At 40.8% G+C, this 60,948-nt stretch overlaps 3 protein-coding genes and 1 long non-coding RNA gene across 4 annotated transcripts in view; 3 read left to right on the top strand and 1 right to left on the bottom strand.

The window, feature by feature from the left end:
• Window positions 1-19,035: 19,035 nt before the first annotated feature.
• tpbgb (trophoblast glycoprotein b) lies at window positions 19,036-21,274 on the bottom strand. The gene has a single exon (XM_031740309.2). It carries the CDS (start codon window positions 20,951-20,953, stop codon window positions 19,637-19,639), a length of 1,317 nt encoding a protein of 438 aa, XP_031596169.1. The 5' UTR covers window positions 20,954-21,274; the 3' UTR covers window positions 19,036-19,636.
• Window positions 21,275-24,064: 2,790 nt separating this feature from the next.
• On the top strand, window positions 24,065-45,932 carry ibtk (inhibitor of Bruton agammaglobulinemia tyrosine kinase). The gene is given in 31 exon segments (XM_039619492.1): window positions 24,065-24,229; window positions 24,842-25,706; window positions 25,863-25,959; window positions 27,189-27,313; window positions 28,728-28,838; window positions 30,274-30,444; window positions 30,610-30,727; window positions 31,104-31,284; window positions 32,381-32,504; window positions 32,827-33,004; window positions 33,234-33,387; window positions 34,545-34,929; window positions 35,113-35,283; window positions 35,286-35,368; window positions 35,454-35,540; window positions 35,631-35,713; window positions 36,634-36,671; window positions 36,800-36,896; window positions 37,040-37,141; window positions 37,389-37,506; window positions 37,671-37,731; window positions 38,349-38,476; window positions 38,652-38,764; window positions 38,853-38,998; window positions 39,160-39,278; window positions 39,550-39,648; window positions 39,858-40,013; window positions 41,025-41,223; window positions 41,527-41,537; window positions 44,200-44,332; window positions 44,772-45,932. Coding segments are annotated over 30 exon segments (4,038 nt in total). The 5' UTR covers window positions 24,065-24,229; window positions 24,842-25,382; the 3' UTR covers window positions 44,898-45,932.
• A 2,179-nt stretch (window positions 45,933-48,111) lies between these two features.
• Window positions 48,112-52,570, top strand: LOC120442774. The gene is made up of 3 exons (XR_005614917.1): window positions 48,112-49,346; window positions 50,336-50,513; window positions 50,690-52,570. It is a non-coding gene; the product is annotated as an uncharacterized LOC120442774 (long non-coding RNA).
• A 4,174-nt stretch (window positions 52,571-56,744) lies between these two features.
• Window positions 56,745-60,948, top strand: part of tent5aa (terminal nucleotidyltransferase 5Aa) — a 4,790-nt gene continuing 586 nt past the window's right edge. Inside the window, exons 1-2 of the mRNA XM_031740300.2 lie at window positions 56,745-57,901; window positions 58,365-60,948. The exon at window positions 58,365-60,948 is cut by the window's right edge and continues 586 nt beyond it. Of these exons, the coding sequence (XP_031596160.1) occupies window positions 57,476-57,901; window positions 58,365-59,144 (1,206 nt within the window). The 5' untranslated portion in view covers window positions 56,745-57,475 and the 3' untranslated portion in view covers window positions 59,145-60,948. The remainder of the gene's footprint in view (window positions 57,902-58,364) is intronic.

The following is a 60,948-nucleotide window of genomic DNA, read 5'->3' as shown; positions in this document are numbered from 1 at the left end:
TTTCTGTCAAAATGCCACTTTTCTTTTCTGTTGCAACACGTTCGTACCTTCTAGAGAGAAAACGTGAGTGTAACATTTCTTGAAGTGTGCTTACCTTTCTTTGTCTATTTTCAGCAATGGAGGGTGACAGAAGTTCAAGCGAAAGACCTTGAAATCACAGAGGATATGTGGGATTTGACTTAACTGGCCCCTTCTAAAGTTTTTAGTAACGGTTAAAACGCAGGTTGCTTCACTCGAAAGAAAACCTTGTAATTCCACAATGATAAGAAAAACAATTCCGGTTACATTTTGGACACAGAGCATATCTTTGCATTGTTCTCTCAAAGAAAAAAAAGCGCATTTGAATGTTGGACCTGCTTGTCTCCACTGCTTCTCATCTATAAGAGAGCCTGTCCGTGCTGTGCCTCTGGCTGGGGATCTTGCAGTGCATTGTGTCGACTGTAATAGCTTCTGTAACAAAGTAAGAAATGATTCACTTCAATTTGCTGAAGGCTACATGCGTTGTACTGTGCTGTATGCGGTGAATGAATCACGACCACGATACACAGCATTTAATGTAATTTTTGTGGAGGAAAGAGGGCGGGGGAGAGGTTTTTATATCTACTTTAATTGCAGTGCGCGTTATTATCAAGAGCAGTTAGCAGGGACTTTTTCAACAGTGATGGCTTTATAATTACTATACAGTAGGTTTGACTGTCACCCTTGGCAGTATCATACAGTGGCCTTTGCACATTTTTATAAAATGATCATTTTAGTACACTGACAAATCGAACCATAGTAAGAAAGCAGGAGGAATGTCATTCCTCACCCACACTGAGTAGAAAAGGCCAATTAAATTCATAAAGAACTAGTTGTAAAAGTTTCCTTTTTTCCAGCATTAGGTCACAAACAAGCAATATGTTTTTACCTAATCTTGACAAACATACACCTTAGCTCAGTTTTAAAAGGGATGAGATTTTGCAATATTGAAAAGTAACCACGGTGCTCTAAGATTAATGGAAAAGAGTGTATGTCTTAAAGGACCTGTGGTTATAAGATATGCTGTTCTGCCAGTGGAAACAGTCCAATGCAACTCTAACTGACATTTGTAAAGAAATAACCCAGATGATTTCATCAGCTTTTTTGCAGTACTGCTGATATCATCCAAAAAGAACTGATATTTAATTTCCAAGCTGTGCTTCTGCTTGGTAGTGGTAGTATCAATGTACTGCCCCTCTCACACAAGCATAATGAACCAAGCTGTAATACCTGAGGATGAAAAAGTAAGCCAATGTGAAAGGGACCAAAAGCTGTAGGTCATCAAACAGCCACTTGAGCCAGATTTCAAAGATTATTACCCACAGACTTTACAGCTTAAAAACACTTACAGCCTGGTACAAAAATGTTTTTAGCCTCCATGGATAGTTTTCCTTCTTCATAACAACTGTATGAGGTGGGTGAATCATTTTATAACTCATATACCTGGATACTGGTTTTAGGTAGGTATACAGGTATACTGGTGTTGGGTATCACTACAAGCCTTATTTCTGCTAATTGGAGTCACTGACCTGACCTCTCTGTTTGTGCTCTTTGTGCCTTTTGGAGCATTTAAAATTAATTATTCATTTAATAATATGGCCTATAGTGTCGTACAAACAGTCCAAGAAAACAAAAAAGCTAACTCCCCCGCTCCTTGCTCCCAAGGAAGGACCTATGATGCCACAGAGTTTGCAGTTTTACAACCGAATATTTTATTTTTCTTTGAAGGTAGGAAATGTCAGGGTGGGCATGGACAAAACAACAAACAAAACGCTCTAGAAATGACAGAACTAACTTACCTCCCATGAGAAATCCAACAGAAAATACAGGCCTCTTACCTGTCTCCCTCACCTAAACAGGAGAAAAAAGGTTTTGAAAGAAAAAGGCTTCCCACCCCTACAGCTACCAGATCTTCTAGCCACAGAAACATAATCACACACAGTACACAGCTAAACATAAAGTACAGGGATAAATGCACAGCTTGTTTGGAAGCAGGCAACAAACTCTGTCATAGGTTTCCTTATTTCCTAAATAGCCAGTTAGAGGGTCATCACGGGCAAGGCCTAAAACTTGTAGATGGTAATCTTTTGGCACTGCAGCCTTAGTGACCACATCACACTCTCATCCAGACACTGGAGACCACTTACGTAGCAATACACCATGGTCAAATAGTACGACACAGGTTGGGTTACATGTGCTTGTTGCCTGGCAGCAGACAGGGAGGCAGACAAAGTAGCATCAGACTGCTGAGCTTTAATGAACTGCTCTCTGTCTGTCGCCAAACACAAGTCATTTGGTAGCACATTAAATGACCTAGATTTATTTTTTTATTCCAGGAGAAAGCTTAACAGCAGTTTTAAGCTCCTTCAAGAACGTATCGGAAATGTCCACCACATCACCAAGGTGACGGCCTGGGCACGAGTAACCACGCATGCCGGTAAAACTGAAGAGACACTCAGCCCAGAGGTGGTATGAACGAAAACATCTGCAGCAGGATTTTCAGTGACTTTGGGTGTGGCAGGAAACACCTTTCCCCGAGGCAAATCCTTTCCAAGAATAAGATCAACACCAGCAACTGGCAGCTGATCTTGCACCCCCACTCGCACCCCAGAGGGGGGAAATAGGGTAAATGAATGAAGCGGCGTGCCAAACATACTCATTCTTGCTCCCCACATCAACAAATCTGAGCCACAGTATGACTGGTCAGAAAAAGGCACTACACCACATCGCGCCACAGAATGCTTTGCACTGGTATCCCTTAAAATCGTGACTGGAACTTGGTCCCCCTCACTCCCAGTCAGTGAAAGAAAGCCTTTAGACATAAAAGGCTTGAACACCTCATCTATCTCTACTGCTGGCAATCTGGCAGACACCGGTTTATGCTGATCAACAGTAGATTGACCCTACAGGAGAGTTTTTATCCTTCAACATTTCTTTCTTTCTTAGCACCAGGCAAAAAGCAAAGAAATGACCAATTTCTTGACAATAGAAACACCTGCAGTCACCACATGACACCATGAGGTTGTGCTGGGAAACCTGAGGTGACCGTGCTATATCCACACCAGGTGTCGCGCCGCGTCGGAGATGAAGAAGCACCCTTGTGAGTCAGGGCAAACTCATCAGCTAGGACAGCAGTGTTTGCAAGACACACAATTTCGAAATTTCTGTCCATATGCTTTAGGCACCAACTCATAACCATGCAACACTGTAGCCTTAACCACATCATAATCTAAGCTTCGGTCCACTGAGAGGCTAGCACCTCGTGAGCTTTACCAACAAACCTACACTGCAGCAGTAAGGCCCAAACTTCCTTTGGCCAGTTCAAAGCATTAGCAATACGCTCAAATACAGCAAAGTATGAATCCACCTCAGATTCTCTAAAGGGTGGTACCAATAATGTGCTTGCCTACATCAAAGCAATCATGGGAAGATTGGGGGGCTTGCAGTGTGAGTGGTGATTGCATATTAAAAAGGTTTGCAATTAGCATCAAATCTACTTTTCTACACATATTTAGCTGCTGTAATGTAGGATTTCTGGCAAACTCATCTAACGCCAACCTGAAATATGTAGACACAAACGAGATTATACCTACGGCACTTACCCATTCAGTCTTCAAGCTGTTGTAACCTTTCTGAAACCTTGTGCTGTAACGTACGCCATAATATGCGTATCAGTGCCAGCTCCAGTTCAGTAGCATCATTTTTTCCCCCACCTATTGCCTGCTGCTTCTTCTTCTGTCATTACTTTTTACTAAATTGACTGGAGAGAATGGATGAAGCTGAAGAGAGAAAGCCTGCTGCTAGCTTTGATGTTGATGGTGAAACTGCAGAACAACACAGGCACATAACGCACAAGTATAAATGCTGGCAATGATTTTACTGCAATTAGCAACAAGAAATGAGTCAAACCTACCACCAAATGTCTGATTTGACTCTTACAGGTTTTCAACATAAATTTTGAGGCAATAACAATACCAAACTCGCCACTTCCAATCCTACAAGGACGTGCTTGAGTTTGTTATGTCATAGACTCGACATCGAGTTAACAACCTTTAAATTAACTATAAGGAGCTAGACTGTGTGTATAAAGGAGGTTTAGTGTAGACAGCGCTTTAAGAAAGCAGGAGCAACAGCTCCAGCGTCTGTTTAGGGAGTAGTCAGAAACAGAATGAGCAGTGTTTTGGCAGCAGTCAGAGAACAAATGCATATTCAGCGTGGTTATGTTGGGAAAACAGAAGAAAATGAGACAGTTTGCCTCTTACATGTAGCACAATTGAAACAACATCACACAGTTTCTTTAGTTGCTGGGATCATACTATATTATTCTGGTTGTTTATTTAATTCATCACATTAGGTGATTTGAGCCATCGGTTCTTAGCATGAGATGAGTGAGGAACATGATGCCACATCTATGATGGGTCATCTGCACTATGACCTATCTGTGCTGCTTCTGGGTGGAAGTTTGGCTGCGGCACAAGGGAATACAAAGAACAATGTAGGCTTGATGCCTGCCCTGTATGTTCTACCCTCAGCCCGCCATAACAACAAGAAAAATTGCTTTACTTTCTTTTATATTACACTGTTAAAGAGTTTCTATACAACTTTTGAAAGGCACTGGAATATATTCTTCCACCTGAAAAAGAAAAGGAAAAGTTTAAACACAATAAAGCACCCTACAGTTTTTTTCACATAGCTACTGCTGTCTGATTAATGAAACTGAAATTAATGATACTTTTCTTATTCTGTTCTTATGCTTTATGGTATATTTTAAAGGTAACAATCACCCCATAGTTTCCTCTCCTCGTCTGTATAATTAGCATTAATGTTGTTCTGGTAGAGGAAAGTAAGTTGAACCCATAATCAGCTCTTCTGGAGTTTAATTCCTGGGAACATTTCAAAAGAGCAGTTTGAACTTAAGCTTAATGTGCAGCTTTTGTCTGTGAGCCATGCATCTCTGTTGTTTTCACACCACTAAATGATGCCTCTCAGGGATGTCAGCGTCTCAAGCAGGGGATGTTATTACAGCAGCCCTTTTCCTCTGATCTTCCCGTCTGTGCTTGTTATCCAATAGCTCCTTTATCACTCGAACAGCCCCATCATCATAGTTCAGAGTCGCTGCGGAGGAGAGCGGCAGGCCTCGAGGACTGGGCTTATGTCACCCGGCTGTGGAGCTTATAGGGCGCTGCGTGTACATCTTCACCAGCGTTCATGGTGAAAGCGCAGCTCCTACTTAAGGATGCTGACTAACTGGCCAATAGGGAGGATGATGTGATTACAGAGTGTGTGCATGCCCAGTCGATCTGTTGTCATTAACATTTTACGCTCCTCTTTGTAACGTCAGTGTAGCACAGCATTATTGCCTGCGGCCTTGGCCTCGCCGTAACCCTGCCAGGCTTGTTCAGGATCACTGCTGATAGAAAGGAAACTGTTTGAAAACTCCCTTAATGGGAACAACAAGGAAGAAGTGTTTCATTTTTCCTCAACAGCTGTCTGTTTGACTTTGTACCCCTCATGCACGCGCTCGCACACACACACAAACGCAAACACAGCCACACCTATCTGGTCTCGCTCTCTCACTAATTAAAGATGGAGTTTACCTGAGTCTGTGAAGGTAAATTAGCTCACAGTCTGCAGTTCTTGACTTTCAAGTTGCTTATTAAAACACCATCATTATATAATTACATATATACACAGCACTTGTAAAATGTTATATATGCTATATGTACATTTTAAGGTTTAATGAGATACTCTTGCACTTTAAGAAGAGCCCGATGCCAAAACGAACTGGTTATCTGAATAAGAATACTTTAATATTATTGCATCATAATATTAATTTATTTTTAATCAAAAGTTAAAAAATAAGATGCACTTTATAAATAATATATTTCATAAGTCAAAAGGAAGAGTTGGAATTAGTCTTTTGCTGAATGTGCTTCTGTGGTTATTCAGCATTAGCTATAGAAGCTGTCTAATACTGACAGTAACATGTAACAAAAGCAATAGTAACTAACTCATGAACTAACTCTAACTCATGATTATGAGCTGTTCTGGCTTGGCCAGTGGTGTCCGGGTTGCTCTCATGTCTATAAGCAGTTCCTTAGTCTTTGCCACGTTAAACTGCAGATGGTTCTGCTCGCACCACACAACAAAGTTGTCCACCACAGCCCTGTACTCTTCCTCCCACTACTGAAGATTCATCAGAAAACTTCTGAAGGTGGCAGGTCTTTCTGCAGTAGCTGAATTGCGTGGTGTACAGGGTGAAGAGATATGGAGAGATGATGATCCCCTGCAGGGCTCCTGTGTTGTTGACCACACTGTCTGAAACACATTGCTGTAGGTGCACACTAGAGAGGCAGCCACCTGCATCACTGTGAGTTTTTTACCTACTAGAGCCACTCTGATGGTGTTGAAGAAGTCAAAAAACATGACTCTCACAGCGCACACTGGCTTATCCAGTTGGGTATAGACACGCCCACAGGTCTGAATCTAAACTGGATGGGATCTATCAGTGGGCTAAGCATAAGAAAGAAATCCAGGAAAGAAAGAGGTCCAGGTTGAGTCTCTCCACATCGTGATGTGTGATGTGAGTGCCACAGCTCTGTATTCCTTAGGGCCACTGGGACATGATGTCATGGGGATCCTTTTGCATATACAGGCTTTTCATCTTTAAGGAACTGCCTGGTTCTCAAAGTTGTTGGGCACAGAACCAGAACTCCAAGGCTCATGTTGTCACGCCCCGCAGACTTGCCTGAGTGATTTCTTAACAGCTGTCTCCTGATTATGTCAACAGTGAAGGTGGCTGGAGTGAAGAGAGTGGTGGTGTCCTGATCTAGAGTGTCGAGAGTGCAATGTATCTGGGAACCTGGGGAGCAGGTGTGAAATAGGCTTCAAACAGTAGGCTTAAATCTGAAATTCTGAGTTCGCTGTGGGAATTTTTTTGTGGAACATACATGTATTTGTGACTAACTGAATAAACCATACACAGAGCACTGACCAGGCTCTATCCATGAATGCTCTACAGTGCTATTTTTAAGCACAAAAATCAATATTTTTTTGGCTTTGTAAGTGACATGAATGGCTGTACCTAGCTCCTCACTTTTTCCCCCCGAATGCACTAACTTGGGAGTGACATCACTCCTGAGTTCCAGACACAAGGACTGTGAAGAGGAAGAAGGAGAGAAGGAATGGAAGGTAGTTGGTGATTGTAGGCTTCACTGCTGCTGGTTGTCCTGAAACTAGTGATGGTCTTCATGCCTCTCCAGACCTCCCTTGCATTGTTCGACTGGAGTTTTCACTCTGGCTTCCTCCTGTAATTGCCCTTAGCCTCCTTGATTGATGTATTCAGTTCACTTTGAACTGTTCTCACCTCCTCCCTATTGCCAGCTCTAAAGGCCGTCTTCTTCCTGTTAAGGAAATGATAAATGGTTATGTTGAGAGAGATTCAGATCCTACTTCAAATTTATAGCACCTTACTTTACAATTACAAATATGATTTGTAGCTTCAAATGTATTTCATTAAACAGATTTTTTGAGTTGCATGAAGGAGCAAGACGTGTCCATCATGTATTATGATTATCTGATAAATGTTACATTCACCAGTTACACTTTGGGAAATAGGTTAACTTAGGACATAGATTGTAAATCAAAGCCCAAAATTAATTGCAACATGTTACTACATTTAGCTCCAAACTTTAGAAAAAAGGGAAAAAGTTAAGTTTAGATTTATAATATAATATAAAATAAAATAATATATATTATACAATGCTTTCATCCTCCATCCATACATTCCCTTCTGCTTATCCGATTCAGGGTGGCAGGGGGGCCTGGGGCATGTCCAACCTGTCATGAAACAAGAGGTAAGGCCCCGGACAGGTCCCAGGACCAGTCTATGAAAAATCTAATACAGAGAGACAGAAAATCAATCAAAACTCACATTCACACCTATAGCCAGTTTACATTCACCATTCAACCTAACAAGTCAGAGGACATGGAGAGAACGTACGGAGCCACGGAGAGAACATGCAAAACCAGCAGCCGGTGAATTCAAATCCAGAACCTGACGACTAACATATATAAATATAAAATTTAAATCTAAATTTTAAATACAAATATCAAATCTAAATTTAAAATTTTAAAAAATGTTACATTTAAATAGTAAACCTAAATGTCATGGTTAAAAGTAAATAATTATCTGTTATACAAATTTAAACTGCTGATCAGAGAAGCACCAAAAGAAAGCTTTATGAAAACTTTGTTGCCAAACAAACGCTACCTGTATTCACATAGTTTACTAAAGATCACAAGTCCAGGACTAACATAAGCTAGTTTTTGACCAGTACTGGGCTAATGTTTGCCAGATTTGCTACTATTGCTTAAAGCTATCCACCGGACACACTGTGGAGGCTGTAAAGTTTATCGGCTGCTCCTAAAATGTCCCTTTCAAAGTATTCACCTACATTTCTGGGCATGCTGGAAGACAACAGGTTAAAAAGATCATAGTGCTGCTGACTGGACTCTGTAAATATGCATATCTACTAATTACCTGTCACATTTACGTCCATTAAAGGTAAAGTGATTTAGTTATTCCCTCACCTGATTTTTGCTATATGCATATCATACCTATCTCTCCTAATATATCATCATAGTGATAAAGGTCTATATTAAATCTATAGTAGATATAAAAGAAAAGGTTAATATGGCCTATATGCATGTACATATAATATTGTATTTTATACATTCAGCTATGGTATTGACTGATTGTGTTTTTATGTAAAATCTGATGTAATACATGTTCCTACTGTCCTGGTTAAATAAATGCCCGACTATCAACACTCAGCTCTTTTTATTACCTTGTTTTAATTTAAAGTTCAGTCGGGACATTTCTGTTAGAAAAAGAATAAAGTGACATTATTGTGTTACTACACTTCAGTAAACGAGTGTGCTTCTATTGCAGCTTCATTACTTGCAGATATAAAAGATTTAAGGGAGAAAACGAGTTTTCAGGAAGCCAGGAGATCTTTATCAGATGATTGTGAGTCACATTTTAAACTCAATGTGACCTGGCTGGATTGGAGCAGAGGAATTTTTTTTTTTACCATTAACACGGAGCTCGCCTCATTTCATTAATTTACATATTCTCCATCAAATCAAAGAGATATTTGTGGAGTAACAATGCCCCACAGACATCATTTCAGAACTTTGGCTGCTTTTTTGGCTGCAATCCCCATATTTCTGATTTACAACGATTCATCTCAAATAAATGAATCTTTGACAAAGTGTGTCTCTGCGGGGCGAGGAGAAAATAGAAGTTGAGGGAAAGATAAGGGGGAGGGAGACAGTATGAGGAGAAACGGTACATTTTGTCTCAGCTCCTTCATTCTGACGACTAAGAAGGCCGTGACTTCACCGCATACCTATATAGTTACTGAACCGACGCCTCTTTAGACCGCCCACTCAATGACGTATAAACAGGAGGACCAGTTGTCAGATCAAGTATTCTGTTCATGTTTATCCTCACATTGTTAAAGGGATTTGTGAGGGAGTGTGATGGATTAATCCTTCTTGAGCTGTGCTTTTTGTAAACTCCAGTGAATTTAGAAATTTTGCTGCTATGAAGGAGGCCTGGGAATTCATCTCAAAATGCAAAGTAGTGACAATAAACAAGTAAGAAAGGTCGTAGCTTAGCAAGTGTAGTATGGAATATGTCAGCAGGTATGTGAGCGATCAGCACTTTACAAAAGCTAATTGAGTTTCTATCCTTCTCATCTCAGATTGGCTCGTGTACAGAAGGGTAACCGGAGAGATCTAGCTTGCCCAAAGCGTTGGCTTGTGAATAGTAATGGAGGCATCGTCAAGTACTATCTGATGTCTACATATGAAGCTCATGTTACACAGCACTTTAAGAATGCTGCATGTCATCTGTCGGGCGGGGTGGGGGCTGTCTGTGGCTCTATCTGAACCCTGTTTCATTATTCTCAAGCGCTGCTGCCAGACTTTTCTGGCGTGGAGACTCGTCTCATTTCATACAGAGAATAGAAAATGACAAGATGGTGTGCAAAGGGGCGGAACGGCACACTTGACAACTGGGGGCAGAGATTGTAACAGGAGAAATGTGAATGTAAGTATTTCCACGTGCACTGAAGCTGCTGAGAGAAAAGGCTTCACTTGATGTCTTGAATATTATGCACATGTATGAAATGTTAACAAGGTGTGGGGCACTAAAACTGACAAAGTGCAGGAAAAAGTCCAATTTAAACCTGAAAGCTGCTATAAAAACTGCAATTTTCAAAATGGTGTCTAAAAGTAACATGAAATGTATATTTTTTTTCATGGACAGTTCCTTGGAAGCACATTTACTTTCAATATCAGCATCATTCTAGATGATAGTACTCATGCAGCCCTTACAGTGATGTCTATGGGGGTAAAATATTCCTGAATACACTTGGGAAACTATTGGATGTCCAAACATTACTTTTGTTGGACAAGGTTAATTTGTTCTTTGTAAAAATGCGTCACATTAGATATAAAAATGTTCAGTTTCATGGTCAGACACCAGTTTGGTCAAAATTGTACAATAATTGTTAAATTAGGTAAAAATAACCTTACAGAACTTTATCAATTGGGTCACAAAAATAAATTATATTTGTTGTGGATATGCATTATTATGTAATTTAACTATTACAGTCCCATGCTTTGTTTATGTGTGGCCATAAGCAACAAGACTAGCACTTATTTCCTCTACGTGAGGAAATAAAATAATAACTTTTAACATAACTCAGTTGAAATCCAATTATCACTGAAGTGCTCTTGATGTATGGTCCAACTTAACATATCAAGTTTAGGAATTCTTGCCGATATGCACATACAAAAGTCACCAAATTATCTAAAACACAAATCTAGTAATTTCAATGCATCTTTATGTCTTTTATGCATGTTGTACCTTTAATATAGCTTTTCCCCTGTACTTGCTTTAGTTAAAAGAGTAGCAGCAAGAGGAGCATATACAATATTTGCAGCAGTGATTTAGATGGTAACAATGGTCAGCACCTACTTTGAACAAATTTAACTCCAAAGACGCAATGATTTTTAAACTTACTAAATACTAAAACAGTATTACACACTGCACACAGTTTAATACAGGTGATAATCCAGTGGTCATACTGCACCGGTTCTCCTCTGTGACGTTTTCGTGATGTTTTGCCATTGATCCTCTGTAAGACTCGCCTTGGGCGGCCAGAAATATCGCGTAAGATCAGCTTTCACATTATCGTAAACAAGAAGAGCATGTGTTTTTAAACCAAGTGTGCATAAAACGAGCAGAGAAGTGCAAGTTAATCCGATGTGGCTGCCATGTGTAAAGAGCCATGAAAAAGATAATTTGAGGCAGCATAAATTCTTGTTTCTTCTCTAAGTGCTGTAGCTGAAGGAGTTGACACAGCATCCACTTTAGCACCTCTTGTACCAGCAGATTAATGGCAGGAACACAGTTTTCATATTCTGTGTGGACCTTGTTATACTGATTCTTCAAGGCCTGCTGAGCACTCTAATTTGGATACGGAAAAAAACGTACATGTTTTTAAATGGGGGTTTTGCACCACATGACCTTGTAAAAGCAGTGCTGGATGGCGTGATCAAGCTCCTTCTGGCTGTCTCTGCTCCCGTTGCTTGCTACTGTTCCGCTGAGGTCATTACTCATTGTGACACCCTCCGCTGATCTACATCATATTACAAAGCGTTTAATATTGTTCCGTGTTGAACGCGTGGCCTCGCAAAACAAGCACCAAAAGGCCAAATTAAATACATCATCGCGATAGTTTCAGTGCACCTTCCGTCAGCAAACCCTTCTCGTGTCTTGCAAAACTTTTTTAATTTTTGCTTTGCAACTTTGGTTTGACATTCTGGTTGATTAGCAATTGATCACCTTATGTGAGAAAATGCACACACTATGCAATCAAAACCTTTTCACATTTTACCTCCTGAGGTGTTACGTGTTCAGCCCAGCATAACAAACAATTCTGAGCTTGCATTTGTTTTCCACTCCTGTTGTCTTCAGTCCCACCCCCCACTGCAAAACTGGAAACTGCACAAAGACAAGAAAAAAGATGACTTTCCATCTAACGATCCCCTATTTTTCCTGCTCTTCTTTAAATTTCATTCATTTCTTGCTCTGAGATGGTACATACTGTAGCTGAGATTACATAAGAACCACTTTACCATACAGCACAAATGTGCCTCAGAAAGGTTGTGCTGTATTTGCACATTAGGGAAATAATTGCTTTAGATTAGATTGTGAATGTGTTTTGTTTTAATCTTTATTTTTCTGCCTAATTGCATTTGTGTACCTGGTTGGAGTTTGTCCATATAGAAATGAGAAGTCCCGGCTTAAAAGCTGATAGCATGCTGTGATTGAAACCACTGTAATGGAGCTTGTAGAGATTATTGTTTCCAACTGCTGCCTAAAAAGGTAGTATTGGACTTTTGACCTTTTTTCAGTCTCTGCCAGGAAATCTGATTGTAATCTGAGAAAAAAAAAACATGAACTTCTACAGTTGTGTTCAGATTACATGATAAGATCTAAAGTTCCAGACTGCTTTCTTTGTAATGAGATTTGAGCCTCATCGTCAGGAACAGGAACGCACTTGAAATTCTCCACAGGAGTGAAAGTCACCAGATGGCAGAAAAGGTAAATAATTCCACACTGAACCAGAGCTCTGATGTCAAAATCTGATTTTAATTTTTATACTCACAAAATTTCACTTCAAACTCAAACTACATTTTACATTCATCATTTTAATTCCATCTATAAACACAAAATCTCAAACATCACAGTACAAAAAAAGGCTGGCATGCATTTCTGTAAATCGCTATAATACATTTATAAAACACACATCATTTGCCAAGACTGTGCTCATATACCTAATGCTTTCGACAACAACTCGGAGCTGTGAGGCCCTGATTGTGAGTCAGTGTAAACACGCTGTTTGTATAGGCGGACTGTAGAGCAACATGTTTCCATGAGCTCAGGGCTAAAGGTGCAAGGGTGTTACCTGGTCCAGATCAGGTTTCCAGACTACCAATCAGGTGGTAACACTTCCTGCGGTAATTTAAATCCCTTTATTTCTACCTGTTGTCTCTGTGGGTGAGAATCAAAGAGTAATTCACGGCAGCTAAATAAGAAAGAATTGTCAGTATTACTCTATGTATAACTGGATTATTATTAAGTCATCATGAAAATCATTTTACAATCCCTTCATTTTGTTTTAAATAAAAACATCAATATGTCTCAATATGTTGTCCCATTGTCTCTAGATCATTAATAACTCTTCCTGAATGCACCATTCTGACACCTGATCTGAAAGGTTTGTGATTTTTTTTGAAAGCTCTTACTTCTCTTTTTAATAACAGGGAAACTGTGATAATAGATGGTCATGGTGCGCCCACATTCTGCTGAAACCTTTAGTTTGAGAGGGGCAGGAAATCAGAAGACAGTCAGCTTAAAGGGAGAGGAGCTAAAATGGCTTATTTCAGACAGTGGGTGAATGAGGGGTTCAAGATAAACAAGGGTGTATTTGGAATGAGTGAATCATGCAAAGCTACTCTTCTAGAGCCCTACAGTAAAAATATGGAGCTTTAAATTGGCATAACAGGCCCACTTTCAGCCCTTTTAAACACATTTGCCTGCTACCACTTCATTCAAAAAACAAATTAGTGTGAAAACACTCCAACATGTCACTTTCAAGCACTTGGTTGAGGCCATACATTAATCAGCTTCTGGTGGGTTTTTAAAGTGTTTGAAAGGCTGCCTTTGAGTTACTGACATTGCTAGAATCAGGCAGCTTTCAAGTCTGAGTTCATAGAAAACATATTGATGGAAAAACACGGGGCTCCTTTTGAGACCGGCCCATTGATCAGCCATGTTATTGAGCGCTGAGAAATCAACACGAGAATCAGCCACGTGCGCCTGATAGATTGTTAGGCGCACAGGTAATTTTCAGCAGAGTGAGAAAGAGTTGCACAGCTAAATAAATCTTTACACGGGAGGCGTTCGGTGCGTGGATCAGTCTGTTTTCGTAGCCGCGGAGGTAACACTCAAGTATTTTTATGTCAAGATATTCCTGCAGTAGACTCATCAGAGGTGTGAGCTTCATCAAACTGAAATGTGAAATAACACAGCCAGGTAACCAGGGTTACTCATGGGGCAACTAAACCATGTTTATCTGCAGAATTTCCACAAAAATCACTTGAAAAAACACAGGAGCATATGATCTACCAGGGTGCAATAAGAATCAAATGTTCTTGGCCCAGTTTGTTGAATATCAAGAGCTTTCTGATGTGTTTAAGAGTGAATTTTTGATGTTCTATGAAAAACTTATTGAAGATCAAATCTATCATCCAAACAGACAAAGGCCACAGGAAAGGCTAGAATATTATTAACATTTTACAACCATCATGCTGTTACTCAAACTTCTTAAAAAAAACCCCAAACAAACCCAATGACATATGACATAACCCCAGCTAATCTACACATAAAGGTCACTGCAAATATGCATTTTAGCATCTTGCAAGCATCTTACTAAGTTCCACCTTTTATATTTATTTTTCTTGTGGCTGCTGGATAGCTTCACAGCATTTGTGTCCTTTTCTCACTCATCCCTGCATTTCTGTCCCTCAAGCAGATGTGGCAGATGCTTCCGGTTGCTGGAAAAGGCAGCGGCACTGTCAGCTCAGATCCGTCTTCGTTTACGGGGGCTTGTGGTCGTCAAGCCCTGGTGTGGCTCAGCGGGAGGCCGGCTTTCGCAGCAGGCTCAAGCGTGGCATCATAAATCCACATTAGAGAAGGACAAGGCATCGTAAGGGGGAAGGAGAGAGGCTGGGCCGATAACAAATACACCAGGACCAGCAATGCCCTGACGTACACATAAAGACCTCATAAAAGCTGTTACACAACCTTTAAGGATGAGGATCAGTGTTGGCGATTTCTGTACCTCGTGTTGCTTTGTTTAAAATTGTTATCTACAAAGCATGCCCCCACACTCACAACCGCCATTTACATAGTCTGATTTTTTCTTTTTTACTAAGGGAAAGGTCAGCAGCTGGGGCAACGTGCCAGGTGTTTGCGGAGCAGCAGACCAGTGCGGTGTGGTGAATGTAATTACGGCACTCTTGCAATCTGATAACCTGCCAGCCTGTCTCTCAACAGTAGGAAAGTGCACTGGCATATTAAATGTGGCTTAACAAACAGGGAACAGTGTGTGTGTGTGTGTGTGTGTGTAGGCAGTATAATGGGGTAAGTGTTCTGTCGGGTTTTCAGGAGTTTTCATCTGTAGGTGTTTTATTATTCAGTTCTCAAAACACTGACAAATTTCAGACCTTCTGATATATAAAATCTCTAATGCATTGCAACTTCAGTTTCTCTTTGCTAGGAGGCTATACTGTGTACACCCAGGTTATGGGAATGGCTGACAGTAACAAGGGAGGCACTTTTGTTCCTCAGGTTTATGCACAAGGCTGGGTTTGCCCCCTGGGAGGTACGTCTGTTGTCTAGAAGGATGCACTACCTTAACAGCAAAAGTCAGGGAACAAAAGTCTCCTGTGAGCACTAAAGGACAGGTAAGATGACAAACTGTTACATAATCAGCTGCAGCCTTAATCTCCATTATCAGCTGTGATACTGGCTCTGTGTCTCGCTGGATGCTAAGATGTGGCTTCAGCTGCGTGTTAGCTGAATAAAGTGGGGGTCTTCGAGAGCAGGGTACCAACATTTCTGTATGTTTAATTATTTAAAAGGCTTGCTTTTGCACATTTACAATCCTGGAACTTATCAGGAGAAATTACATACAGATAATTTCTGTATGTTTAATTATGGGACAAAGTCTCTACTTTTGCACATTTATTTAATCCCCCTGAAACTTCCACTTCCTGCTCACAGGAAAACACTTAAAAACATCTCAGTGCCATTCTCGGGAGATTTTTAAGAAAGAAATAAAACATACTCCATGGTTTTTATAACAAATATGACCTGGGCCTAGAACATGTGTCTCTAGGGAAGAAGTTTACCTGATTTGTCTAACAAAATTTGTGTAAGATAACATAAATATGGGCATTTGTGTAGAAAGGAACTAAAAAAAACATATTTTAAAGGGTGGATCATAGTAACTAAGCATACTGAACATAATTAAACATATTAACTTACCATACATACAATCTGTACAGCACAAAGTAAAACAAGGCCTTAGTTTCTTATATCTGTCTTCTTAAATATGAAAAGCACTCATTTATAACAAAGAATTAATATTAATTTAAAATAAAAAAATGACCTCTCAAGCATGTACAGAGGTTTGAGTAGAAACCTTTGTGGGTAAGTATTCATACAAGAGGCAACAAGTAAGTAATATATGTACCAGTTGAGCCTCGGGTGCCAATATCTGTAACAGTATCTGTTTACTAACAAGTACGACCATCAGTCCTGCCCCTGTCTGGAAATTAGCTTTAGCCGGTGGCCCTAACAGACTGCTGAGGGAGTCCAGAGAGAACACCACTTCCTCACTGGACCTCACTTGACACCACAAGTCAGCAGCCAGCTATTTAGACATCCAGGCTGCTTGGAGACTAGAGTTAACGATCACAAAGGGTTCAGAGACGGTGTCGTCATGCTTAAAGAAAAGAAAGCCCTCCCCTCACTCATCTATTACTCTGCTTCCCCTTCAGCCATTCATTCTCTCCCTTTTCTCTCTCAGTGTAATTACACCTGCTCTGCCAAGCGTAGCTTGAGGCGTGGCTGGGCAAAAATCACTTGTTAATATGAATCTGCAGATAGTGTGTGAGGAGGAGAGCTACTTACTGATGGTCTCTGTGGAAACATTAGGCTGTAAGCAGCCTGCACCTGTACGCCCCTCCTGGGGCGGCCAAGTGAGAATCCTCACTTTGGGGAATAACGTGTGCATGTAGAATGAGACCATCCATTTTCAAAAATCAGCCGGCAACAATTTCGAATGCACAGTTAGGCAAGGGCTTGTTTAATGGGCTAAAATTTCAGTGCTAAAGCGTGCATGAGGAAGGTATAAATCAAAGGTGACATTGTTGAATTAGAGGACACACACATTGCAGACTAAAGTACCCTCCCCATCTCTAAAACTGGCAAAGCTGTTGTTTGAACCAATGGCTTGATAGATGCAAGAGTTCCACATGGTACGTGCAAAGCTAAAGATAGTATAGATAACACCACTATTATCGGTATCAGATTGATACTAGCATGACTGGACTGATACTTTGTTTCTATCTTCTAAGTTCATTATATAACCCACTGAATTCTATGAAATTCATTATTTCTTTCTGAAATGAAAACATTTGCCTCAAACATGCACTATGAAAAATATCCGAACCTTTTTGTTTCTATTTATCTATATCTGATAACACATTTAAATCTTGTTTAGAGACAGGCACATTTACATTTCAGGTCCCCCAAAACCCAGATTCAGAATACATGAAAAGCTGAAAGGTGTGTTTTGTTGTGTTATTATTGTGAAAAGTAAAAATCACAGTGATTTAGTGGTCACTGAAATGTGTTCAGAATTTGCAAATTGATGACGATTCATTTCATAAATCATGACACACTGCTCTCCCCTCCATAAGCAGCCTTAATAAGTCAAAAGTATTGGTAGTGATATCGTCAGTGCTGGCCCTGTATTTATTTGGTATCACATCGATAAATTTGCAGTATCACACAGCATTACCTGCCACGTCTGTCAGGAGACACACAAAGCATCAACACCAACCGGAGCACCAGATAACACAGACAGCGTTCCACATGACTTCCCTTTCTGATATCCAACAAGTCTAACCAGACACATCCAGAGACAGTCTCAACTACAGCAGCAGCAGCAGCTGATGACAAAAGCTCTTATTTTTCCCCCCTACCCTGAAACACACAGATGTGCAGAAACACGCAGGCCTGGCAAAACTGTGAAGGAAATCTGTGCAAGAGGCACGCTGCGTGCACTGGAAATAGCATGCTGCGGGCAACGTGAGGCCAGTCGTTAAAGAAATTTAGGAATAGGGAGATGATTCTCTGTAATCGCTTTTTTTTTTAAAGGCCAAGGAAGTTCACAGTTGTTCCTGCATGCAGACACAACAAACATCATTAATTTGTACTGCTAGACGGCAACACGCATGGCATCCCCTTCAAAGGAATACCACGCATTATTAAATTATTAATCCATACTATAGTGGACAACATGAAAAAAAAGAAAGAAAAACACTCCAAAACAACAGCAACTGACAGTTGAGTAAAAACACTAATGACTTACTTCCAGGGATGCAAGTTCCCCTAAAACAGGGTTACATGAAAAGAAAAGCTGCTTGAGCTCATTTCCATAATACCTCCGTGTGCCCCCATGAGCACCAGCATCTCTGGTTCGGTTTTCCTTCATTTGCATGTGCCATGGAGCGACACGAACACTGAATTTTTCCTGGGTTTTTGCAGCTGGAGCATATTGAAATGCTTACAGTAAACGCTGGTAGGAGCTGTTAGTGGTGAGATTAGTCTTCTGGCTGCAGTGCAGGCTCACAGACATTATTCTGGGAGGGGGGGGGGGTCGCAGCAGAGCCAGTGGTTCTTTATCAGACACACAGCGTGAAGTAAATTGGACCGGAGATAACAGTTGGGCTACTCTCATCACCTTTAAACCCGCAGACAGAGGCTCATTTGAATTCAGGACGTGTCCTCTATTCAACATCAGAATTTGACTCTTTTCCACAGAAAGTTGCTTGTTAATGAGAACACAGCCGTACACTGTTACCCTGGAGATACTATAAGTGGCAAAAGTGCAAACGTTTCACACATTGCTGAGCTCGCTGACAGCTGGAGTGAGATTTAGTGTTTGTCATGTGGTTTTTAGCCGAGCTGTGGCCCTGCCTCGGGAACGTAAGTGTGTGTGTGTGTGCCCGTGAACTCCTTCATCACAGCCTTGGGATCACGTTCCTCAGACTTACAATTAAAAGGCCCTCAGTCGAGACAGATACCAGCAATCCAGAGGCATTTTATTCAGCTGAATATCATCACAGGAGAAAAAAAAGAGCAATCACATCCACCTAATAAATCCGAAGAGCTAATGCAGTGTGCACTATAATCATTCAAAAGAAGGCATACTGTATTACATGTTCATGTATTAAAAACAAACTCAAGCAGTGTAACATTTGTCTGCAGCTGAGGCTTTACGAGAAGGATGCAACGACTGGCAGCGTGTTTTCACCAACTATTCTTTCAGTTACAAGTCAGTTCCCTTCATTCGTTTATCCTTTAGGGGAAAGTAAAAATAGAACATATCACTCTTTGCAACTGTCCAGAAAACCCCTTTGCCATGACTCATTGTCCATGCACTGTTACACAGAGACAATGCTGCTGACATCGCAGCTGCCAGGTGACTGGTACGGGACATGCGGCAGTGGCTGATGGGGAAGTCACTAAGGGGTGGGTAAAAAGGAGCGGCGACAGGTGCAAAGTCTGAGTATTATCATGGGGTGGGGGGGAGGAAGACTTTCATGCAAATCTTAATAGTATAAAGTCATTTATTATCTCACTGCACGGTCCCAGGCCAATGCCACGCTGTACGCCCCCTCTTCACACATCTGAATTGATGCTCAGGTTGGCCAAACGTGGGTCAGAGTTTATCTCATACCTGTAATGATACCCCTCCATGTGGTCCCTACAAGCATCCCGGATGTTGTACATCCACCGTTTGATGCCCTTTCTGTTCAGGTAGAGCACCAGCAGGAATATGACACCGATCAGGGCCAGCACCAGTCCCAGGAACACGTAAGAAGTCCCCAGCACACCCTTCATCTCCATCGAGCACTTCAGCTCGTACTTCTCCAACTGCAGAAGCGGCTGGTGTCTCAGGTCCTTGGGGTTCGTGCAGGTCAGGTTCTGGACGTCGACGACCTGAGTGGAGTTCTTCAGCCACATCAGCGTGTCCTCGATAAAGCAGTTGCAAAGCCAGGGGTTCCCTGCCAGCTGGATGCGGAGGTCCGGCTTAAGGCTGAACTCTGCCATCATTTTGCTGGACAGATGTTTCAGGCTGTTGTTCCTCAGGTCAAGTTCACGCAATGGGGGCACTTTGAGAGTCCCGTTGTGGATGTTGATGATGGAGGTGTTCTGCAGGCTGAGGCTGACCAGGCTGGAAAGATGAGTGAATATGTCGCTGGGAAGAATCACAAGGTCATTGTTGGACAGGTCCAAGACTGTAAGATTGACGAGGTTCCCGCTGCGCAGGAAATTTAGAAGCTCATCTGTGGTGGAGTGATTGTGCAAAGACCTACTGAGGTTCAAGTGCTGCAGTTTAGTGTCATTGGGGAAAGCGCTTTCATTGAAATTCTGGAGTGTGTTGTTGCTCAAGTCCAGCCGCACAAGGTTTGGCAAGTTGTTAAATGCCATCGTATCCACATACTCCAGCTCATTCCCACTGAGATGGAGATCTGTTAATAGCTCCAGGCGGGTTGGGAAGGAGTCCCCACTAATACGAGAAATGCTGTTTCCTGACACAAATAGAATTTTGGTGTTGTTTGGTATGAAATGCGGAATCTTGTCCAAGTCCTTGTTTTGGCATTTCACAGTTTGTAAGGAGCACAAGCATTCCTCCGGGCACCCGTGACCGGACGGCACGATCGCGAGGAGGAAAAGTAAAAACATCACGCCGGACTTTCGGAGCCTCCCTCGCGTGCCTCCGCAGTCACTATCGCACAACGTGCTTAACATGCGCCTCTTGGAGTTTGAAAACCAGTGTGCGCAGAGCGTGCGTAAAGAAATCGCTTTTAAAACAATCCAAGCGTGCGACCCCTGCTTCGTTGTTCGTCCGCGGTGTGGGGAACAAAGGAAAGTTTTTCTAACACTGTTTCCCACGTTTATCCTTTCGAAAAATGCCCCTAGTTCCAACTCCATACAACTACCGCCACACCATCCTTGTTTATGATGAGTCTACATTTCAGTGAAGCAGGCAAACTTCTCCGATCCTGTTTCTTTGTCTTCCCAGTCTCAGGCTTTTCGGAACATTAGAGGTACAAGATATTTTTCCCCTTTTCCTTAGCAAAACAAGCAAATCCAGAATATTTCTTTTTCTTTTTTTTTTTTTACATCCAGTTACTTATTCCGGCTGCTGGTTTCCAAACAGACAAAACTCTCGTTCTCCCAGAGGTGCCATATATTACATACGTATTTCCAGCATTCCGCTCCTCCTAATCGTTGCGAGTCAAGAGGTAAAGACCAACCGCAGCAGCACAGTGCAGACCATTGCAAGGAGGGAGCGTACCATTATTCAAGAAAAGAGGGGGTGAACAGAAAACTCCCACAAGTTTTCTTCGGCCTTCAGTTTTAATTCCACGGTCATGATGATGCTTATAAGTGGTTAATTTTTTTATAAACCTAACCTGAAACTCTTGTAATATTCATAAATTGGCTCGCAGCTAACCAGTATGTATGAAGAGGGCTGAATAGTTCATCTTAAATGGGACACGGGCTTATGGATAGTTTAGTGTGGAAGTGTTAACATTCATTTTATTCCTGAAAATCGCAGTTACTTTCTGTATTAAATAATAAAATGTTCTATATAGTCTCAAAAAATCAAGAACAGATTTAAAGAAGCAAACCAGTCTGGCTGTTGGATTAAGTGTGATATATTAGAAAGAACGATACACAGCACTGTCATTATTAGTATTATGATGTGAAGACATTATGAAGATGGATGGAAGGGTTTTGTGCTCATGCACACTTCAGTTGTTTTCTTACATTTTAAATGTTAATATGTCGCTGTTCTACCCTACAGGAGTCTAGGTTTCCTTTTATGAATAACTGTAGCGTTTGAATTGAATGACTTGTCAAACACAAGTTGAAAATAAGTGTAATGAAGCTCTAATAACTCATGAAAAAAACTGAAGCGGTACTTGATATTCTAACTACAAAAAGAGGAGGTGACCCTGCATGAGGAAAGGGAGGGAAGGTAAAGGATTATCAGTCCTTATTGCATTTATTAATTCTAGTTTTTACTAAGCCACAGACCATGAATCAGTATTTTGCACTATTTAGTTAAAAGGGAAAAAAGGTGCTTTCATGTGGTCTCTTATGTCAAAGGGTCACCAGATGCCCTTGCTAACCTACTCATCTGGGGACAGTTTGTTTACATGATGAATCTTAAATGTTCCACTTTACCCACTCAGCTGGAAATTTTTACTTGGACAAATGAAGGTAACATATAAACATATAGAGTCTAGCAAGGTATTCTTGTCCCACTTTACATAAAATCATTCCACCTAACCATAACCACTTGTTAGTGTATTCATAAATGGTATTTCTTGAACCATTATTCCTTTAGGTAGCATAGGAGTGGCTTTGTTTGTTTGTGTGTGTGGCTGGAATCCTGTGGGTAAAAGTATCTTGATTTAAAGGCCTACCTTAATGTTTAAAATTCTGTGCAGTTCAGCACAAATCACATTCGATAAGACATAGTCTCCATGAAAAAAACCCACACATCTAGCCTAAAGGGACTGAAAAGCCAAAAGAAAAATGTTAATGGAAAGACATTCATCACTTGATCTACTGATAATGCCTCATCACCGAACATATATTTAGTGCTATTTATAAGAAAGGGGACTTTTGTATGATTCAAATGCTTTACTATTTCTTTTAACCATCTATGAAGATAAATGAGGAACATCGTGAAGATTTTTTGCATGTCAGCAAAATACTCAATTAAATAACAATAAAGAAAACACAAAAAGTGCCTGGATATTGTGTATTAATATAGTACTATATGTGTAATATCTAAACATGCTTTTGATCCCCATTAATTATGGCATAACTGTTTGGCTGTAATTGTACTTGACTGGGGCCTTGTAGTAGAAGCATCATCTGGGCAATTGAACAAGATTCATAAGGAAAGCTTGAACAGTGAGGGAGGGAGTGCTCATTAATATGGCATATTTAGGAGCAGCCCCTAGTGTGTATCTGAGTGTAATCTTAGCTTTACCCTCCTTTGACCCTCTGCTATTCATAGTCCTGGCCAATATGACAATCATCTGTTTAACTCCATGAAACTTGGATTCTGAATATCTAACTACATGGTGCTTTTCTGGAGAACCTACAAACTTTACATCTTCTGGTTATATTAACGCTAAATGTGGCAAACTCAAAATGTTGATCATCACATAAGTTTTCATTCACTGTTGAAGAAACAATTAATGATCAGAGATGGTTTTTAAAACCTTTTCTATCCTATTAGTTTATCCTCAAAGTTTATATTTAAGTGTGAATAGTATGAGTCATTTAAAAAATATTCAACAATGAAATCTTGCTTCTATTGAACACTTATTATTGTCTTTTCTCTTGATTAATCTGCAAGCTTGTTAAGATGTAATATTTATGGTATGTATGTTTTCATTTTTTGTTTTTATTATGTTATTATTCATTAACATATGTACAAGGCACAGTTATTATAGTTTTGTATTTTCTGATTGGTTTCTGTTTTTATTTCATTTTGACCTTTTGTTTTTAATTCAGTTTAGTTTTAGTTTGGCTCCATACTGGGTTTTCTTTTTTCAGTTTATTTTTCAAACTTTTAAAAAATTTTAACAGTCTTGTAGATACACAGAGTCATCAGCCAAACTGTAACTATGATAATAATAATAGTTATTATTATTTATTTTTATTTTCATCAAACTAAGAAATACTAAAACTAAGGTTTTCCTCTATATTTTTTATTTTATTTTAGTTAGTTTTGAGGTCACAAAATCGTTTCACTTAGCTTTATTTTGTTTTCAGAATGTTGTATTTTTATTGTAGTAACTAGTTTTGTTGTAACAAAAAAAAAATTATATGCAGTTTTAGTGTTTTATTTAGTGTTAGTTAACCAGAATAATCTTGGTATAGGAAACTAAATGTCCAAATCGCATTTATGACATCACCCACAGAGCGACAGCACACTCTGAAATCAACTGACCGCCCCAAAAATCCGCCAATAGGACATCAGGATGCAGGAGCCGTGGCCAATCAGAAGTCTTGACATTGATGCAAGCTCTCTTACCTAACCTGCAGGGGCAGATTCCTGTCCAAAATTCTTACCGGCGAAAAAATGCATTGCGTTTTCCATTTGTAGTAATGACACAGTGGATTTACGTCGTTGATGCTACTTTCTCCATGTCCTCTTTTTTCTTTCACTAGCGGAAGGTAAGAAATACCCCGACGTTCATTTCCTTCAGCTGTTAGCAGTTTGCTAACGTTAGCTTGCGATGATGTGTCAGCTAAGCGAGCTGTCAAAGTAGTTTTAGGTAAATGTCTTTAATTAACTATACTGGGCTGATTTTCAAACTTGTCCAAATCGGTGCGTTTATCCCGCTTTGAAATTATCTATGCTGCAGTACCCTGTTAGGCAGGATGAGCTAATATTACTGGGTGAAGTAGCTGCTGTGCACAGCCTGCTTCTGCAGCAAGTTAGATAAGCAATAAGGGAGATACGACTGTTTCTATTAAAGAAATAGGTCCACTACGGCCTTAACATCAAGGGTGTATTAGCTTACCATTAGCTAGACCAAATGGTGAGTGGACAATAACAGCAGTTAACATTAAGCTAAGCTAAGTTAGCCTGTTACATAATCGTGGTGATTAGTCAACATTAAACCTTGTAAACTCAGCTGACTCGAGCTACTTAAGACTGATTTTAGGGCAGGCTTGTTCTGAAGTTTACACTTTTGTATTTGACTATTGCACACGTGATTACATGTAATCAAAATGAGGACGCTGTTTTGTCACTAATGTGTGCTTCAACTTTTTCTCTTTTAGGTACACTCTACAATTATGGAGTTGTGAAAAAGAGGTGTGAAAATTTGGGGGGGAAGGTGGCCTTTCCCCTCAGGTTTGATGGTTGGGACTGCAGAAGAAGGTCAGAGGGCTGGTGAAGTTGTTGCCTTTTGTACATAATTAAATGAAAGACTATTTTTGCAGATGTTGTACAATTTTTTTTGTATAAATTCATAAAGAAGTTTTCTATTTATTAAATTCCTGATGCCATTGTACACTGCGAGCACCCAGCCTTGTGTGCGGTCCTTGGTCGAAATGGTGGACTGAAACGAGTCACGCAGAGGCTCTGGAGTCGCTAGGGTGCGGTGGAACCTCAACACAAGCACAATTCTAGCACTCCAATCTACCTCGGCTGTTTTATTTTTGTCCTATTTTTTTCCAGATTTTTTTGACAGTGTTTGTCTTGTTTGTTGCCACACATTACATTGTTTTTGAGTGTGTTTGCCATTATCGGTGGTGGGCTGGCAGAAGGACTTTGCAAAGAGGAGAAGGGCTTCACTGTGAAGATTTGTCAGAGGTCAGGATGAGTCAGGCACCGCTGGACTGCACCCCCAAATGCCGCTCACAGCAGCATGCAGACCAGGTGGTTGCTGCACTAACAAGTGGCTCTGAGGGGCAGCTCCGGGCTTTCCTGACTTCACACTGCCACAATGCAGCCACTTTGCGGGATGCCTTCGGTCGTACAGCCCTGCACCTGGCGGCCTCACTGGGTAAGAAGGCCCTGCTGGAGTGGCTGCTGGAAATCAAAAGTGCTGACCTGATGCTTAAGGATAAGGAGTCCGGCTGGACCGCTCTGCACCGCAGCGCCTTCTATGGACAGATCCACTGTCTCATATCACTGGTCAAGGTGTGTATTGATGGAGTGCCATCAAAATTTACCAGTGTGTCTATTAAATTATTACCAAGAAGAAACAGTCCAATCAAAGCTTTCAGTACCGTAAAATGACAAACATTATTCTGAAGAGACTCAAACTTTGACCTACATTTGAATTTTGTATTGCAGCACGGGGGACTTCTTTCCACCCAAGACAAGGAGGGTCTTTCAGTCCTGGACTTGACCATGAAGGACCGCCCATCACATGTCTTGTTTAGAAACACTGGTAAGAAAAGCCGACACCCTTTTAATGTTTTGGTTTTGTTTTGGAGATGTGTTACTTCGCTTGTTCAAAAAAGAAAAAAAACTTGGGCCTATACTACGATTCAATATATATGTGATATCTTTGTCTTTTCTGCCTTCCCTTATCATATCACTGGTAACAGTTAAGTGGTTATCGGCTGGATCAGTCAAATGTAGCTCACATTGAAGAGGCTGTGTTGGCAGCATATGACTAACCACAAATAGGGACAGGTCCGATGGCAACTGAGCAGTCTATTTTATGATGATCAGATTGTAATAGTACAAAAATACAACCACCTGCTGAAAGCAACACAGCTGCTGCAGCCAAATAAGCAAAATGCGAGTGTGTGTGATAGGCAAAGTGCTGCACAGTAGTTCAGTGTTGAAAAGCTCTGTGTAAATGTGTTTAAGTGCACTCTGAGCTTTGCTCACTGAGACCAGAAAAGCTCACTGTGTCAGGTAACAGACTTATCATTATCATAGCTGTGTCACTGGGACACAGGCGATTCAGACATATAATTACAATTGCGTATTCTGTTAAACAGTCTGTGTTGTGTGACGTGTTTGTGTTATTCTTGCAGCTGAAGCCTCTGCGGTGTTTAAAAGGTCTGAAAACAAATAAAGAATAAATATAAAAAACAGAATTTAAACCAGTAACCATGTTTAGTGTGTTCGATTTGATTCAAAATCACCAAGTCAAGAGCTAAAATTCTCAACTTTACTATCATATTGCTATATTGAGGCTTATAAAATGTTTTAAACAGTTAAAAAAAATCTTTAAAAAAAAGTCTTATTCATATTCTGCAAAGAAAGATGAAACTTTAGGTAGTCTGCAAAAGTTCCTAACTGCACATTGTGGACCTCAGTGTGTATGTAGTAGGTTTCCAGGCTTTTCTAGGAACAGTTATGTTATTTTCCAGGGAATGGATTGGTCAGCAGGTGGTTGTTTTTTGGTGATCTGATCTCAGTTTGTGGAAGGCGGCCTAGAGCTGCCGGTCCAGAGCAGCCTAGGACTGCTCTGGACCGGCAGGCTGCAAACCTAGGCCGCCTGTCAAGAGCAGGCTAGGTTTGCAGCATATGTGGTGTCTCACTGAACCCCAAATCCAGTTTTGCACTACAGGCCTCTTTAGTTAAATCGAACATTAGGTGGAAACAGTGTTTTGGCTTTTTTTTTTTTTTTTTCTTTAAATAGTGTTTCTTTCTTCACCTTAGACCCAACTGAAGTTTACATGTGGGGAAACAATACAAATTTCAGCCTCGGTCATGGCAATCAGGAGAGCCGACAGCACCCTGAGCTTGTTGATGTCTTTGCCAGGACTGGAGTTTACATCAAGCAGGTAGGCTAACAACGCATTGCTGTCTTAACATCTCTCAAGGGAGTGGGAAAGTGTTTTCCTACCTCACACCCTGAAAACCCAACTCATGTGTATCCCTGTAGCACCAGGAATGCTGTAATAGCTCCGTGTTTTGACTGAGTACCAAGATATTACATTAAATTAAAAAAAAAAGAAAAAAAAGCCAGTGCACATGGGTGTTTCAGATAAGCCACATCACTTGGGTAAAACCAGTAAAACACTCCTATCCCCAGAGCCACGTATTACACCACCTTCTCCTCAGGGCACCTGAAAATTTGCAAAATGTTTTTTTTTCCTCCCCCTTTCAGCTGTCCAGTACTGTTTAGTCCACAGCAGCTGAAATAATGCTTATGTTGGAGAGCTTCAAACTGTACCTGCGATAAATGTATTAAGTTATACATTAAAGCATATTACATAATATAATTTGGCATATTGTATTGAGTCATGGCCACATTTCCCAGTTCATCTAGGAGGTGGGGGGATCAGTAATGTTATTTGAGTCTAATACAGCACATTGTTTCTGTATCATCAGGCGTGGTCTGCCGTCTCTTGTACAACCTTCATTTGTGACTTAGTGGAGCTGGTCTGTACATTGTTAACCCCTGCTAGCTGAACTGTGCCAAGCCAGGCTACAGTTTCATGTGTTTGTCATGTCTAGGCTCTTAGTGTGATTAATATAGCTCCTGGAACCAGTTCAATTACCCCCAGTGGCCTGTGTACCCAACGGGTGTCGGAATAAGATAAGACCGTGTTTGCTATATTTTCACTTTCTGTTTATCTGTTGACTAATAATTTATCTGTGCCTAATGTTGTATAATTGCTGTTTACAGCTGAAAGTGTGAGGGTTGTTCTTTTTCTTTTTTTTCCTCTAACCTGCAGGAGTCATTTCATAAAGCTAGTTGGGGACAGGTGGATCTGATTTCATGACCATTTCATGACCCAGTGAGACTCAGTGTAGTCTTTGTCTTCCTGGCCCAATCCAGCAGGTGCCAGAGGTTAAATATTAATTCCACAATGACATGTTTTTAATTAAATGAGCTATACTCATGTGTACGCATGTGTGTGGATGTCCACATCAATGCGATACTTCAGGAGACATCCCTGTGCTCTATTGAAGGCTTGAGGGGAGCGATGTATTAGTAATGATGTTTGCTTTTCCACCTGTGCCCTGGCCTTTTATTGCCGTAGTGTTTTACTATCGCTACAAGAAGGGTTGGCCCACGGACATGGAAAGAGATGCACTGCAGCCTCGGACGTGAGGTCAAAATTATAATGACAAGAGCATTAATCAGCACAACCAAGCACCTCGTAATTTTCCTGTAGTGGGATATGCAGGCTATTAAAACTGAAAGCAACAAGGGGATACCACAATTATGTTTGTTTCTTCTTTCTACAGGTGGTGCTGTGCAAGTTCCACTCTGTGTTCTTGTCTCAGAAAGGCCAGGTGTTCACCTGCGGGCATGGACAGGGAGGAAGGCTTGGCCATGGAGATGAACAGACTTATCTGGTGAGATCTGGGCATCATATCAAAATCCCCCATATATTTAAAACGAAATGCAGAATTCCTTCCTCTTTAATGAACAAATATATCAATGCATTATCATCATAATCATGTGCTTGTGCATTTTATTGCTTCAGCTACAGAAAATTTAGGTTTCAAGAAAAAGTGGTTTTGAAACTTGATCTGGATTTGATATTCATTTAAATCAATTATATTATAATTATAGACAAACACAAACTGATTAAACAAGTAACGCATAAATAGTTTTACTTTTCAGGCCTTCACTGAACACATTCACAGATAGTCCAATCTGGGAAAAAGTCAGCAAATCTTTTATAGTAGGTTGTAGATCAGTAAACATTCCTTTATTCCTTTACATTCCTTTATTGTGTTCTGTAGTTTACAGAGAATTCAGCAATATTGTACAGATTATGTTTTCCTGTTGGATTTGTTGTTGTCAGTAAAATATCTGCTTTGGTTTACAAAAATAAAACAATTAATCATGAGATTTAATGCACTTTTTTTTTAACAAAATGAACTTAGTGCCACCTCAGTCAGACATCACATTGTTGATGATGATTATCTTGTGAGCATCTAATACAAAATGTCAGTAAAAAAATTTTAAAAATAAAACAATTAATCATGAGATTTAATGCACAAAGCTTAACAAAACTTAACTTCATACATCACATTGTTGTTTGATCTTGTGAGCATCTACAGTCCTGAAAATCCTCTATTTTTACTCTTCAGCCGTAAAAGGCTGATGGGTTATTTTTGTCACTGCCACTTCGCCCTCAAGTTCACAATCTTGGGTGTCCACATCACCCAAGTGACGTGATTATTCCCACCAACGTTTTTTCTGTCTTTTCTGTAGAAAAGCAGATTTTGTCAGTAACCAAACTGGAGGGCACTCAATATCTCCTTGATTCAAACACATATTTTAAGGAGATTTTTAAAAGCTGTCAGCACAAAGGTTCACCTTCTTTGTTCAGTTGATACTTTTCAGTACAGGCTGGAAAATGTGTGTTCAATAAAGCCACAAGAAGTACAATAATTGTGTTCACTAGAAGATTATGGTTGTCTATGGGACTTAGAGATGGGGATGGTAAGTGAGAGAGGTGCTTGTATCGCATCTGTAACTTTAAGTTTATTAAGATATATGGTACAGAAATGCCATTAAGTCTGTTACGCTAAATGCACGGTCTCATTTGTTTTCTGAGCTTTTAATGGTTTAACCAATAAAATGTATTAAAGCTTATTTTCAAGCCCTGTGGTATCAGCCTTCTGCTGATACAAATTTAACACTTCTTTCATGTACTTCAGATCGGCTTGGAAACAGTTATTAAAGCCTCTGTTTCTCTCTCTTTATTTTGTTTTATATTTTGGTTGATTTTTTTTTTTTTTGTCTCATTCCTTTTTTCTTTTTCTTTTCTTTTTTCAGGTTCCTCGAATGGTAGAAGGCCTGATGTCCCATCACTGCTCCCAGGTGGCAGCAGCTAAAGACCACACAGTGGTCCTGACAGAGGAAGGCTATGTTTATACGTTTGGTCTCAACACATTCCACCAGCTGGGCCTAGTTCCTCCTCCCGCCTCTGCATTTGTACCTAAACAGGTAGGAGGTAGCAGTGGGAGCTGCTGATGTTTTGCAGTGAATCCATAAAGCATTGGTTTACCTTTAATTAATTTGGTCATTATTAGTATATAAAATGACCTTATGAATTGATGTTATCTGTTTGTTTTGTTTTTTTTATGATGTAATGATTTGCTTTTCATAAAGGTTTTCTCCAAGATGCTCAAAGGTAGGACGGTGATTGGAGTTGCAGCAGGAAGGTTCCACACAGTGCTGTGGACCAGGGAGGCTGTCTATACAATGGGACTCAATGGAGGCCAGCTGGGTAAGTCCTCATCCTTAAAGTCAGCCAAAACATTACCACAAAATAAAAAATAAAAAACCACTTTTCAGATACATGATATGATTTAACAGTTTAGATCAATCAGCATTGGGTCATGTGTGACCATGCCAGAGAACAGAGCCAATAAATTTAGCACAAATTCATGAATAATGATTGTATTGCAAAAGTAGCTTGGCACAATTTTCAGTTTTCTTATTGAAGGAGAGATGTTTCATTTTTGTAAAATGCCATTAATAAGATTAAAAAAGACAATTAGAAGATTTAAAAAATAAAATAAAACCATTCCATATTTTAAAAAAAAAAAAACAAACTCTTTAATAATCACTTCCTTTGTGGTATGTTTTGTCCTCTTTTCCAGGTTACTTACTGGATCCAAATGGAGAGAAGTGTGTAACAGCCCCTCGGCAGGTGTCAGCTCTGCACCACAAGGATGTAGCCATATCTATGGCAGCAGCTAGTGATGGCGCAACGGTAGTTGTGACCGAGAAGGGGGATGTGTACCTCTTAGCTGACTACCAATGCAAGAAGATGGCTTCAAGGTGAATAAAACAGTAGGATATCGTGCCAACCTTAAAGTTTAACACTCTTAAACCTGCAAAAATGTATATTTGGGCTATGTGGGGGCAGCAGAAAAAAGTATGAGCTCAACATTATCATGATCCCCATTTAGATTGTTGTTGTGATCAAATAATTAATCATTTACACATTGAGCAGTGCAACAGTAACTTATTCTGAGTCATGTGTCTGGTGACTTGGCAAGCTTGCATCCAGTATTCAGTCTCCTTTAGTTTTGGTTTTGTTTGCCACTGTTGTTTCCACTGACTCCTGATTGCTAGATGATATACTCAGTTTGGCAGTGGTTTGCTAACTGTGTTTCTGTGCTTATATTCACTGCTAAACAAAATTTGAAAAAAATGGGTTAAAATTGTCTGGCTAAAGTGTTAAATTGATCTTGGTAGCAAAGTCAAGCGTAGCTGCAGAATCGGTTGATAATTTTCTGTCGGTTCATCACCATGAGAGACTCAAAGGTTTCACATTGCCATATTTTTATTGTGTTAGACTAGACCATAATCCTATACCTGAATCAATCAATAGTTTTTAGATTAAGCTATGTTAAATGGCCCATCTTTTATTTTGATGTTTTTTTTTATTAATTTGGTAGAACAACACCATCTGGAATCAAATAACTAATGGACAGTCTTCACTTTGCTCCAACCTTCTCATATTTTTCTACTGAAAATTGCTCATACTCTGGCAAAAAACACAGAGCTTTTATCTGTCATTATGTTAGAGCCAGACGTGAAGATTTTTTACAAGCACAGCAATTTTCTCATTTATTGTGTTTTCAAGCGATTGTTTTGGATGGAAGATTATCTATAAATATAAGTCTCTTTCTCTGCAGCTCAGAAGTTTCTGCTTGTTTAACATGTAGTCTTAACGAACTGTATTTCAGGCACTGCTCTGTGTCTGACAAAAAATATTTGAGAACAGTTTTATTAGAAGTTTGATTTTATTGTATTAAATATCATCCCCAAGATTGGAAATAGTTGTCTATTGTGTGAGTAATAGACATTTGCAAATACATTTCTGCTGTTCTTTCTTTTCCGATTATTGATTTTGATTGGTCTCTTACAGGCAGCTCAACATCAGGAAGGTCCTGGTCAGTGGGGGGAGTCTGGACCATCGAGTAGCTCCACAGATCTTGAATGAGGGAGGAGTGGAAAAGGTGGTCATTCTGGCGTTGGATACAGCTGGGAGGGTAAGTGCACTGTTATGCAGCGTTGTGCTTTTTGTTCTACTTTAGAGGTGCTTTAAATACCACAAGACAAGCACCATTTAGTTGCTGAATCTTCAAGAGAAGAGGGATGTACAACAGTAAAGCTGTAGTTCACTTCTGCTTCACTTTTTACATTCTGGTACATGGAAAGAAATACATCCTGTTATTTTTATCATCACTTTACTTTTCCTATTCTTATCTAACCTATGCTACATGGTTACACAATCCAAAATCTGCCTTACCTGTGTGACAGCCTATAGATAAAAATGGTGAGTAAGACTCGTTTTTCTCTTGTCTCTGTCAGGTGTTTTGCTGGCGTTCAACTGGCAGCTCGGTGAGACAGTGCCGGTGGGCGTACGCGCGTCAGGTCTTCATGACGGACATCGCTCTCAGCAAGAACAGCATGATGTTTGTGACTCAGGATGGAGAGGGCTTCAGTGGTGTGTGGGCTGGAGAATATAAGAAGTACGGGGAAAAGAAAGGTGAGGAATTTATGGGGGAGAAAGGTATGTTCAGTATGTTAAGTTGGCAATTTATTTATTTAGGTTTTTCCTCTACACTTTTTATCTGTGCTGGGATTAGACTTTGTTATATTGTGGCCTAACAATAAAATACATTTCAATGAAATTTAAGAGGAGTGCCTGATGAATGGAAGAATAGAAGTGGATTATTATTACTATATGTGGTAAATGTTCTCCTTCTGTATTACAGAGGGCAGTGTGGAGGTGTGTGGCCACTCGGATGTTGGGACACTGTATGAACGAATCCGCCTGGAGAAACTCCCCTATGTCCACAGAGCTGTCAGCATCACCATGGACTCAAAGGGCCGGAATTTTGGAGTTCTCCAGGCTGACCCAAAAACAAGGTACACATACTCTCAAGTGTAGAAAATGCACTACAATAAGGGACAGACACTTTAGTAAAGCTGTAGAGACTTTGCTCAGCCCACGCTGGGAAAATACAGTTGTTACAGGAGCACAAGGTCAGGAAGAAAAAGTGAATTGGAGATGGATTAGAAAAAACAAATATCGTGTACAAAAAAGACAAAATATTATATAAAGGTACACAAACCTAAAAAATTGCCTAATCCAGCAGCCCACACATGCAATAATTTATACATCTCTGTTAGGTAACCCACTGTAAGTGAAATGGCCATGAAAAAGTTTTTTGTGTGTGTCAATGAGCATAGATTTCTTCACAGATTCCTTCCTAGTATGAATGCAACAATGCAGCACCAGAAGGTACACTGTCCAGAATGATTGTAAAGATGTTTTATCTTAAACATTTTGATGTGTTGGGATAAGATTCAATTATTATTGCCTAGAGAGCCACTTTTGGATCGGTTATCCACGTCAAGCTCGAGAAAGAAAGTAGCTTAAACACAGCCTCTGTAAACAAGGCGTAGATAATGAAATGACTAACACCTAAGGAATAACTGACATGAAGAAATAAAGTCATCAAATCTTAGTTCTTTATGTCTATGAAGTATGATATCTAAACTTAAGTAAAAAGAAGAGGTTTAATATTCTGATCTTTATTAATAATAATCACTAGTGTTATAAGTTCTTCCATCCACAATAAAAACATGGTTATAACTATCCACACTTAAATGTTAAATACTTAAAAAGAGGTACTTTAAAGTCCCCCTCCCCCCCCTTTCATACTCAAAAAGGTCACCAAATGTTGTGTTTAGGATTCACACTGCAGCTGTTTAGGCATGAATCAGGAGAGTGGACTGTTTCTCTGAGCAGCTTGTGTCTTGTTTTTTATTTTTAGATCTCCTCTCTGCTCATTACATTCATTGCTTTATTAGGAGTCAGCTGGGAAGATTCTTGTCTCTTTAATTGTTACTTGCTATCATTCTTCTCTTGTTATTCAAAAGCTGTGTTATATAATTTCTGATTAAACTGGATTTGAAAGATTAAATCCAGTTGGGTTTTTGTGTGTGTGTGAGTGTGTTTGTAATGTATGAGTTTTTATCATTTAAACCTCAATCATTTTCCCTGTGTATATGTACTCCAGCCTGTACGAGGTTCCCAGCATTTCTCCGTCATCCTTCTCCCAGCACTTCGGGAGCCTTCTGGATGAGGCGGACGAAATGGACAGCATCCACGATGTGACGCTTCAGGCTGGAGATCGCACTTTTCCGGCTCACAAGTACATTCTGTCCATGAGGTCCGAGTTCTTCCGGAAGCAGTTCATGTCTGAGCACTGTGGGGTCGATGAGGAGCTCGATAAGGAAGTGAGGAAGAGCGAAGATGCCGTGGGGTGCGATTTGCTCATTCTGGAAAAAGTCCCACCGGACATGATGGAATACGCTCTTCACTTCATCTACACAGACTCTTGTGAGCTGCTGGTACACGGAGCGAGGCCGAGAGTGTCGGGGGTCATTACAGTCCCAAACCAGGTGAGGGGGAAGAAAAAGGAAAATCACGTGCTTGATTACATTGTACTGTAATGCAGCTTTTTCTTTACGCAACATCGATTTTTTTAACTCCACAATAATTTCATTTTCATTGACCTGGGAGGTCTGTTAGCTCTGACTCGGCTGTGTTAATTCATCTTGTGCTGTGTCCATTGCCTTGGCCAGGATTCAGAGGAGGACAGGCTTATCAGCAGCCTGCAGAACTTGGGTCTGAGTGGTCGTTCAGCCCTCGAGGTGTACCGTTCTCTTCCACCTGCAGCCAAAGGCAACAGTGACAAGGCCAAGAGCAAAGGCTCCAAGCCTGGCAAAAAGGGGAAAGGAAGCAAAGGTGACAAGGCCGGAGCCAACGAGGGAGGTGCCAACCCAGTGAAAACCTTACAGGGTGTTGCAAAAAACTCGGCCTGGGCAGCTTGTCGGCGCGGTGAGAAGCCTAGCACACTTTAAGCTCAAGGGCAATACAGATTTCGTGTCCTTTGTTTTCATCCATTTGTTTTATTTCTGCACAGACTGGACGGTGTCAAATACGAAAATGGAAAAATTAATGTTACAAACAAGAAAACAGGCAACAAACCAAAACTCTACCAGAAGAAATGGTACGTATGTCTGTCTATAATCAGCTTTAGTTACTGAGTAAACTGCAAACTTAACTGTTTGTATATTTTGTTCTTTCTATGTCTGTGTAGCTCTTATCTTTGTGATGTCACTCTGAAATCTGAAGATGGGAAAGAGTTTTCTTGTCATAAAAGTGTCCTCTGTGCCAGACTAGGTAAGATGAATCAGGTAGCATGCCATCAAGTCATTCAAATCAATAAAAACTGTAACTTCAGTTTGTTTTGCACAACTGTGTATGGCATAACATCATATGCACTATTTAATTCTAGAAAAGCTAACTATGTAAGAAAGTAACTCGTTACCTTTTGTAGCACTATTGGTTTTCCTTCCTTTTGCCTGTAAGAGAGCATGCAAAGGTAGTCTGTAGGTTCAAATACTGTTACTGAAAAGATGAGTTGTTATCATGCATGTCATATAGATACACATGCTCCCCCCTCCTGGATCCAGATAGACTTTTTCAGTAATCCGGTACACCATACCCTCCTTAGCTGAGGTAACAAAGAGACATGTAAAAAATTAACAGACCTCACAAAATACAATACCTGTAAAGTGAACCAAATGTTTTAAAATGGGTTTGTTTTTAAGATAAAACCCAGTTGACTGTAAATGCAGAGTTTCTGTTCGAGCAGTAGAATTGTAATTAACAGTATTTCTTAGAAGATAAGGTACACTGTGGGGCTGGCTGCAGTATCTCGAACCCTTCTGACATTCCTAGGGTACTTAATATTGGTCCATGTTCTGTCCCAACACCAGCTGTCTATATAAATAAATCCCTCAACCCAAAATTCTGCAAATGCAGTCAAGGCAGTTCCACATCCAGTTCTTCCTTAATTATTTTAGTCCTTTTTGGGGACAATATTCTCAGGAAGTACACTTGAGAAAACCTAGTAAGATGTTTTAGATAGTCATCCAGTTTGTCCAAAATTGAACCCTGTATTTTATGTAAATGTTCACTTCATGTGAGTAGATTAATTTGAGTGTTGATAAGAAGCATTTTTTTTTGTTTTGTTTTGTTTTTGTTTCTTTTAAACATAAATGTACTTAAATTGATTTCTTGTGTGTGTCTTTCTGCAGAGTACTTCAACAGTATGCTCGGTAACCCCTGGATTGAGGTATGCTAAGTCCCCCACCCTTCTGCTGTGATATATATAATTATTATTATGTTTTTAAACCAGTCACAGCTCTAAAGTCACACTGTTTCGTACTGATACTCTGATAATATTGTCTCGCAACCCTTCAGGCTACATCTTGTTCTGCACTCGAGATGCCCACCAGCTCAGAGATCCTGCAGGTCATTCTCGAGTACATTTACACAGATGAGTCTCCCACGATTAAAGGTAACCTAACAAGTTGGGGTTTTTATTCCTAATGAAAACACATTTTGAACTGTTTTTTATGGTCATATGCTCTCCAAATTTAGATGAATGTGGGGGGAAAAACCCTACACTGATCATACTGTTATCTCGCTTTTCCCTGCCAGAGTCTCTGAATGTAGAGTTTGTCTGCAACGTGTTGGTTGTCGCTGACCAGCTGCTCATCACACGGCTAAAGGAGATGTGCGAGGTTGTCATCACAGAGAACCGTACGTTCTCTTACTCCAATTTGTGACACAACTTCTTGCACTTGCGCTTTTGTTTTTCTTTTAGTAGCCCCCTTCATTTGAGGGTATCTAATTCTCAGCATTAGCCTTGGGGCATCTGTTTAAAGTTGCATTAAGTTTACGTTTTCCTCGTGTCATCTTGATTCTGAATAATTTCATACATAGAACTCATGAAAACAATAAGCACACACAGTTGCATCGTTTCAAACCGCTGCTTTTCTGCCCTCAGTGACTCTGAAGAACGCTGCAGAGCTCCTGGAGTTTGCCATCATGTACAATGCGGAACAGTTAAAACTGTCCTGCCTCCAGTTCATTGTGCTCAACATGGCCGCACTGCTGGAATCAAAGTGAGAACTTTAAGCCATATTTTGGATTCAAAGTGGTGTGTGCAAGATCATGAATATGTTTAGTAGAACGTGTGCATGGAAATATGGATCCATAGAGCAGAGCAAACAGGAGAAGTGTTTTCTAATCAATATGTTTTTGTTTTATGTTACTTTGGTGTCCTCAGAGCTCTCGATATTCTCAGTGATGAAGTGCTGGTGGAGCTTTCTGCAGCCTACAGGAAGATGGTGAGTCCCCTTCCACCCTTAAAAACACCCCAGTCTGTGTCAGAATTAGTTTTTAAGGATGCTCATTGTTTATTTATTTATTTATTTTTTCTTTTCCAGTGAAATAAAAATAATTCTTTAAAGTGAACAGCAGGGGGCAGCTCTTGTAGTTGTAGAAAGACATCCAGTTGTATAAAAGCCTATTAGGGGAGCAGCCCTTGGCTTCAAACAGTTTCCTGATGACTTTATGGGCTCAGTTGCTGGTTTAAAGTTACACTGAACACAACATAAAGTTCACTTTGTACATTACTATCAACAGAAATACTCAGGTTGGGGTTTCACCTAGTCTGAAGTGATGGCACTACATCTGCCTTTTTTTTCCAGTCTTTTGTCACAGAAATCATCCTGTTGTTCTGACTTTCACTGATCAGAAATCTTAAAATTATCTACACAATGTAGAGATTGAGCTGTAGAGGGTTTCTCCTGCCTCTGCTGACTGTGAAAACATGTTTGTCGATTGATTCGCTGATTAACTGTAGGTGATGTAATGTTTTCTAAGACAGCCATACTTAGATTTATTTGTTTATTGCATAGGGTTTTTCATAACTTTTTCTTTCTTTTTCTCCATTTGATTTCAGATCCCAGCAATGCAGAAGCGTGTTATCACCCCATATCCTGGTGCACCAGACCTCAGTGTGTATGAAGATGAGGATTTGGACTCTGCATTCAGCCCCAAACCAGAAGCAGAATTGGATCACTCTTGCAGGTACAGTCAAAAATGGTATTAACTTGGTACACAGTATCACTATGTTAATTTCTAAAGGTTTATAGCTAAAAGGCAGGGAATTATCTGTGATACCTTTTAAAGATCTCTATTAAACGTCTTCAGTGTGTCACCCTAACAATAATCTGCTAATAATTTCACACATTGTCTTTTTCAGGGAAATCCTGTTAAAAAAAGCTAAAATTAAGGCTAAGAAGAAACCAAGGAGGCGCTCTGATAGCTCAGGGGGCTACACTGTCTCTGATATCATCCAAAGCCCTCCTGCTGCTGGTATGTGGCTGTCAGCTTCTTTGTGATCTTGGATCTTGTTGTTATTGAATTTATGACAAGTTACCTAACACATGCTTTTTTTGCTCAGTGGTCTCCCCATGCCTAGTGAAGTCAGGTAAGGTGAACTCGACTGAGTCTCTGCAGGAGCTCCTCACATCAGACTCTGAAGGCAGCTACATGGGGGTCGGCAGTCCCAGAGACATGCAGTCACCTGTTTTTCATGAGAGAGTTGAGGTTAATTTTACATCTTTAATATGCTGCACATGCTTATAGTTAGAAGTGTGAAATAATTAGACGAGTTGGTAGATTAAAATCAAGGCTGCAAAGATGGTCTACTTAATACTGTTAAGTTAGAGTTGAAGTGTTTGTGAGTTTTATTTTTTATTTTTTTGCAGGATGAGAAAACTTTTAGCCAGAGGCTGAAGACCCCACCCAGCACCCCAACATCTATTAAGAACGGCCTCCCAACTCCCCCCAACTCTGCTCCGCAAACCATCCCAAAGGTCCTTCCCTGGTAGGGTAACTTTGATGGTCTGAAATTTATTAACAGTTTTATTGTCTTATTCATTTGTTTTCCCCACGTCTCCTCGGCTAAGAAACGCAGGTTTAAGATTGAACAAAGGCTATCTTGAAAGGATGTCATTTTATCCTTATATCCACCCACTTTATGTTGAGGGGGCGGTTAACAGAAAGGAAGCATTTTCAGCCCTGATAAATAAATAACCACTGAAATTTGAGCAGTATATCTTTCTTATTAAGTGTGACTCTGTTTTTTCAATTTGCAGTCCTGCTCGTGCACCTCCAGTCTTGGATCTGAGAACCATCATGGACATGGAAGCCAACTCTCTGCAGACTCTTGGAGCAACTCCTAAAAGCCCTGGAAGGTGGGCGGGTGGTCTGCAGTGTTTAACTGAGAAATCTTCAATGAAAAAATGATTTATACCACTTATTCCAGTCAATAGAAGGGAGTGATGGGTTTAATTAATGACTAATATCTGTACTTTACACATGTATCTTACAGTTCTTAATCCAATGTCTGGAAATGAGAACTGTTGCTTACTTGAGCTCTGCTTATTTTCCCACCTGTCCACAGTGTCAGCACCAGCATCAAGCACTCCCCTCTTTCCACTAAACTGTCCCAGAAACAGAGGAAGATGCTGGCCATGGCTAACAAGGAGGCCAGTGCGGAGTCCACAGCATCCAAACCAACCCCCACAGCCACTCCATCCAAAAGCAGTGGAAAGGCCTGGTGAGTGAGCCCAAATACGAATACCGCTACTGTCATGGAATACCTTTGTGTTCCTGATATATGTCAGGAAATCTCAAAAAAAAAAAAAATGCATTTTGTGCAGTGAGCCCACACATTCCTTTTCTGGATGGGACAAGTATTTGTGAAAATGTGTAGCATGTAGAAAATATCAAGAGTGGAAATCTCCCTTCTCCTCTTAGCTAAAATGCTAATGTTAATCCCTTCCACAGGAAAAGAAACTTTTTCTTCAGAATAGCATTGTACTGTTGCCAGAAATTTGATGCAAGTGGTGTTTTAGATTGACTGGATAAGTTTGTTTTGAGGAAAATATTCTTTTTTTTTTTTTTTTTTTTTTTTAACTGCCACAAAGCAGGTTTACAGCTAATACACATGCAAACAGCTACAAAAGCTCTATATTTCCTATTTGTAAAGTAGATCTGCTTTATTAATAAAAACATTTGTTTACATTGTACAACAGGTAAAAGTTGTCTTAGTGAAAACGCATCATTGTGATCTTTTGACTGCTTGTCAATGGTTTGACAGCAGAAGGCTTATGTTACATTGAGTGTTTAGTTAAAAGGCTTGGAGAATACTTGTGTTGGATATTTGTTGATGTGTTTGGATTAGGTAACACTAACTATGAATTCTGACTGAGGAAGTGGCAGCAATATGACATTTAGACATGATCATAGTATTTTCATCTTTCTGAAACAGGTTATAACATGTGCCACAATCATCTGCCTTGTGATCTACCCTACACTATGATTTTAGTATTTGTTTTTTTTTTTTTAAACCATCAAAGTTGGACATGCTTACAATATAGGTCCCCTTTGAGCTTGGGCATTTGAAACCTGAATCTGTGGTTAAATTACTCAAAAAGGGACAAAATAAAGAAAGTTGTGAGCCACTATGTAATGTCTTAAACGCACCAGCAGCTACAGAAAGTGTAGCCACCTTTTGCTTTTAATTGTGAACGTCTTCTTCTCTTCTATGATTTCTTTCCACCTGCAGGGCAACGGCTGTCCAGTCCCCACCCTCCTCGTGTTCATTTCGGGCTCTGCTGGAGGAGGAAGAGAACCATTTGATCCGATCAGGGCAAACCGGAACGCAAAGGGGCCAGAGCACCCTGGGGTCCCCCATCGTTGCTGCACCTGCTGCCAGGAGGGTCACATTCAAGTGTGCTGAAGGCGGCGAGTCAGAGAGGCCCGGGGTGAGCAGAAGTCGAAGTGTAGCGTACAGGAGTAAGGGGTTCTTCCACACACTGGAGTTAGAGCCAAAATAGCCTCTCTTTATAAGGAGATAGAAATAGTCTTGAATTGAGACTCGATTCTGTGCCAGATATTTTGAGATGGCCAAAGAATACCTCATCTGTTACATAAAACATATTATAGGTTGCTGCTGCAGTAAGATTGAGTGTTTCTGCTTTGTGTTGCTGATTTCCACTTGGAGGCACTATTGAGGTGTCATCATGTATCAGCTGTTGTGTTTTTTTTGTTTGTTTGTTTTCCAACAGTCTGCAGCCCTGTAGATAACCCATTGTCTTAGCAATAATCTCCCATTATTTTTACTTCTAGTTTCTGCAGCCTGAACATCAAACTTGGCCCCCAAAACAGGAAGACAGTGTATACGTAGCACATGCAGGCACTGTTTCGCAGCTAAGACATATAAAAGAGGAAGCGATAGTGATTGTTTAGATCAGACTGATTGTTAGGAAACACAAAAATAAAAGATGTGAGTTGTAACTAACCGTAACTCTTAACTGGTGCCAGGGCACTGATAAGATGTGCTGTAGTTGGATAGGCTGACAGCTGGAGAAACGCATTAAGCTCTTTGTTGTGTGAGGTGAATGGCTCTGAATGACCCAGTGCTGCTGGGTTGACCTGCCCTTGACTGAGTCACCCTGACCTTTACAACGTTCCTCAACAGCTGGATAAATACAGCATGCGCAGAAGATATTCCTAGCTGTAGTAAGTGGCGTGCTCTTCTTTCTGACGTTGAGTAGCGTGGAAGCAATGAAATCCTCAATGTTTGGCCACCTTTGCAGCTTTTAATTCCTTTCAGGTCTAGAAAGTCAAGTTAATCTTGTCTATCTGTATGTAAGCGCGTCTCTTATCTGATTTCATCCTCCTCTGCTGTATGTTTGGCCATGCTTCATGCTGTTAAGAGCAGACTGCTAGATATTAAACAGCTGTGAAAGTAAGTCAAGTGAAGCCAGTGATGTTAATCAGAATTGATAAGGGCAGCCCTCGTGTCACAACAGATCACACAGAAACGGGAGCAGGTTTCAGGTTCGCCCGGGTATTTGGATGAGCAGACACGGACGAGTTCAAGGCTCAGGAAGCAGCCGCGCACACTCTTGTGTCTGCCTTCTGGGACACAGTTTCCACATCCCAAATCAGATTTAATAGAGATGCCTTTATAATCTGTGCTGTGATTGAATGTCAGACATTTTTTCCTCTGCTTATGTCTCGTGGAAATATTTCCAGCGTTGTCTCTCGTCCAGATGAACGATCACACAAACGGAGGCCCCTTTTTCCATACGACATTAGCGTGCGCCATAATGGAGTGTTTTTGGCAGGATTTGTAACAACCTGCAATATAAATGACCTACAAACTAAAAAAAATCACTTAAAGCACACACAAATCAGTCTAAAGGTAGCTCATTTGTATGAGACATGTCGTATTTCACCACTGTGTCGAAAAGATGTATTCTTTAACAAACATTATATATTTATACCCTCTTCTCTAAATTGTTTTACAAGTATTTTAGGAGGATTTAGAAATGTGAATATATACATGGTGTTTCAAGGGAAAAACACCATCAATAAGAAGCAGGAAAGGGGTTTAAGTCAGCTTTCAGTCAACCTTTGTGCACACTTTGAATCCTGACAGCTTTTTTTTTTCTGCTGTTGTAGTAACTCGCCTCATGTTTACAAATGATAACAGGTGTGACTTTTCTTATACTTTTGGAGCAAGGTCTGCATTTTATTTTTAGGCTTCATTTAGACACTGATATGTGAGCTGTCATGTTCTGTTTTTCTACCATTTTTAGAGTCAACAAGGATGCTGAATATAAAAGTCTCTAAACAAGGTGTTTGTGAACGCAAATCCCAAAAAATGTTGCTGTGTATGTCCTAAATGGACGTAGACTGTGACTGTTCTTACCTTCATTCCTCTGACAGCAAGGGAAGATTAACACAGACTGAAGAGTGTGCTGCATGCTATCAGAAACCCCACTGAGCTGCTGAATATAATGAAACATGTAGTTATTAACTTGATCTATCAGAATAACATTGGGGGGGGGGACTGAATGAGTGGGAGAGTGCAGTGATAACTGCAAACTCTGACACAGCTTTACTCAATAAACGCATTACATAAGGCAGCATTAGAATATGCTGATATTTTTAAATTTCAGCAGTAAGTCAGACTCCAGTGGTTTGTGCCCTTCGCCATCAATTCTGCTCATATCTTTATGAACAGAACTAGTTTCAGCCAAGAGGTGGAGGGTTGTTTCAAGGAATTTGAAATTTTTGAAATTGCAGATACAAGTGAAGGAACAAACAAGTTCCTCCGAGTGGTGTCTAGGCTGCCCCTCAGAGATGAGGAGCTCAGTCATTTTGGTGTGGCTCAGAGTAGAGCAGACACTCCTCTACATTAAAATGAACCAGCTGAGGTGGTTGAGGGATATAACTCCTGAATCCCTTCTAGATCAGGTGTTTCAGGCACGTCCTACTTGGAGAAGACCCTGGGGCAGACCCAGGAAACCCCAGAGAGATTATGTCTCTTGTCTGGCTGGCTTGGGAATGTCGCTATGTCCTCTGTCTCTTCCCATCCACCCCTGTGCCCCTGACCCAGACCCAAATAAATACCATGATATCTCAGTGTTTCAAAGAATGCTGTATCAAATGCAGCAGAGATCAGAAAGGGTTGTAGCTTGACTTTTTATAGTAGCATGTGCAGCAATCATGTTGAAGTCTTCAGCAAAGCATTTTAACTTCAGTACTGTTGTGCAGTAGCGGCAGAGGTTTGTTAAAGCCGGGTGGACAGGTGGCCATTCACACACCGGAGCTTGTCAGTAGTGGTTGATTCAACCTTTGTCCCCTGACTCAGACTCTTGTTGCAGCACTTGATACCAACGTGTGTGTGTGTGTGTGTGTGTTTGTGTGTGAACCATCTATCCCCTCAGGCCGTGGGTGCTGGGTGCAGTGGGCAGCCCTCCCCTCTCCTCCCTGGTGACCTTTGCTTCAATCGTGGAGGAAGAGAAGCAGCAGGAAGCCGCGCTGATCCGCAGCCGAGAGAAGCCGCTGGCGCTCATCCAGGTAACACATCGTGTCTGTGTGTCACAAGCACGCACACACACACCCTTGGCATCACTGATTGCATAGCTTCTGTGCACAGCATCGAAATGGAAAACATGGCAGTGGTCCATCAGAAGACGCTTCTTGTGTCTCCTGTCTTGACTTATCTGACTTATTTTTATCTAATCAGCATTGCACTCTGTACAGTGCTGGTTAGAAATGAGGTGTCTCCAGTTTTGTCTCTTTGACAGCACACTCTTCTCCAGCTGGTTGCCAGACTTCTGTCAAAGCCTTCACAAAAACACTTTTTTCCCCCTGTGGTTTTCTGGTTGCTATTAAGTAAAACACTTATTACCATTAAGCTTTCAGCGTCAGCATTTTGTTCTTTTCCCTCTCAATTGAAGTTTGGTTTTTGTTTTGTTTTTTTCAGTTTTTTCCTTGTTATTTTCTGTCTTTATAGATTGAAGAGCGGGCCATCCAGGATCTTCTGTTCCACTATAAAGCCCATGACAACCCAGATGAGCTGATAGTGGTGGAGAGGTCTTCCAGAGGTCCCATGGCAGTCCCGACCTGGAACAAACACTGATGTTTCACGCCAGTGACGTTCAGCACAACCGCTACATACCATCAATGTGAGAACATCTCATCCCGTAGTCACTTTATACTTCAGGCAGTTTCCCCAAGGTCCATCAGTCCATACTGAGACGTACTTGGGACTCATCATCCTTGTTTAAGATGAGCGTGATGCAAAGCTCGCTTCTCTCTGCAGTTTTAGGTTTAATTTGTTTTATTGCTGCTCAGCATTTTGTTTGTGTGTGAAAGAATGAGTGTTTTTTTCACAATTGAATACAGTGCTGAGGAGAAGTTTTGGGAATGGGATGAGTTGTGCATGTTTTTTCTTTTTTCTTTTGATGTACTCTTTACTCAGCAAAAACAATGGCATAAAAAGTAAACAACTCTTACAAATGAATATTATTAGTGATGTGAAGTTGAAGTTGCCAAAGAAATGAAAATGTGAGATGTTCCAGGCCACACAAAATGTGTCCAGGCTACATCACAGGGGCCCTCTGGAGCTTAGGAGAAGTTAAAGAGTGCCAAACATCATCTGTGATAGAGCATCAGGAGCAATTTGTATGTAAGCTGTTTATCAAGGCAGTACATTTAGTTTCTTTTATGGACCCCCCTGCTTTATATCAACATTGTGTGCTTCAGTTGATCTGCAGTGACATGGTAATTTTGCAGTAAACAATAACATTTACTTTAAATGCAAACACACGCACATTTGTCATAGATATAAAGCATTATTTGATGCAGTTACAGCGAATGCTAAAGCCAGACTATACTCAGTAGGGTTGATTGTGTTTAACTGCTCAGTAATGTGTTCTAGAAATGCTCCTGTGCCTTTCTATTACATGATGAAGAAAATAAAGCAGCTAAAAAGAATATTTTTTTCCTCCTTATTGTTTTACTCTCCAGCTCTTTTCCTGGAGCCAGTGTAAGCTTGGTAGGTAATGTTCTCATTTTCAGATGCCAGTTTTGCGAGTGCGTTTGTATGTTTGAGGCCTAAAGATGTGATGGGAAAATGGCATGCAATAATAAAACATCTCACCTGTGCAATGAATCTGTCTCCTATCTGTCTTTCATAGATTTGAGTGGACAGAATAGAATTTTAGAGGTGGGGGGGGCAACTTAATTTTCTAAATAAAGTCTCATAAGAGAGACTCAGTCATTCGCTGGATAATGTGGATCTCAAAGTATCTAATAAAAAATAACATTTAAGCTCTCCATCTCTCCGCACGTCATCTGCCCTGCATGAGCAAATGACCATTATTTAGTCTCAACCTGTGATTAACTGTGATGACCCCGATCTGAGCAGAGAGCACGGTGATTGAGGGATTTTATTGGCTGTAATTACAGGTAGAGCATCGCATTGGAAGTCAGGAAGAGACAGCTCGCGGGGAAAATGTTAATTACAGATTAAGATCTATTAGCTGGTGCAGAGATGACACATGAATCAATGCCTCGGAGGGAGAAAAGTTCCTTTTTGACATCACACCAATGTAACCTGGAAACTAATGAGAGATTTTTTTTTTCTTTTCAAAAGGACTGCTCATGCTGTGCGTTTGTGCGCTGAATAAAAATTTAGTGGTTTAGCATGTAGTGTAGTGCCACACGACGTCTCTTAAATATGACTGTAGAACACAAGCCCAGATAAAGTATTAAGGAATATTAACGTTTAATAGGCTTTAATGTTGCAGTAAGCTGCAACATTAAAGCCTAATAATATGTAGAGCCCCCTCAGGGCATGGATACAGGACAGGAAGCAGATCTTGTGGGTTGTGTGGGTTGGCTTCTGAAGGATCTCGGTTTTCTTAGGAAATAGAGACCACTTATCCCCTTCAGCTTGTTATTGATGTGGACGCACTTGCGTTCCTCCATTACATCAAGATCCTGCCCCAGGATAGACATGGATTGTCTCTGATTCTTTCCAAACCACTTCATAAACTCATCCACTAGTGCTCTGTACTCCCCCCTTGCCCATCACTAACACATTTAACCACTGCAGAACTGTCAGTACTGTAGGTGGCATGACCCCGCAGTAGTACTGTAAATCTGAGATTTACACTGTGAACAGGAATGCAGACACCACATCTCCAAATCAGACAGAGCACCAGTCTTATATACTGCACCCTGTCTGTCAGGTGGTCATTAATGTATGAGCTGGTAAACATGTTTACTGACATTTCCTATAGCTTCTTTTTCAGCAGCTGAATCATGTTAAAGGAGGTGATCTTCACTGTGCAGCTCTTACCATCTGAATGGGAGCATGCTCTCTGCAGCATGTGGATGATTAGATTCATTCTTTGTCTGTACACAAACAGCAGAGTGTCACGCAGACTAGAAGTGTTAGAAACAGGAAGCCTGGCTATGTTAAATCGTAGTTATGTTTTTCTTCAGTTGGGATGCTGTGTAACTTATTACCTAAAATAAATCCCAGTCTTTCAGAAGGAAAGGTGAATAGCTGTGAGGCAAAAAGTTCATCAACTAAATAATGATTTTCACTGCACAACAGCAGGAGAAATAGTGAATTATGTTTTCCATAGCTGGTATCTTCTGCTATCTCACCCTCAGGATCTCAGACAGCTGGCTAGCACAGGTCCTCAAAACCTTGGGGCTGATGCGCTGGGCTCTGGTGTAGTTTCTCCAGCTGTCTCCTAACCTGGCCAGAAGTCACAGCCAAAAGCACTGGTAAAGCACATTCCCACTGTCACTCAGAGCAGTAGCTGCTTTGTTAAGCATTTGCAGCCATATGTTGCTTTTAGCTTTTTACTGAAGCCAAATGTTACCACTTCAGTGCAAATGCAGCCATTTAAGCAATACTTTTGACTCTTACCATTTAGATTAACAAGCCACGCAGCCTTTACCAGAAACATTATAGGAGAGAAACGAGACAATGAAATCTATGGGAGGATTGCTTTCACCATTAGCTACTCTTTGTTATCGAATAGCCGCTTAACCTTTACGTTTAGATAAATAGCCATTAGCAACCTTTAGTAAGCTTAACCATTTTTATCATTACGTGTCATTATAGCCTTTCACTTAGTCTATATCCATTAGCTGTGGATACTGTTGATACTTTTCGCTCAGTTTCTGCTTTTCTGGTGATCTCAGTTTTTCACACTTATCATAGCTGCTTTTGCTCAGGTGTTACAGCTGACTGACAATGTAGATTATATTTTTTTAATTAAGTAATGTTTATGTTCCCTCTGACAGCTTACTACCTCCTGGGCTATATTTACCCTGGTTAGGAATCGGTGCTGTAGCATTTGGCAAGGAGAAGTGTGACCGAGCTGTTCGGCATGTTCGAGGAAGGAGCGCTCATCCTCTCAAGTGGTGCTCACTCCTGGCCTTCCAGCCGGGCAGATGGGAAAATCATAGGGCTGTCCGCAGGATGGTGAAGATCATTTCAGGATTAATTTGTTTATGGAGAAAAAGGGACATGCTTGACGTCTCATGGAACACATCCTACATTCCCAACCTGCTTTGCCTGGATAATTCCAGGTTAAAGCAAAATCAAGGTCAAACCCCATTCATCCAGCTGGATTTAATCACTCATCGAGCTGCTCTTCATGGTCATGGTTATAATTATGATGCTTTAGCAGTGCTCCAACTTCTTTTTTTTCTTTATAAACACTGCATATACAGTATGCCAGGAAATACCAGAATAGTAATTTGTTTTCATTTCTTTAATCCTGAGGTGAATTGTTTACTATCTGGATCATTCAGTGAAAATTCACCTCACCCCCTCAGAATTATTGATTTTTTTCTTTTTTCTTCAATAACTTCAGCAAATATAACAAAGTTCATCAAAGTACATAGCAGACAGCAGGGGAAAGAAATTTGGCAAATTTGGCATTTTCCAGATATCCTTATTTTTTCAGTATTTTAAATGCCTCAGAACTTATTAAGTACAGGAGATAAATACGTGAAGTTTTCAGGGCTGAAAAAAATATTTGTTATATTTAAAAACTGCAGTCAGATTATTTTTAAACTCAGTCCAAGTGTCACAATCTGAAGCTATTTGAAGAAATAGTTTTTGTTTTGTTTCAGTATAATGGCAGTATAATAGTGTCTTTCACTATGAATAACAAAACCGCAACAATTTAATGTGATGTGATGTAGTGTTTTTAGTGGCCGGTACACTTTCCAGGGGCATAAGCGACCAGTCAAATCAAGTTATAGTATCTGACAGGTCTCCTTTTATACCTACTCTTTGATACCGGGCTTGTCCTATAGCTCCTTCTGTGTAAAAATTATTTTTGAACAGTTAGAAACTTGAAGCCTCAGTGCTTGTTTGCTCTCTTCTGATAGTGTTGTTGGTCTGAAAGTTTGCGCTTCTGTTATCAAAATGTGAAAAATAATAACCTGCTGTCTCAGGATCTAGTGCTTTTCTTTTCTACAGCACCAGGAAAATGATTGTGCCTGGATGGTCTCGATGGATATATGCAATCTCAACATGTAGAACTATTGCAAGGTGCGTTTTTAACAGAACTTAAATGTATCACTGTCTGCGTAGGTTCTCATTCATCCAGGTCCTGACTCAGTCCTGACACTGCCCTCATCTGACTGGCTCTTGTTGTGATCAGTGTTGGGGTCATTGCTAGAAACGTAATGCATTAGACACGTTACACAGAACACTGCAGTGCGTTACTTAATTACTCCCAGGAGAAAGTCATTCATTACATTACTTTCGTGTTTCTTCATAAAATGACCATTTAACAGCATGAACCTATAGGCTAATGTCCCACACACTGCCGCTGACTGCTCATTGGTTAGTTATCTGTTGAAGTTCAGGGTCTGGCTGCTGGGTTGGGGTCAGCAGTCACTCAGCTGTAACATCACTCTGGGTTCTTGGCTAGCTTAACGTTAACATGCTGTCAGTGCAGGTGCTTGCAAAGAGCCGAAGTCGTGATAGCAGTATAATGCATTTGTTTTTGTCCTGGATGCAGTTTACACTTTACCATCACGCTCTCATCCTTTGCGCAATAAAAATAAAAGTAATGTCCACATCCAGCCTGTAGACTGTACTATTTTTCTCCTCTGTCACATGAACTGAAATCAGCTGGAGGCTTCCAACTGGAACTGATAAGCGGGATCAAAAAGCAAGCAGACTAACAAAGGGCTCAAAATGATGAAGAAAAAAAGTGATATTAAAATGATAATTGTAACTTGGACAGTTTTCACAGTACGAAGGTAAAACTTTACATGATTTCATTTAATGTGCTGAAGTTAATACAAAAAGTTAGTACAAAAAGCTCGACTGATTCTAAGCGACTCAGGTAGGAACTTTTCTCCAATATAACTCACACTATGAATTTCAGGTTAACAACAAACAAATAAGCACTTTAACTAAAGGTTGTTATTTTTTTTCCAGCCCAACAAGAGTTCATGTCATATTCAAGTTCTTCTTCTTCTTGTTTCAGTTTCACTTTATCGTCTGCCTCCATCTCACCCTATTCCTAGCTTCCTCTTCATCCTCTGCGAGTTCTCCTTCACTACATCTACGTCCAACCTCCTATCTCCAGCTTATCCACTATGCCTCCTCTGCAGATGGCCAGACCATCTCAGCTATGTCACACTAACTTTGTCTCCAAACCCTTCAGCCTGAGCTGTCCTGATGTACTCTGACCTCTCCATTCTGGTAACTCCCAATGAAAAATAATAGCATTTTCTGCTCTGCCACCTCTGGCACCACCTTTTGTCTTTGTGTCACGACCACTGTCTCTAAACCATTAATCACAGCTGGTCTCTCTCTTCTTCATTTTTCTTGTGCACTGTCTGTCACTTTGGATAGTTGACGCCTTGGTTTCTTTTCAGAGCCTCTGTCAGAAGTAAAAGTTCAACAAGCTTCTTCAATCCTATTTGCCAGACAAGAAGCCAGTTAGCCCAGGATTACCTGACCTAACCACGGCCGTCATAGAGCTGGCAGCTTTACAAAGACCATTAGAGCCTCTGCAAGTGTTTTACTCCCAGAGTGTGACTGGAACGTGGCACCCTACCTGCCGTCTTGGATCTCATTCAGGAGATGCCCTCTCAGCTTCACGTTGGTTTCCAAGAAATGTGATGCATTAATTATGAATCTGGCTTTTCTTAATAGATCTTTTAAAATATGTTAGGCATCCTGGCTCTGTTAAATACAGATCAATAAGGTTTTACTACTATATGAATGACTCTGTGGCAAAAAGGGATCATTAAGAATACACTGTCTATTGGCTTTGTCAGAGAATAATATATATAAAATACTATTATGTGATTGTCTGATGGAAATTTCTGCTTTGGGTTCAGGAACACTTCTTCTTTAGTGAAATGAGATTTAGAAATGCAAGACACCAAGAAAATGAAGAAAATATAGAAACAGCAATCAAAAATGCCACTATGTTTTCTGACCCATGATTATATAAGAGACTGAAAGTGGAAATTTGTCCTATGACCTGACAACTTTGGATTTCCTCTTTGAAATCATGGACAGCATATCCTGACCAGCTGGCTTGAGGTCTCGTGGCTTGTAGCCCTCATGGCTGTTTCTTTATTTTTACTGTATAGCCCCAAGAGTCCACCTTTCTGTCAGTCTCAGCAAAAAAAAAGAAATAAACATTTTGCCCAAAATTGACGATGTCAGTGGATAAAAAATAGACAGTATAAGGCCTCGTAGAGTTAGCTGGGTTTGCGTTCTACCTTCAGACTCAAATGACAGCTGAGATGTGTTGTTAGTATAAATGGGCACACCCGTAAAGGATGCAGGGTGCAATTATGTGTGAAGTCACATGGCCACAGATTAGAAAACCACATTTAAAAGCCTTCAAATTCAAGGTGTGGCTGTTTGATGTGGATGCTTTCCAGCATAGTGTGAGCTTCCAGGTGCAGGGGAGTGCTGTCATACCATTAGCATAGGTCAAGTGAATGCATGTATGCCAGACGCAAGCACATACAGCACTAAAATCACAGCATATCTGTAGCATCTATTAGGTGGTGAATTACTTTAGCAGCAGCATTGAGATCCTTTGCTGTTCCTGGTCTTGCACAAAGACCCTGTAATGGGGAAGATTAGGTGAGATGGGCCTCTCTTATCTCCCAATGAAATAAGACCTGTTTCGTAACTTTTAGCCGTAATTCACCTTGAGTAATCTGAAGCCAAACACACCACAGTTTGTGTCTCTTTTGGATCAAAAGAAGCTGAAATAATGGGATCCTCTGTGCAAAGGTGACTGCTGATGCTCCTTCCCACTCCACAGACCCCACATAACCCCGCACTGCTTTTCCTTGAAGGCAGAGCGATTCTCCAGCTTTTTGCCACTGGGGGTCAGAAGCAGCTCAACTGAAAGTGGCTGGAAATCCCATTTCTCTCTCTGCGCCTCTGATCCAAAACCAAAACTAACTCTGCTGTCAGCAGTGGGAATATCTCTCCGACAGCTGGGACAAACTAATGCGACCCTCCTGGAAATCCAGTTATCTCTGAAAAGAGAGGACGAGGGTAAAGGATGATAGGGGAGACAGAGAGCTGAGAACCATGAGTAGATCTTTGTTTCCTAGTAATGCATGTATTTTCTTAGGCAACATTGCCTTAGAAACTGGTCACCCATATGTGAGACCTTAGTCACGCTGCAGAGCTTCTTAGGGCAAGTGTTTCTGATCGAATCCGACGTCCAGTTATTCCATCTTCTTTTCTTCTCTAAGTTACAGCGGCAGAGCCATGTACACAGATTGATGTTGTAAAATCAACTGTTCCATTGGTAAAATGTTTGCACCAAAATAATGCTAATGTTACATAAGTGCATGTAAGATTAATGTTGTAAAATCAACCATTGGTAAAATGTTTATGTCATTACACCTCACTACTCAGCATCCTTCCTCAACAAAACATAACATTTACATTTAAAATTAACTTTCCGCCACAGCAGGGATTTAGAATGACTTTTTAATAAAGGGGTTTCTATTTAAACTTGCTAGGCTAGCGTTAGTTGATACTATAGTGCTCCATCCACTTGTCCAGAAATGGTCACTGCCTGGTCCAGAAAACCAGCATGGTGGTGGGAGGCCAACTTGACGGCACCCAAAATGCTGACTTTGAAGAGTCTAAATGAGACTTCCCAAAGCAGTGGGTGATGTCATATTGGCTACATCCTACAGTCAATGTTCAGTCTGTGCTCTTAATGAGCTCCATCTCCACCATCTACTCTGGAGTCAATTCAACCTTCTTTGAATGCAAAGGGTCTACGTCAGGATCTCAGATGTGATGCATTCATCTCAAAACCTTACAATGTCATCAAGACTTTCAACAGAGGAAACACGACAATCATAATGACAAACATAAGAAAATCGCTACTGGCCCAAACTGGAAAAATAAAAACAAACAAACAAAAAATGCTAAAGTGGTTGTTTGCAGTATATAAGAATAGTAGCATAATAATTATTTTTCGTAACTATAAAGGTTGGGTGTATTTCTAACTTTTTAAAAGTAAATTATGCAACAAGGTTAGCTAAAAACACTATAGCAAAACTAGGCACTGCTAGCGACATTAGCACAATAGCTGAAGTGTTACTGTATAGTGTTACCTAGAGTTTCAGCTTGACAAATAAAAACATATGGTGTGGAAATCTTTTGTGTCTCCATCTATTGTGATGTAAATTTGTCATTTGACTTTGTTCTTGATAAAAAAAAAAGAATGTCTTTAAAAATGCTAACCCTAAATTAGCCATTTAGTAACAGTTGCTCAGCCTTTGTTTTGAGTACGAACCTAGCTGATGCTAACTTATAGAATGTTTAGCCTTATGATAAGAAACAACAATAAAATGAGAGGTAGGAGAGGTTTTGGCTTCAGCTAACAGTAAACCAAGCCAACAAAGTGGTTACAAATCTATCTATCTATCTATCTATGCTGATGTGGATCCAGGTTTAAGATCAAACGGAGAATGGCCAGACTGCTTTGTAAAGGAGAGGGTTGAATTGGAATGCAATTTAAAGGTATGCTAAATGCAAGACGTTTTTTACTCACGTCTCTTTGATCCTTGAGAAAGGTGGGCCCAAGCAGCAGAAAACCACACTTTGTCTAAAGTTTTCACCAGAATTTTCACCAGAGTTTCACCAGAAGTTCGACAATAAAAGACTGGAATGATGTTGCCTGGTATGATGAGTCTTGATTTCTCCTGTGACATTTGGATGGTAGGGTCAGAGTTTGATGTAAACAATATGAAAGCATAGCTCCATCCTACCCTGTATTAATAATTCAGGCTGCTGGTTGTGTTGTGATGGTGTGGGGGATATTTTCTTGGTACATTTTGGGCCCCTTAGTACCACCTAAGCATCATTTAAAAACTCCAGCCTGCTTGAGCATTGTTGCTCATTGTTGCTCATCTTTTTAGGACCACAATGTACCCATGTTGTGCTTTCAGTGGGGTAAATACCCACACTCCATATTACAAAACTCAGATAATCTCATTTGGTTTTTTGAACATAACAATGGGTTGACTGTACTCAAATCTGCTCCATAGTCACCAGATCTCAATTCAGCGGAGCACAGTTAAGATGGGGTAGAAGAGGAGATTCTTATCTTGGATGTGCAGCTGAAAACTCTGCAGCCACAGTGTGATGCTGTATTGTCAAAAAGCACTGTTTTACTTTTATCTATACAGATAATAAGTCCAATTCATTTTGAAACTGCACTTAAAATAAAACAAATGAAAGAATGGCATTTGTCTGTAATCCAGTGTCTGATAATGACTTGTCCTTTCAAGTGAAGAACCTGCAATGATGATTAGTTTGTCTGTATCTGTTATGTATGTCTAGGAATATTTTTCAAAGGCTTTATCTCACTAGAAGGAAAAGTAAAAAGAACATTTAAAGGTCCATCTGCCACACAGTCCTGATCTGAAGGGAAAAGCTCAAAGGGAGCAGCGACGTTTCACTTCATGGTAGATAAAACCAGCTCATGCAGTCTGATAAATGATACTGGAAAACAAAACGACTCCCTCCCTTTCTTTTCTTTTCTTTTTTTTTCTTTATTGGGCTGAACTGTCCAGAAATGTTTTCATAGACCCCAGAGGAAAACTTTGTGTGATTGTAAAAGATTGCTTTATGAGGCATTGAAGCCGTCTCATCCACATACATTAGATCCTGCAGAGCAGGAAAACAAGGCTCTGTTTTGGAAATGATTTTTAAAAACTAAATAACCACCAAGCCATCTGACAGGAAAAGACATTAACATCACCAGTAGGAAAGGGTATGTATTATTTTTGAATTTGTGCCTCCATTTGAATTTCTGACAACATAATCTCATTCCTGTCTTTCAATAAGCTCAAATGAATAAATCATCCATTTCGCAATGAGTAATGAGGTGCCAGGTTGTGTTTATACAAAACATTTCATTTGCAGTCCTTGGTGTTGTAATGGATGTGTATACCTGCTGCTGGCTTTGATTTAGCTTTGCAGAGAGGAGCGGCAGCACCATGCATGGCCGTGGGGCCCAGTCCAAAGCTTTGCAAACCGTGTCTCCACACCTGGGAAACGCATCGGCGGAGCTGCTTTCAGTCCATTGTAACTGACTAACGGTTCCATGTACATTTCCAGATGTGGGATTCAGTTTCAGTTCAACCTGTCTGACACACGCCAAAACAAAGTAAAGAGAAAACAAAACAGACAATTACAGGCAACAGATGAAGTGAAGGTCAAGCTTTTTAAAACACCCTTTAGATTATACTCTAAAAATAATATTTTTCTTCCAAATTTGAAAATCTTTCTTTAATTAAGGCTGATTTTACAGGGGTGCAAGTTAACTGTAAGCGCCATTATAGCTGACTGAGTGTGTCTGCATCCTGTCATGATGAGGGAGTTACGCACAGCTCCTGTGTGGGACTCTGAGTTAAGACAGTGCAGTAGAGTATACAGGATAATCAGGGTTTACAGATCTGGGTGGCTCCAGTGACGCAGGGCTTTACACGTGCCTAATAGAGTGTCCATGACAGCAGCCTCCTTCGCCTCCACATGGCATCCCCTGGGCATCGCTGATCCCTTCGGGCTCATGCGACCCCTGACCTTCTCACATGCTGATTTAATAGAGTCTGAGAGGTTCCTAAGAAGCGATACAGAAAAATAATCACATTAATCAAAGAGATGAAATTCCGCAATGCAAACCCTTAACTGCAACCAATGACATGATGAACATGCTAAAGTGTGTTTTAGAGAGTATCCTGATTGGTCACTGAGCATATCAGCAGCTGAAGGTGTACCTGAGGTTTGAGGTAAGAGGTTTTTCATGTCACAGACAAAATGTTTACCCACTTTTTTTCTTTTAAAATTAAAAGTAGCGTTTCCTTGATGACTCTGTAGATAGTGACACTGTAAAGGTAGCCTTAGACTCAGTGTAGCTCAGCTGATTGATTTACTTCAAGGCCTAAACCAGCCAGCCCATAGATGGCGACATGACGACGTGTAGCGAGTTCTGTATGCAGATCAGCTCAGTCTGAACAGATCAGAATGCTTTTATATTTATTTATTTGCTTTTTTTTTTTTTTTTTTTTTTTTTTTTTTTTACAATTTAATTCTCTTTTTCCCCTCTTTTTTTTATTTATAATTTTATTTGATAAAAGAGGGATCATGACCATGAATGATCTCATGAATAACTGAATGATTGTTCCCGTATTGAGTGTGGTTCGGAGCCTCAGTTATCTCGTGAAGTGATATGAAGTTTAATATACATCTTCTGATTAAAATTCATTTCAAAATTATACTATAAGACTATGGAGCAGCTTGATAAAGCAGAGCCTTATAGTATTGTCAAACTGACCAGCGTTAGCAGCGAGAAGCAGATGGGGGGCGGGGTGAAGTGCAGCTTGACAACTTCAGACTACAGACCAGAGTCTTGCAGAAGGATGCAGCGTGTCAAGTGGGCAAGTATCGGTTAACTTATAGAAAAAAGCACGGGGGGGAATATGTTGATCTAAAGAGACTCGAGGAGAGGAAGCTGGATTTCCTGAGCGCACACAGCTGCATTAACGGGATTACTATTTGGCAGCAGGAGGAGATATTAAAAATATGTAGGAGCCGTGCGTAAAAATCCACAAGATTCCTCCGAGGGGGTTGAACGTCAGTGGGAGGACTGTGCCAAAAGCGCGACTTGAGCAGCAGCTTATTCATGCAAATTCATAAAGTCATAGGCGTGCCTTTTGGGCGATGGAGTCACAGTCGGAAAAGCAAACACCCTCCTGGATCATCAGCGACCTTCAAAGACTGTGATGCGCAGCGCTCGGACGCATTGACAGCAGCACCGAGGCAAATGTTTTAAAGGCGTAGGAGAGACAGAAGAGAAAGTTAGGGCTCGCTCTTCCGCACGCTTTTGTTAGCGGGCTCAGATTCTCCCTTAGCTCAGTCACCAGCTCGACTGCTGCGCCACTTCTCCGCTTGGATCTCCAACCAGAGTGCGCAAACTGTAACGCACAGCCACCAGCCCCGCTGCTCTTTAATATATATATATTTTTATTATTATTTTTTCTGTGTTTACAGTCACTTTGGACTATTTCAAATACTGGCACTCCTCATGCGGAAGACCCTACTGTTTTGAGAAAACGATTGAATTTTGTTTTATTGAAATTCTCGAGGACTTCAGCACCATGTCAGAGGACGATAGCAGCTCCACTACCAGCTGTGTGTCCGACACAGACAGCAGCAACGTCAGCGTCCTCAGCTGGGAGCAAGTGCAGCGGCTGGATGCCATCCTGACGGAGACCATCCCGATACACGGCCGGGGAAACTTCCCCACTCTGGAGATGCAGCCGCGGCAGATAGTTAAAGTGGTGCGCAGTCGGATGGAGGAAAAACAGATCCATGTCCGGGACGTTCGATTAAACGGCTCTGCGGCCAGCCACATTCTGCACGAGGACAGCGGACTGGGCTATAAGGACCTTGACCTCATATTTTGCGCAAATATGAAAGGAGAGAGTGATTTTCAGACTGTGAAGGACATAGTTTTGGACTGTCTCCTGGATTTTTTACCCGACTGTGTGAATAAGGAGAAAATAACCCCTTTAACGTTAAAGGTAGGCTACACACGCCCTGGCAGATTTTTTTTTCTGCTTCAGATTTGTTAGATTAGTTTTATATATGTGATAAGATTGAATTGTATTTGTGCCAACAGGGATTAGCGACCATTACGCACAGCTTAATGTGCAATTAGATCACTTTAGTGATAGTAAAAAAGTTTGTTTGCTGTAGTTAAGAGGATCGAGTTAAACCAATTTGGAAGGGATCCTGAGCTCAGCCACCCAGGTCTAATATAAGTACATTCCATAGCCTTTAATATTGAGGTCAGTAGCATTAATAGCATAACAACATACAGTAATTACTTGTATAAATATAGGCATTAAATTCAAATCCTTACTGTATAATGCAAAGTTAGGCAGAATTCTACTGAATTAGTGATTGCAGCTTCAGTTCTATTCACTTTGTTTGTGCTTCTTTTTCTCTCGCTCTCTTTCACCCTCTGCACACTCACTCATTTAGGAAGCCTATGTGCAAAAGATGGTGAAGGTGTGCAATGACTCAGACCGCTGGAGTCTCATCTCCCTCTCCAATAACCGGGGGAAGAATGTGGAGCTGAAGTTTGTGGACTCTCTCCGGCGGCAGTTTGAGTTCAGCGTGGACTCATTTCAGATTAAGCTCGACTCTCTGCTGCTGTTCTATGATTGCTCAGAGAACCCCATGGCTGAGACCTTCCACCCCACCATCATGGGCGAGAGCGTGTACGGTGACTTCAGTGAGGCTCTGGACCACCTACGTCACAAGATAATCTGCACGCGGAACCCGGAGGAGATCCGTGGAGGGGGTCTCCTGAAGTACTGTCACCTGCTGGTGAGGGGGTTCCGGGCTGCGTCAGAGTCAGAGATGAAGTCCCTGCAGCGCTACATGTGCTCGCGCTTCTTCATTGACTTCCCTGATATTGGCGAGCAGCAGCGCAAGCTGGAGTCCTACCTTCAAAATCACTTTGTGGGCCTGGAGGACCGCAAGTACGACTACCTGATGACCCTCCACGGAGTGGTCAACGAGAGCACCGTGTGTCTGATGGGACACGAGAGGCGGCAGACCTTAGGGCTCATAGCCATGCTGGCTGTGCGTGTGCTGGCTGAGCAGAATGTCATCCCCAATGTGGCTAATGTTACATGTTACTACCAACCTGCTCCTTATGTGGCAGATGGCAACTTCAGTAACTACTACATAGCGCAGGTGCAGCCAGTGTTTGCTTGCCAGCAGCCTGCCTACTCCACCTGGCTGCCATGTAACTGAGTATCCCTAAATAAGAGAGGAAGGAGGGATCCTGATGTCTTTAAACAGGAGCGAGTGGCACAGTCGTACCCTTAGCCCTGCACAGTGCTTGACAGCTGACTGAAAAAAGGCATCCTTTTGTTCTGTGTTTTGCATCAAAGCTTCTGCTTTTGTTCATACTTTGAGTATGAATGGTAAATCCAGAACAGTTGGCAAAATTCAAATGTGAATATCTCACATTTACCAAAACACCGACAGTCTCCTGATCCTGCCCAGGCCAACTAGGTTCGGAAAAGACTCATTTGGATAGCTTGGAAGCAATATCTGAGTTTTAAGGCCTTGAATGCCAGCTGCAGACGTGTCACTGACACTGTGCAGAAGACTGATTCAATCTTTAATTGAAACTCATTAGCCAGCATGTTGCAGCAGCAGCCCAAACAGCTGCATCAGAGTCTTTAAGCGAGACACTCACACGCACTTTGAGGTGAAATCAGAGGTGCACAGTGCTCCAAAGCGTGCCGTGCTTTACATCATCTGAACCGAGGTGAGATCCTATTAAACTAGAGTGGACAACAAACATCACCTCACATTTGGATATAATTCTTGTTGTTTACAGACCAAAGATTTTTTTTTTCTAACTCAAATACCCCACCCACTTTTAAGGGAGAAATAGAAACAAAATATGAAGCTATTGTAATGTCTGTTTGTATATGTGAACATTTATGTGTTTATAAAGTGCCTATTGCCTCACAGCAGGCAGAGAAAAGAACGAGCAGGCCACATGACCCCCTACGCTGTTTATAGACAGTAGCACCCCCAGAGGCTTGTGAATGTATATGTGAAATCCTGCACAGTCAGTGTTTGTGTACACGTGTGTGTTCGGGTGAAAAAGAGCACCGTTTGTGTGGATTTTGCAGTAAAGTAGCAGCCAAACGTACGAACGAAAAGTTCCTGCAAGGTTCACGTTTCCTCTTGTGTATATTCAGTAAACGTCCCAGATTACCAGCATGTCACGACAGAGCCCGATTAAATATCAGCGACTTATCGAGTCACACACAATGTTTCCTGTATATTTTGTATAGTGGTGCTTCACTTTTTCTCATCTGAGAGGAAAAAGAAAAAAACAAGGAGGGGTGGGGGTGACAATAAGTAGATGATAGATGCAGAGAGAGCTTGATCGTAGATTGTGTTCCTCAGTTTTGGAGGAGGCTTGCAGAGACACCTCAGATGATGAGACACTGTTTGCGTTAGCACCCTGGCAGGGAATTCCTCAGCTGCTGCTGAAGAGCTTGAACTCTTCAGCAGCAGATACTCTGTTCAGGAAATGTAGTGCCAAACACTTAGGCGTCTCCTCCCTCCTGCCCCTTTGTTGATAACCCTAAAGTTTAACGAGGCCATTGTTTGAAGCAGATGCTGATAGAGAAAGCCAGAGAGGCAGAAGAGAGTGAGACGCTAGTAGGAAAAAAAACAACCAATGATCTGGAGAGATGGGTGCAGCTGGTGATGGGGTTTATCTATCTGGGGCTGCTGTTTTTTACTGTACAAACTGTCTCTGTTAAGGTCAGATTACAGTTACAACTTGACGGACAGCTTGAAACCAAACCATCCTGTTATCAGCGCCTGCTTTAATTATCTGCTCATTGAAACAAAGAATGGAAAGCGAAGAATCCCGCATGCATGCGTCCACCTCAGCATCAGAAGACTAAGTTGCACCTTATGTTTCCGTTGTGAGGGTTGATGGTTATTAATGTTTTCCTTTTTTGATTTTTTTAAGGCTTCATTCCTCACCTGTTTTGAAGAATTGTGTATAAATATATGATTACAT

The sequence above is a fragment of the Oreochromis aureus genome, linkage group 11, assembly GCF_013358895.1.
Source record: "Oreochromis aureus strain Israel breed Guangdong linkage group 11, ZZ_aureus, whole genome shotgun sequence".
Taxonomy (NCBI): Eukaryota; Metazoa; Chordata; class Actinopteri; order Cichliformes; family Cichlidae; genus Oreochromis; species Oreochromis aureus.
Note: the sequence above shows the minus strand (reverse complement) of the source record. Positions and strands in the feature narration are given on the sequence as shown.

Bases quoted from the DNA above. Each gene is read 5' to 3' on its own strand.
- tpbgb (XM_031740309.2), bottom strand. From the start codon at position 20,953: ATGGAGTTGGAACTAGGGGCATTTTTCGAAAGGATAAACGTGGGAAAC.